This window comes from Camelus bactrianus, chromosome 21 (assembly GCF_048773025.1).
Source record: "Camelus bactrianus isolate YW-2024 breed Bactrian camel chromosome 21, ASM4877302v1, whole genome shotgun sequence".
Taxonomy (NCBI): domain Eukaryota; kingdom Metazoa; phylum Chordata; class Mammalia; order Artiodactyla; family Camelidae; genus Camelus; species Camelus bactrianus.
Window position 1 is genome coordinate 31,393,250 of NC_133559.1, and position 72,089 is coordinate 31,465,338.

Consider the following 72,089-nt stretch of genomic DNA (forward strand, 5'->3'; position numbering starts at 1 on the left):
TAGAAGTCTCTTCTGTGGAGTGCGTCAATCCTATGCTTCTTATTATGGTGGAATAGGTCATAAGTTTTATTCCTTGGAATAGAAGAAGCATGGAAGAGGTGGTGAGGAAATCTAAAATTGAGGATAAAAATTCTTAGAGCTCTTTAAAGTACTTCAGTTGATCCTATCTAATTAATATGCATCTAAAAAGAGACTGAGGCCATGCTTTGAAGATGTGAAACACAGCAGAAGCTTTCCTGCCTAAGCCTGTAGCCATAGGTGTGATGACTAGCAATGATATTTTAACTATGTTAGACAAAAAAGAAATAGGCTGAATTATAACAGAAAGAATTGTAAATATATACTAAAGAAAGTGAGAGCTCAGTTTGAATCTTAAAACCATTTACTCCTTTTTTTTTTTTTTTTTTTAATAAGCCACGATATTCTACCCTGGTTACTGGAAAAGACTGCATGGCAGAATCATATTCTCTAATATTGAACATCAAAGAAAAGCCAAAAGAAGTAAAATTATTTTTAATAAATTCAGATTTCTAAGACTAGAATTTACTTTTTATATGAAAAACAACTATGTTGATATTTTGATTATGTGAATAATATATATTACACTGTTGTGATTGTTATCTGGGACTTCCAGATAAATGAATTATTTTACCCATGTATTGTTTTTCCCATGAAAATATTTTAGACTAATTGAAAAATAATTAACTACATTTATTTTTTCCCCATGAAAATCTTTTGATATTGCAGAAATATTTCCCCGTGAAATGTGTAATTGCTGAAATATTTCCCACTTAAAATCATTCTAGTTACTTTGTGCCATTCTTATGATAGAAATACTTGAAATCTCATCATCAAAAGAGATTTCACTACAGATCTTTAATTCAGTGCATGCTAAGCAACACCTATAAAGAATTTTAGGAATAGAAATTAAGTAACAGACTACAATTAGAACAGAGGAGAATAGTCACTGGTGAAATGAATCCATTTTTGCTCTTCACATCAAATTCACATACTTGCAGACTTGTCTGTGAACGCTGTTTTCATTTTTGTATGCAGCGTTCATACAAGATCCCTTTACAGTCTGACATTTGCTTCAACCACTCAAGTGGACTGTTTTTGTTGTTAAACACACCAGCTATTTTCATGTAAACAAATCCACTAATCACTTTTCAGTCCCCATCTTATTTCACTTCTATCAGCATTTGATACAGGTAGAAGTCCTTTTTTGAGACATTCTCTTTGTTGAGGTCCACCAGTCAAAGACCACTTGTCGTTGAACAAATTGGACTTTTGGATACCTGGTGCAGGAGGGAGGCTATATTCTGTAGGAAACTGTGAGGCATCTTAATTAGAGTGTGCCAAGAAGCTCTTGCTATAGGTTTTGGGCTTGTATTATGTGATTTGGAGGAAGGTTCAAGGAACAGAATCTGTTCTAGACTGAGTGCTTTGAGGAAGCAACTAGATTCTATAGCTGTGCATCTTACTTTATAGGTAGAAAGAACAGGATGAGACTAAAGCTATAATTGTGAAGGAGCAGCTGTTACTCTTATTAGTTGGGAGTTGGGAAGTTTGGTAATACTTGTAGTTTTCATAGTGTTCTTGTATTTGTCTGCAAAGAGTCCTCTTGTTTTCATTTCACGGCATCATGGTTACAGTGACCTCATCTCAAGCCAGTGAAGTTGTTCATGTTCAACTGGAAAACACCATGGCCTAGCTCTGTGCCAGGCCAGCTTCCATCTGATGGCTATCAGCATTGCCTTTTTCTTTCCCAATATCATGGTACCATATTCTCTTTGGTTTCTTTCTACTGCTTAACATGCTCCTTTTCAGTATTCCTCACACTAACTCCTATATAATTTTTAACTCTTAGAGTTTCCCAGGCCTTATATCTGAATCATCTTTTATATTATCTTACACTTCTTATGCAGTTTCATTTATTTTTATGATTTTAATTACTATCTGTTTTCTTCAGACTGGAACTATTCTCTGCCTAAAAGATGAGTTGGAAAACTATAGCCCATAGGTCAAATACAACCCAAAGTCTGTTTTTGCCCAGATGTGAGGTGGTTTTTATATGTTTAAATGGTTAGAAAAAAATCTAAATGTGAATAATATTTCATGACATAAAATTATATAAAATTCAAGTTACAATATGAAAACAAAAAAGAAGCAAAGTGTTGCTCACCACCTAGCTATTCAAAGGTTAAGTCATCAGCCACTCCATTTGCCCACCCACAGTGCAACCTGAGAGGAATTCAGGATGAAAAACAGGGTGAGGCACCTGTGCTTTTAAATAAGCAGTTCCCTTAGATAGATGTATATTTCAGAAAGAATTTTAATTACCCCACATTCTTGCATCTTCTCATACATAGAAAAGTGCTAAAGTCATTAACCTGAGATATCTGTTCTTTGTGAATAGCAGTAATCTTTTACCAAGAATGTATGCTTGACTGTAAGTATTTCTCAGCCAAAAATCATATATAAATTGGCTTCTCTCCACCTCTTTAGAGCAGTTTACTCAGAGCTACTAAGCAGCTGTTTCCTGAGCTATAGTCCTTACTTAATAAGATCCCTGTATAAAACTTAAACTCATACTTCTCAGGTTGTACATTTTTCTTTAAGTCAACAAGTGTCCAAAGATAAAATTTTATTGGAATCCAGGCATGTCCATTTGTTTAGGTATTTTCTATGGCTCCTTTTATTGCTACAAAAGCAGTGTTGAGCAGTTGCAATAGAGAGCCAGAATTATCTACTTCCTGTCCCTTTATAAAAAAAAGATAGCCAACCCTTGCTCTAAAATCATGTATTAAACTAATCTGTGAGATTTTTCAATTGATTATTTTAGTCATCTTAAAATATTTAAAAGAGAAATTTTGCTAATCTCCAATCCATACCAGTGCCTGTTCATCTTAATATTTGGGGTCCCTGCCACACAGAAATTCAAATCAGAAACCACAAATCATCCTTAATTCTTATTTTTCCTCTACCCCATATTTTAGTCCTACTGGAAATCCATTGTTTTTGCTTCTGAACTATATCACAAATAGGTCAGTCAGTCTCCATCTTTTCTGCCATCATTCTGCACCATACCATCCCCACCTTGCAGCTGGTCTACGCAAACAGCCTCATCACTGGTTTCCCACTCATGTGACTCTTAAGTCCCTATCCCATGATGTTTTCTATCATTACATCTGCTCATAGCAATTATGATAATTTTTATGTAAATATTTGGGTTTAAATTCTACATATTTACTTATTTATTGTCTATCCAAACACATAAGTGCTACTGAGGTGACTTCATATGTTTCAGTTCAGTAGCAGATATAAACATTTTGAATAGCGACTGATGTGGAGTAGAAGGCCAGTAAGTATTTTTTTCACCAGTGACTGACCTACTTAAAGACCACAAAAATATAGGTACAGTTACCCCCTCACGTACACACATTTGCACACATTCCACTTCTAAGGGAAAAATATTTATATATTTTGCATGTACACATTTATCAGTTGAGTATGCATCACTTTACATTTGAACACATCTATGGGAGAGGAAGTTTGCTCTGGGAAGGATGAGTTGATGCTGATTTTATCTTGATTTTTAAGAATTACAACTTGGTCAGTTTCTGTTGTTGTTAGTGGTGATGATAGTGACCTTTTTGCTAGCAAACAAAACCAGCGATTTACTTACATCATTCTTGTGACTCAAAAGATATCTTAACTGAAATGGTTATTTACTTGATAATTTGTTGTCAAACAAACATATATTTCATTTTATACAGGAGAGAACTGTCCAGTTATTTTTATGTGGATTTTAAATAGGAATGTAGACTAACTGTATATAACCACTGTTTTTGAGTGTGTAGCAATTGGAAGAAACTGCTGAAAGCATGAGTTAGGGTTTAGGTGGAACCAACATGGTGAAACGGCCATAGGCTATGGCATGGAGCATCCATTTGAGAACAGTTTTGTAAAGTGATAGAGAAAGAGGCCAGACTGCAGGGCTTTACAGGTAAGTTACCTGATAAGAAAAAATATGGTGAATTAGCAGTAAAAGGGAGAATAAAAATGGGATGGTAGACAGATGTAGAATCAAATACAGCAGGAAAGGAGGGGGAAACACTCTCAGTGTTTGCAGGTAGAAGAAAACAAATCTAGTTAAAGTGGAAGAAATTAAATTTGGCAGTGAGGAAAACATAAGAACCACACCACTCAAAAGCTTAAGTACCTTCCCACGTTTTGCATAATAATTTGGATTTCAAAAAATGTTTTTACACAATTTGTATCATATGACCCTCACAAAACTGGGTACATCTGAGTAAACTGAGACTGGTGGTTCTATTCCTATTTCACAGATTAGGAAAAAGAAGCTCAATTCCTGGGGTCATGCAGTGGGTAAGTAACATAAGGGAGAACAGAAGTGTCCTCATGCCTATGTTTTTATACTTTCCACTATACCATGTTGACAGTGTAGTGTTAATCTTTAAACAGAAGGAAATCAAAATCTGCTCTGAGGAAGAGAAGCATTTAAGGCATTGATCCAAAGAAGTGGTCTCTTTTCCCTCCCACCCACTTAAACAATTATCACACTTAAGTGAATTTCAGTAAGCCAGAAGTTTGGAAGGAGATGACTCATGAAGAAGCGTGGGTAGCATTAATTTATTTTTTAAATTAACTGGTCATACACCATGTACAAGTGTCAGAGATACAGGTGAATAAAAATAGCCATAGTCCCAGCCTTGATAAAGCTCATTCTTTAGTGGAAAGGATCAGCTTTTAATCAAGTAAGGAAATTAAATATTTGAGTACAAACTTAAATATGAGGCTGCGTCAACAGTACTATGAAAGAATGTTACATGGGGACTCATTGAGCCTACAAGGGGGGGAAGTGTTGAAGAAGCCTACAAGAGGATGACAGTTAATCTAAACTCTAAAGGAGGAATAGGAGTGAAAAATCTGAGAGGGAGTAGTACTAGAGCCTTTTAAGAAGACTCTTACATATGAAGAATTCAAAGGATCTGGTATGACCAGAAAACTTCTAGTTTACTAACATTTGTGTGCCCTGAATTATAATCTACATATAGAATTATTTCATTGTAAATAATTATGCAATGATATTGAGCCATATAATTCTGATTCAACAGTTTTCTCAAGTGATGGCTTAAAAACAGAGAACAGAAATGACTGCTATATAATATTAATTTCTGGTAGAATTTATTTATGTACATATATATAATAATAAACTATGTATAATGATATAATATATATAATAATATTCTTGCAAAGGTCTCAAATAGTGTTTTGCACATGATAAGCAGCCATGAAGTAATGATTAGCTACTTTTTCAACATACGTTTATTGAAAACCTAGTAAGTATAATATGAACAAACACATTCCTGGATGCTGTTGTCCTCTATTTGACCAAAGAATGGTCAGGGGATGTTTTAAAGGAATACTTCTTACCATGAAAAAGCCATTACCATATGTGTTTGATGTACTTATAATCTCTAGATTTATGCAGTCTTTTTTGTCTTAGCCTCAGGTAGGACAGGACAAATTCATTCTTGCAATGCTGTAAGTGATAAAAATATTAAAATATGTTTTATCTGTGCTGTCCTCAATTGTGGTCATTATCTACATTTGGCTGCTGAGTACTTGGAATATGGCTAGTGCAACTAAGACTTGAATATTTTAATTTATTTTAATTTAAAAGCTGCATGTGACTAGTAGCAACTGTATTGAAGTGACACTTCAGAGGGATTTAGGAAAAGACTTTGAGTTCCCATTGCAATACTTTTGATACATTTGACATGAACTTGATATTTCTTGTATCTGGTGGCCTGGATCTAATTGAAAGAGGTGTTTTGTTAGTATGAGGGAGAACTTACTTTAGTTTAAAAAATTTAGCTGTGAACAGAAGCTCATTTTCCCAACTCACTTGGGGAGTAACAACTGAACTTGTTTACATCAAAAAAATCTGCAAAACCATGTAGATGAAATTGCACAGTAAGTGATTTTTTTTAATGACCTAAAAGAGTAAACAGTTTCATTTATGCTTACTGTTTGAGTAACAGCCACTTACAAAAGGTAGAAATCATAAAAATAAATGAAATAAATTTATTTTATAAAAAACATTCAGAAAAATCTAGTGGTCATCTAAAGAAGCAGATGGGAGCTTGTGGTTTGTGTAATCTGTGGTCAGCAAACTCACTTCTCTCCATCATATTCAATATTTACAGTCTCTAAGAGACATCCTTTCTATCTAAAATATTTATATTTAAATGTGAATGCATACAATTAATGTATTCATTCAAAAGTTATAAAAAGAATATATAAAGTGGAAAGTATATTTCTCTTCCCTGTTTGAATGATAACCATCTAGTACTGCTGCTTAGAGATTGTGTTTCTATCAATTTTCTTGTTTTGTAAAATTTCAGAGGTACTTAATTTACTCCTGCAACATGTTTACTAATATCTATTATATGCTAGGGATTGTTTTAAGTACTGCTTTACAAAAGTGGAAATAAAAAGCAATTAAAAATTTCTTTAAAAATTACATTCTAATGGAAGGAAATAGGCAATAAACAAAATAAATAATAAAAACATGTGATTTATTAAGTAGTGATAAATGCTATCAATTTTTAAAAAGATTTAAAAGAGGTGAAGGTGTTGAAGCAGGAAAAGGAGTAAGGATTGCCTCAGCTGGGGAAGGAGATTACATTTTAAATAAAATGAGCAGAGAAGGACCTTCAGAGCTTTATTTTCATCAAAGACATAAAGGAAATGAGGGATTGAGATATGTTTAGGCAGAGAACTGCATGTGCAAAGATCTTAAGGTAGGAGCTTGTCCAGTACCTTCCAGAAAAGCATCCTTACAATCTGGCTGGAGCAAGGATCACAAGACAGAGCCTTTTTATGCCAAGTAATTAATACACCATCTAATGATAGTTATAGTGTTCTATGTTGTATGTTGTTTTTCCATCAAATGTTTGCTGTCTTTAGGTTTTGAATAGGGCCTCCATGTCTCTGGTTCCTGTCATCTCTATTAACTACACATTAAATTCAGATGACATAATTACATATTAGGGTGTGATTATTTCTCTTATGGAATGTATTATATAATACTTACAAAAATAGCTAAGCCAATTTCTGTTCCAGTGTTCTGTTCAAAGTCCAAGTTCAGTTTGTAATGTAAGATTCTGTCCTATATAAGACAGATTGTTTTGCACTCAATACAGTTTAATAAAAACTTACCAAATTTTAATTTACTTGATTATAATAACATTATTGCCATTATTTTTACAGAAAAATAAAAGACTTATGGAAGAGAACATTTCACTAATTTAATTTATTAATGAGGACATCAAAGTCTAGTGTGAGGTAAAATGATTTGCCAAAGACACATAAATGAGTCTAGTTACAGCTAGTATTATTGTGTTTATAATATGTGTTAGCCATTGTGCTGAATACCGGCACTATGCAATTTTAATCTTCCCAACAATCTGAGAGGCAGTCATTATTACTGTTTTACTAGTGAGGAAACTGAGGGAAATAAGTTCTGTAAAGTAATGCAGCAGGTAAATGGTACAGCTGGGATCCTATCAGGGTCTTTATATCTCAGAAAGAACTCACACTGATAACTGCTACACTACTGGAGTTACAGGGACAGGAATATCCCATTAAAAACACAAGAAGCAGAGAGGTTTCTGGGAAAGAGAGCAAGTTTTCACTATGATCAGATGTTGGATTGAATTTTGCCTCCACATAGCTGAATATTTTGGGGTAAGCAGTGTAACTTTCAGTATGTTTCTAGGTGTGAATATTGAGGGACCAAATTACAGTCCCATATTTGCTTATCAGGACTTTGGCTTTATCCAGTATGGGTAAAAGTTAGAAGCCATCAAGCTTCCTAATTTAATTTGTGAGTACATTCTTATAGAGTAAATAAAAGAAGCTGTTCAGTTGAGATGAAAACCTTTATATGCCAAAAAAATATAGATTATTATATTAAAAATAAGACTCATAATTTAAAATGAAAGTTTGGTGCAATGCCAATAGAAAACCCATAGCATCTGCTTATTTTAAGGTTAAAAGAGAATATTGAAATTAATAAAGTGTTCATTAATTTGTCCCATGTTATCTGTTTGCTTTTCACATTTTTTCCCACATACATTTGAAATTTTACTTATATTCAATGAAGAAAGTCCATATTATCAGCATGGATCATTATGTATCGACATTGTAAATGGCATTTAAAAAGTAACTATTTTGTTTGCACATGTAGTGCTATAAACTGCCCAGTTAGGTTCATAATAGTCACTCAGTATTTATACTGCAAGTAATTTGATCTTTTTTTCAAATTTAAAATAAATTTACTTTATGGGTAAAATAGCTTTGAACAGGCTAGTAATCTGAAGTTTTAACTGCTTTTATTGTGCTTACCAAGAAGCAAAGTTTCAGTTACCTTGATTGCTGTATTTTACCAAACATCTTTTTTTAACCTATTCTTTTGTATATGAAAATTATATGATTTACCCGCTATGAGTAGAAAAGCTTCAAGTCATTTTAACATTATTAGTAATGAATTTACAATAAGCATCCAACCTCCCACACCGAGATTTCTGGACAACCAGCTGAGATTACAAAGTGTAAGCTGTGGCTAGGGATCAGAGATTACTCTGCATAAATTTAGTTTACCCTTATGGAGATTAAAAGCTCATTAATACTTCATTCTTTCCCACTGAGATAAAAGTTTGAAGCAATTAGTATTTGAAAAAATATTTTCTCCCATTAATTTATTTTTTCACTATGTAATCTATATTGGTTCCCTTTTAAGTATTGATAGAGTGTAGTTTAAAATAGAAATCTATGGACTATATCTTAGGTTTTGTTGTTGTTATTGTTTTGGATTAGTGTTCCCTAACAACTTTTATTCCCTAACAGTTTATATAGCAACTTAAACAACAGCAATGAAAAAGTAGCATCTAGGTGTTCATTTCATCTGCTTTCCAAATGAAGTGACCAAACACTTCAAGAGGATCTAGATTTTTCCAGCAAGGAAGAAGTGAGAAAACATTTTTAATCATTAAGACAAGAGAGTTTTGCCACTTCTCAGTGACGCAGACATTGTGTACTAGCTGCTTTATCTTGAAGGCAGTTTGTTACACAGATGTGTTAGAAAGAGGGCTCCTGGCAGGGTTCAACATGGCTAGTGAATAAATAAGTGCAGCTTTTATGTACTTCACCAATGTGTTGTGTTACTCTTACCAATTATTATATGCAAGTAAAATGTAAATCTGTGTGATTATACAGCTTCTTTTATATCCAAATATTATTCATAAAGAAAATATTCATGAATGGAAAGAGATGGTAAATATTGGTGGAAAACAGCCAAAGGTTTTTTGTTTTGGTTTAAAACTCTGACATAATTTGAAATTATGGTATATTACTCAGTCTTTTCATAATAATAGCAAGTTGACAAATGATACTGTGAATAGACAATCTGTAATGCCGGAAACCAAATATTAGGGAGACTTTTGTATAATGAGTTAGAATCATTCTTTCATTAATATCCCTCCTTGGTAGTACATCAGCTCTTTTGGCTCATTAATGCAATGTTGAGGATTTTCAAGTGATGGTGAAAAATGGAGTAAATAAAATTACAGTGGCCCTAAGACAGAATGTCTTTATAAGTGCTTTAGTAATACACTTCTAACACTAGTAAAATGGGAATTGAAAAAGTGATTAATTTGTAATTAAGGGTTTTAGAAAGTAAAAATTTTCAACTACTTTTGATATTCCTTTTCTTTAATAGTAGAGAATTGTAAAACATGTCTTAAGAAAATAACATATGAACTTTTTCTCAGTGATAATTTATTTTTTTCCAGCTTTACTGAGGTACAATTGACAAATCAAATTGTATTATTTAAAGCATGGAACATGATGGTTTTATATACTTATTATGTATTATGAAAGGAATCCATAGTTAATTAACAATACCACCACCTCACATTTTATCTTTTTTTAAAAATGAGAACCTTTTAAGGTCTACTCTTCTAGCAAATTTCAGTTAAATACAGTGTTGTCAGTTATAGTCCCCATGTTATACACTAGGTCCTCAGACTTTATATATATACAGACTTTATTTATCTTAAGTTGGAAGAACTTGAGACAATTAATTAAATTGGGGGCAAACTGGTGACACCATGAAGATGCTTTGCTACTTCAGAAAAGTTGCTAAGATCTAAACTAAGCTTATTTTCATTATATGAGGAAGTAACCTCAGAGACAACACACTACCTTCTGCCTTGCTCTAAGTTAACTACAGTTCATTTCTCTCTAAGACAACACTTAATTCCTTATTACTTCATCTCATTTTTGAGATATCCAGGGAGACATATAACCCCCAGCTTTTTCTATTGTGGCCCATGATTTCAATATATTAGTTTGGGAATCTCATTGATATCAATTGTATCCTAATTCTGGTCTAAAATAAAATTAAATTGTTTAGCAATTGGAAAAGCTATGATTTAGCCACAGCCCTGTGGCACAATTTAGAAGAAATTTCATAAGCTACAATTTATTGAAGCTAGACATTGACCTAAACGCCTTATAGGCACTGGATTATTTACTTCCTACAATAAGCTAATTTATCAGGTAAATAAATGCCAGTATTTTCCCAGTTTAGAGATGAGAAAATGGATATTTTGAAAGGTTAAGTTATTTGCCTGAAGTTAAACTAGTTATCGGCAGCATTGAGATTAAAATATTATAAACTCTGCCTTATTGTAACTACTAATATCAAATTTACTGTTTGGTTTTTTTACAAACTATATTGTCCAAAATGTAATCTACATATTTTTAATGCAGAGGCTTTACTGTAGACTTATTTTAACACTAGAGCATTAAGTCCCCAAAGTTTGAATATTTTAAATAAAAGTATCTAGCGTATGTATAGGGAACAGAAATTAACTGTGACCCACATAAACACATATAAAATAAAAGTTTTCTCTGATTATTTGAAATAATTTTCTGCTTATTCTTTCCTTTTGAATAAATTAGAATTCATACATAATATAGAGAAGAAAAAATACTTTAAATCTAGGAAATATTTTATATTAATTTATCTGAAAGAGTTACATTTTACTTCTTCACAGCTTGTTGTCTATACTTGTCTTCAAATAAACTGAAACTTGAAGTAAAAAATTTCACTATACCTACACATAGTAAGTACATGATAAATACTAATTACTCAGTTGATTACATAGGATCAATTAGAGTAAACATTGTGTGCCAAGTGACTACCCAAGGAATTCTAGAAATCAGTCAACATTTTTATGTAGTGCACAACGCAAAGCTTTATTATGTGTTACTGTATCATTATACCTTGGGTTATTTATTGTGCTAATCACTAGGGTTGCAAAAAATAAAAATACACAAGAATCTCAAATATAGCAAGAGTTGCAACCAAGCAAATCACCTCACAAAATTATGTACGAATTTCAGAGGGATGATCTTGAAGGCAGTGAAGGATATTAAAAACCTCATAGAAGAGATAATGCCAAACCAAATTCCTACTCACCCTGAACACCACACTGGTTTTGAGGTTGAGTAAGAATTTGACCAGGCCATATACAATTGAAAGTTACGTGATGTGTGTGTATATATATATACATTGTGTGTGTATGTATATGTATGTGTGTGTGTGTGTGTGTGTATAAAATGACTGTGTGTATATATAAAGTTATGTTGGGGGCTGGAACATTGTGGTAGGCAGAATAATGACCTCCCAAGATATCCAGATCCTGGATCCTGTAACCTGTGAATGATACCTTATAGGGCAAACAGGACTCTGCAGATGAGATTAAATTAAAGATCCTGAGATGGGAGGAATTACCCTGGAATACCCTCATGAGCCTACCTGTGATCACAAGTGTCCCGGTAAAAGGGAGGCAGAGGGAGATTTGACTACAAAAGGAGAAGAGGTGATGTGATGAGGAAAGCAGAAATTGGAAGATGTGTTTTGAAGGTGGAGAAAGAGCACAAGCCAAGGAACACAGGCCACTGGAAGCTGAAAAAGGCAAGGTGATTGGATTTTCCTCTCAGCCTTCAAAAGGAAGCATCCTTGCTGATAATTTGATGTCAGCTCATGTATCTGATGATTTCAGACTTCAGACCTCCAGAACTGTAAGATAATGAATGCATGATTTATTAATACAAATAAGTTTGTGGTAGTTTGTTACAGTGACAATAGGAAACTAATACAAGCATGAGCTCTCACCCTGAAAAGCCTCAACTGAATCACAAACCTGACTCCAAAGAGCATGGAATAGGAAAGAGTTCCAGTTCCAGAATCCTAGGAAACAAACATTAAAAACTGCATAAAGAAGATCCAATGAGAGAGACTGAAAAAAAAAAAAATCAAGGGAAAGAGCTTAAAGAAATGATGATGTTGAACCCAAAGGAAGAATTCTGTAGAAATCTGCCCTCTCTTGCATACCAGCGAGAGAGACAGTAGAGATAGGTGATTGCAAAGCAGTGCTGGCATTCTAAATGAGATTATAATTCAAAAATCTCTATTTGTTTTTCTACCAATATTTGAGTTAATGGGATTAAAAAATCAAATGTAATGAGAATATGTACATCAAAAAGGGTATGAACTTGCAGGAAATTATAAAATGCTTCATATGCTTTCCCTTTTGTACTTTAGGGTATTCTAAATTTTATTTTATTATGATGATACGATAGTAAGTGCATTTAAACCTGGCCCTCAATTATGAGGCTTAAAAATAACTCTACTAATTCTTTATGATTAAAAAAATTCTCAGCCATTTGGTTTTATAGTATTCATGTATATTCATGGGTCTTCTCACTGCCTCTTATAAATAAAATGCTATTATGGTTTCTGGTTAGAGGTTAGGAATTTTCATTCTTTGGAAAATGAAATTAAAAGAGATGAAACACATTTATACGCACTAGAAACAAGGACACCAGTTGATCTGTGAAATGTGAAGTTTCTGATGCAATCATGAAGAAAAAGGCATTTAGAAAGGAAAATGTTATCTACATTTGAGTGCCCTTTTAACTTGGTCATGATGTCACTATGGTTATTAGTCATGAGTAGTAAGGTTATTAATCTCCATTTGAATAAAAATAAGGAGCCAGACTTGTTTGTATGAAATCAGAAGGCATTCTAAAATTTGTATTTTTCTACTTCATATTTCTTAGATAAGGAGATTCTTTGATCAAAAAGCTAAAAAAAATTAGTTTTCTGTAAGTTTTATTCACATACAAAGTTTAATTTTAGTAGACACTGCTTTTGAACTAAATACAGCCTTTCTTACTAACCATGAGTCACACCAAATTGAGCTGTTATAAAATATTAAATCAATTTTAATTAATTTCCTCTAAGGATGTAAAAGTGAGATATTTCTTTTCACTTATTTATTTATTTATTTTTTGGTGAATAGTCAGTTTACAGTGTTGCATCAGCCTCTGGTGCACAGCATAATGCCTCAGTCATACATATACATACATGTATTTCCTTTCATATTCTTTTTCATTCTAGGTTACTACAAGATATTGAATATAGTTCCTTGTGTCCTTTTCCCATTTTTAACATATTTATTACAACAAACCTTATATTTTCACGTATAGAGGACTTAGATCTTGTTTCCAGTGTTGAATCATGGAATTCTAAAGAGCCAGACACTTCTCCACAGCATTTCCTCGCCTCACCAATGACTTGGGCAGGAGAAGATCAGGGCTCAGTTCAGGATATGTGGTGATTCTCCTGGAGATTTCACTGTTTTTTCCATCAAGGCCCTCTTGATGCACAAGCACTGGTTATATGACTTCAGTAAGTGTCTCCTTTCATAAGATATTTAAACATACTTTACTGAATTAGAGACTATTGATAGGTCCCAATAGAGTGGGTGGTGAATGAAGAACAGCTCTCTTTGGCTTTCAAGAAAGTTTTATAAAGATGTTTGATTTCCTTCTCTGACTTACTTTCTGGTTAGATGATGCACTCTGAATGGTGATGATTCTGTCCCTGCCTATGATGGGGACAGTTGGCTGCTAGTGTGTTGTAATGGCTGCTGAAAGCTGGTGTTATAGATTCTCTTCAGATCCAGGAGTTGTCACTAACTATTCATGTAGATTTGGGAAAAAGTTACATTTTGTGTACATCAGTTTTGTCATTTGTAAGTGGGCATGGTAGTACTTACACATGAGTAGTTTAGAGGTTTATGAAACTTAGTGAAAATAAAGTGCTTAACACAAAACCTAAGTTAACAGCAGGCATTTAGTAAGTAATAGCTATACAAATTATTATATAATGATATGTGCATTATATGTTATATAAAATTATATATTACTAGTGATTTATGGAAATGTAGGCCTGACAAGTTAATCATGAAGGAAGCCTCCTTTATTTCTCACTATATTTCTTAATCTTCTAAGCCCAATGCCTGGTGTATCTGAGGACAGAAATATAGTAAAGCCTATTATTATTGCATCAGTTGACTATTTTGATTCTACTTTCACAGCATATAGTACAGTATTCTGATATCCCACCTTTTTAATGCAAAGCTTGGGAATGATTTCAGCAGTTAAAAAAAAAGAAAAAGAAAAGGCAGGATATGTGCTAACATCTTTAGGTTCTTGTATCATTGACTGAAGTCTACAGATAATTGAGTACAGTCTTTATGCCAGAAAAGGTTGCAGGCACTAATATCATGTTGAGTGTTTTGTGAATTAAGTCACCATCACTTGAAATTAAAATCTTTTAATGTAATAGTACAGACTGGCCTACCATCATTAACAGTTACTAAAGAAATTTACAATCCACCCACATGAAAGACAGAAGAAAATACTATTGAGAACTTACAATGAGCTATGCATTTTCATTTATAATATCTCAACTAACTTATTTATTAAAAACTGTAATGTGATATTTTATACATTAGATGAAGTAACAGAAAATCATAGAAGTTAATGAACTTTTCCAAAATTGGACACATAAATGAATAGTGTACCTGGAATTCTTCCCAATATATCAATTTTTAGGCATTAAACATTAACATAACCAAACTAAAATATGTATTTGTTATTTTTCATTTTACATTCATAAAATGCTTGTAGCCAATTCATGACTGTTAGAAAATAAAATCAAATAGTTGGATATTAGAGGTAGAAAATGTTTTGCAGGGAGAGAATATATCATATCTCTTTTCTTTTTCTTCTTTTTTGTAGCTTCTTTTAAGAGGAATTAGGAAAACAGGATTTTAAGGTGTTTATCAGATTTCTAAATGATATCTTATGTCTCAAGAAATAACAAAGTCTTAGCAATTGTAGAATGTGTTAATAAATACAAATGCATCATAATCAGTAGTGTAAGAAAATCATGATCCTGATGTTACATATTCTGAGGGTGATTGAATTTTTCTTGGAATTATATAGTCTGTTTAGAGATTTATGTTATAAGACACAAATTTTTAGTTTCAGTTCTACTAACTCCAACTTGGTGACTTAGAAAATAGACATATACATAGATAGATAGCTAGACACACTAGCCTCCTCCTCAATTAGATAGACACATAGACAGAGAGACACACTACCCTCCTCCATTAGATAGAGACATATATAGACAGTCACACCAGCCTCCTACTCCTCCTCTATTAGATAGATAAATAGATAGATACACAGAAAGACAGACAGAGGAACACACTAGGCTCCTCCTCCTCCTCCTCCATTAGATAGCTAGACAGACAGACAAACTTCCTCCTCTTTCTCTGTTAGACAGTTACAAAGACAGACAGACACAGACAGACACACTGGCCTCCTCCTCCTCAATTAGGTAGATAGATAGGATAGATGGATGATAGATAGACAGACACACATACAAACAGACAGACACAAGAGCCTCCTCCTCCTCAGATAGATAGATAGAAAGACATCACACACACACTAGCCACCTCCTCCTCCTCAATTAGGTAAATAGACAGACACACTAGCCTCCTCTTCCTGTATTAGATAGATATAAAACAGAAAAACACACTAGCCTTCTGTTCCATTAGATAGACACATATATAGATAGATAGACACACTAGCCTCCATTGCTGGGTCCTGTGGTAGTTCTATTTTTAGTTTTTTTAAAGAACTTCCATACTGTTTTACAGTGGCTGTACCAGTTTACATTCCCATCAACAATGTACTAGGGTTCCCTTTTCTCTGTATCCTTGCCAACATTTGTTATCTGTAGACATTTTGATGAAGGCCATTCTGACAGGTGTGATGTAGTATCTCATTGTGGTTTTGATTTGTATCTTTCTGATGATTAGCAAAGCTGAATGTCTAAAAAGGAGCCTGTTAAACATCTGTTTATCTTCTTTGGAAAAATATCTATTCAGATCTTCTGCCCATTTTTTAATCAGTTCTTTTTATATTGATGGATAATACATTCTTATGTGTACCACAAAGCCCAATACACAGAAATTTGCCAGCTCTCCCAGAAGCTTTTCCATGTGCTCTGACTCAATCATAGCTCCTTCCCTTCCTTTAAGTAAGTCCTTTCCTCTAAGTTACTGTTACAGAAATCACTTCCTTTTGTTTATGATTCTCTTACCCAAGTATATCTCCCTAGGTTCTAGTGTTTAATCTTGACCATTTACAAGGAGAGTTGCTGTTCCTTGTAAGTCTGTTTTGGTCTACAGATTTATTTTTCATACCTTCCTTGAAATATACCTGTTTGACCTGTTTTTCATAGTCTGGATTTGACTGATTGCATACAGGTGGTACAGTTTAGCCTTTTTACTTCCTCAAACTGGCAACTGGATCCAGAAGCATGATTAGGCTTAATTTGATCCTCTGTCAGAGTGTGGTGTGTTTTTTCATAAAGAGTCACCTAGTGTCTCATCTCCTTTTTATGATGTTTGCAGCTATTGATATTTGATGCCTCCATTTATTAATTTATTATGAAAAGTGTTATTAGCCTTTGAATTCTCTCATTTCTTTTTCATTTACTAACAGAAGTAATTTTATAAAGAGATGCTTTCCCTTATTTGCTATTTGATTCCTTAATGCTACAGTACAGTTCACTTAGGAAAATTAGTAATGGTGTATTATTCCAGCATTCACTAGTTTAGCTATTAGGGCCATATTTGAAAGCCAAAACCCTAAAAACTGTCGATGATAATTAAGCAGCTGTAATTTAAAATTTTTTTAATGGGAGAAATAAAAATTTGCCAAACACATCAAGAGTACAGATTTTTCCAAATAACATAACAGCAATTATTAAACTTGACTGTCTTATACAAAAGCCCTTCAGAGGTAGAGCTTGTAAATGCTATTCTCACCATTGGTATTTTTACACAGTAGAAACTATACAGCAATAAGAATGCATAACAACAAGTTATGCATCTTAGATATATACAGTTTTCAATTGGCTACTTACACATCAGTAAGGGGGAATGTTCTTTTTTGTTAATTTTTTCAGGCCCTTTGCCTTTCCCATATAAATGTACTTTAGAACGGTATATAAGCATAGATATATGTTGAGGTAAGCCTACTCTTGTGTGTAAGAAGAAAATTATGCTTGTCTTAGATATATGGTTATGTAGTATTTATATGTAAATATTTATCTTTCTTTCATACAGATTACATATGATGTAAATATTTTATTAATGTAACCATACAGACTTCTCTATATTCATAATATGTTTTTCTTCTGTGTTATTCCAGTAGTGCTGCTTGGCTTATTAGACTGTTACCGAGGTCAGCCTTGATGAGCAGGATAAAGCAATAACTAAGCCAAAGGCCCTGCCGGGTGTGACTGATAATGAAACCACAGGGATGGGTGAAAGTGAGAAACTAGCTGTTCTCTAAGTATGTAAGAGTCTGTGACTAGTCGACTTCTTTTCTAGGGAAATACATATAATACATAATAATATATATAATAACTATCAACAATAAAACTTTATATTTTATATTTTCTCCCTCTTTCTGTGTAAATAATCTGAAATTGCTAATGGTGACACTTAATGCTAGCAGTCTCAGTGAAGTGTGTTTTTAAATAAATACTTTTTAAAAAATGAATGAATGCTGTTGGTACAAAGTATAGCACTGTAGATGAATATTAACTAATTTTCTGTGCCCCCAGAGTATTCAGTTAAATTTGCCATGTGTAGGAGAATTGAGACTTTGGTTTTGGGCTTTTCCATAGTTCTCTCTGTATAGGAAAAAGCTAACTCACATACCCAAATTCTGAAATGTCTAGGACCATCCAGACTTCACGAAAGTTTGTAAAGGTCTTTAAGAAAATGACTTTTCAGACTTTTTTTTTTTAAGCAGTGGAACCCTTATCTCCAAATGGAATCTTAGATAGTACTCTCTTTACAGATAAAAATGATATTTTATCAGTATAAATATAAATGTTTACATTTATGAAATTTACTTAAAAATTAGTGATAGCAATTAAAACAGACCACTACTGTTAAAATTGGGAGTTATAGATATTTGTTATTTTCTTATATCATCAGACTTCCAATATGTTTATATATTTTGTTTTTGTTGTATAATACAAAAATATTCTTGGTTGATCTCTTAAATAGGTGCAAATGGGAACTTTTCAACTTTCTTTGCAAGTCCCAGTTGACTAGTTTGGTCAACTAAGCCAACCCAGACCCTTGAAAAAAAGATCAATAGAAATGATAAGTCACTAGCCAACTCTGAACATCTGCTTGCATTTTATTTTTATTTTATTATTTTTTTAATTCTTTAGTCAAACTATAATATGCTTGTAGAAGAATTCATGTATCATCATAGTGCAGATGATGAATTTTCAAATACTGAACACAGCCATGTAACCAACAACCACATCATGAAAAACAAAACATGATCAAAAGCACAAAGTCCACACAGATCTCTTATTTCTAGTCACTGCCATTCCAAGAAACACCATCTAGTTTTATCCACTTCCATTTTAAAATGTAAATATAAAAGTTAATAAATTACAGCAGAAATTTTCCATCAAGACACATCAGTCACTTACTTGTTATCACCCAATTGAATATTCTGCCATGATGAAAATGTGTGCTGGGCAAGTGCTCCTCAGTCTCACCGCTGGTTAAGTACATGTCACATATGTTCTGTGATAGTCCGCTTACACTGTTCTCAGTGAGTAGATATGAGTTCTTGTAAAAGACAAATATAGAGCTATAGCTTTTCTAGTCAGTGACCCATTATGGGAGATTCATTTATGCACAGGACAGCCAGAGGAACTTGATTCTGTGATGTGCATGAAAACAAAGCTGGAGAACAAGTTACCATGCTGGTGGTCTTCAAAATATTAGTTACATAAAAGGCACATCTGAGTGTGCAGATTACTTTCTATTACAGTTTTTATGTTTTAAAATGAAATTCCAATGAAATATCTGTGGACCCCATGATTTTCTCTGAAAACTATCATTTTGTTAAACCCAATATGAAAACCACTGCTATAGATTATAAGAAAAACTCACAAATAAAAATGCTGTTACTGAATTTGTGAGTTCAAGATTTGCGGATACTAACTACTATGTATAAAATAGATAAACAACAAATTTCTACTGTATAGCACAGGGAACAATATTCAATATCTTTTAGAAGCCTATAATGAAAGAGGATATGAAAATGAATATATGTATGTATGTGTATGACTGAAACATGCTGTAGACCAGAAATTGACACAGCATTGTAAAATGACTATACTTCAATTTTTAAAAAAGTCAAAAAGAAGTATTACTGAAAGAAAAAGTCTATTAAGATGATCTGGGCAGCCATATAATGCTAATTTTTTAACCTTATTTCTTAAATGTTCTTGATTCTGAAATAATTTGATGAGTCACTTACTAGAAGAGTGTACAGTATGAGTTTATTGTCTTGTGGCCTTGGATTTATATTCCCAGCCTTGCCAGTTAGCAGCTGGGTGACACTGGACAATTAATGCCTCTAAGCCTGTTTCCTCTTCTCTAAAATGAGACCGTGGGATGATCAGCTGCATTAAGGTACAGTGCCTAGTATATTGCTGAGATTCAACAAACAGTGCCAGCTGTGTGGTTCTCAATATGTGCATCAACCTCTATTAATAGTACAGATTATGTCAAAGAACCTGAGAGCATGCATATAAATTCCTATTGGCTGTGACCTGTTAAATTTACCTAGTATTTCAAAAATACACTTGAAAAATCTTCAAATCAGTATATGAACTTAGTTTAAAAACTGAAAAGATCAGTGGGTAGGTTTTTTTTAATGATTTGTCTTCTGGGATTAAGCAGGCCTGGTTTAGGTGATATGTTGTCAAAGATTATCTTTTTTATTAATATGACTCATGAAATTCCTTGTGCTTTATTGTCTTTAAAAAGTTGATGACTATAAAATGAGGGCCAGATCTAGCCTTTTGCTTGTTTTTCATCTGTCTCATGGGCAGGTGCTGTTTTGTGCTGTGGCCATGTGACTGGTGCAGTCACTGGATGTGACAGTATTCTACACATTGGGGCCCTTACCACGGCACTGTAGAATTTGACACTTCTCAACTTGTAAATGGGAAAAAAAGGAAGCTTTTGACCTGTAATAATACACAAAATAATGACACAGTATTTTCTCCTAATGTAAAAGGCGAGAAGTCAGTGCTTTATTTTTCTCTCTATAAAATACATGAATAGAGATAACATACATGACCCCGGGATTATTTTTAATATAGGTTAATGACTCAAATTAGGAGAAACATACCTTTCTCCTGCTCAGCTGTCTGAGCAGTCCCTGATGCCTCTCTGCCTTCCATTTCTAATTTCTGACTTTTAGGTCATTTGCTTTTCTGCATGTTTGCTCTGCTGTTGCTTTATGCTAGAACCCCTTCTTTCTGACACCTCTCACCTGTTAAATTAGGTTTAGTGCTCAGTACTGCTGTGCTAGTTACCATTGGGGTCACTTATTTTAACCATACTAAGCAATACTTACACCCCCTGGTATTTCTGTAGAGGAGAAAAAACACATTGTGCCTTTTTCTTTTGTTCATAAAATCAGTTCTGTCCTTCAGTCAGGCTACTCTGAGTCTGATCAAGTATTTAGGGGGCAGGCAAGATCTTTTCCCTAGAGTCCTACTGAATATCCCTGCCACTTAATTAGTGATTCTGCTCTGATGATATACCCTACTTTTTTGTTTTTAATTTTTTTTTACCAAGTCTGTTCCTTTTTGGGCACACTTCAAATAGCAGTGGTGACCTTGTTACTGAGTCCAAACTCATTCTGCTCACTGCAAAACAGGCCAGTAAATCTGGAGACAAGGTGTTGGGGCAAGGAAAAGTGATTTTATTCAGAAAGCCGGCAGACCAAGAGGATGGCCAACTAATATCTTGGAGAATCATCCTTCTCCAGTCAGAATACAGACTCCTTTTATACAACAACAATAACAGCAACAACAACAACAACAACAAAAAACATCACAGGGGAGAGGTGTGGTTCATTGTTGCAAACTTCTTGCTGAAGGAATTCTTTGTTCTTGCAGCCATCCATGTGTGTCCCTGTAAACCTTCAACAAAACAAAGGTTGTTCTCTATTTTGCAACTTGCCATCTCTACATAAGTGCGGAAGTGCTAACATCCTTAAAGGTCAGAGCCCCAAGAATAGGCTTTCCTGTAGATTTCAGTCTAAAGGCAACATTGTTTCACAAAAGGTGCAGAGCCGGCAAGACTAAGCCTAGAAAACAGGGCACAGTGGTTAAAACTAAAGGAACAGATCCAATATGGCATCAGATTTGTTCTCCTCTATTACAACCTGAAGCATTAGATAGAAAGATAGCCCGTTGTAAGGCATTCTTACACAGTCACATGTAGGGCTTGGCTACATCTTAAGTTTAGAGTTGAAAATAGTCCCTCAGAATTTTATACTATGCAACTCACAGATTATGAAGAGGAAGAGGAGGCTATATATACTGTCTTATTTTTAGGCATTAATTACTTAGTCATGGATACCAGGAGAAAAGGAGACTGGTCTCCCTGCTTCTCTTCTTTTTTTCCACCCTTCTATGACACTTTTATTCTTTTCTCTAACTTTGAAAATTCCACTGTTAGTAATGAAAGGTACAAAGTGAGTTAATAAAAGACTTATCAAAATCTTAGATCATTATTGTCACTAGGTCCTTTGAATTCTTTTTTCCAGAGTTTGTTTCTTGGTGGGAAGGGGAGGAGTTTAATAGGGATGGAAGAGTGAACAGTGACATCAGGTTTTCTATTGTGGGTGACTGGGTGAGTAATCATGCCACGGCTAAAACATCAGATCCTGGGAGTAGAACTGGTTTTGTTGGGGAATATAATTAATTCATTTGAGGCTGTGTTAGATGTGATTTACTTATAGAACAGTCTGAATGTCTATTTGGAAATTTAATATTCAGAAAAGAATTAAGGACAAAAGACATAGATTTGTAAGTCACAGGCATATGGGTAATAATTAAGTGAAAAGTCTTGATTAAATTATCCAGCCCTCCTCCCTAAAAAGAGAGTTTTTAAAAAAGAGGGCTAAAGATGGAGTCCTGAGATGAATAATGTACCATAAAAGATGGAGAAGTATCCCTCAGAATGGTGGGGAGAGGAAGGCTCTCTATGGAAGAAACAGTTCCCAGGGAGAGGGCCGTGTTAGATGTCTCAGAGGGTGAAGAAAATTTAAAAAGGTGAAGAAATTTAAAGGCTGGATTTGGCCACTAGGAAATTACTTTTTTGTTATAGCAGCTTTAATACAGGATATTGGAACACATAGTGGATGGCAAAGTTAGAGGACTGAATTTCAGTGGAAGAAACACAGAAGATGAGATGCCTAGTGGCATCAGGAGGCAAAGAGAGAGAGGCAGAGGAGAGAGAGAATCCTTACAAAATGTCAGTCTGAGAAATTTAGGAGTAGTTTTATGCAGTGCAGAGGTTTGTTATGGGTGGTAGGAAGAGACAGTAACTAGTGGAGTGAGATTTTACAATGACCCCGTCAGGACGCATCTCCGCCTGCTGACAGGGGTTACTGAGCCCGCCATGATTTCATGCTGGTGGGCTGTGCCACGTACTAGCAAGTTTATATTTCACCCTGTGTTTATCACATCATATTGTCCCACAGCCTTGTTCACCATTTCCGGTAGATTAAGGGGTGACATTAGTGTTTTACATTTTCATGTATTTGTGTGGTCATGCTAGAGATTACATTTATTTCAACTGATGTTTCTTACAGACAGAGCAGCAGTGACATTGAGGCTCTACACCAGACATATTGTCATGTAGCCCTTTCTTGGGAAGATGCAGATGAGCAAGGAACTGAGAGTGATGCAGGGGGAAATACCGAGAGCTCAGTGAAAGAGCATCCTCAAGAAGAGGAACGGTCCTCAAAAGCATCTCTACCACGGAATGTGGTAAAAGCTGCTTCCTTTGAGACTCTCTCTGAACAGTTTCCAGTGTGGTGTAATTTAAATTCAATTTACTGTAGTGATTGTTTCTCAATCTGAATTTATAGGATTTGTTTAAATGGAATCTGGGAATTGTCGGTTTAACTATAAATTTAGAGCTGAACATAGGGTAAAATTTCAGTTCCTCCTATAATGTGTCTTCCCAAATTAAGAAATCGCTTAAGTATTTTCACATTATTTATGCTTTTCCATGAACATATACTAAAGTTATTTTTTAAATAGAGAACAGTATTTGGGATCAACTAAATACATATTTAGCATGTGTGTGTTTGTGTACGTGTACGTACACCCATACTTGTATATTTGACGTGTGTAGGGGGGAGGGAGAGAAAATATATAAATATATAATTCAAATATAAATACCTAAGAAGATTTTCTTGTACAAGCAGGTTTACAGTGGGAAACTGAGATTATTATATGTGCCATTTTATTAACTGTCTCAATCAGAGACAGTGTAATTTTGGTGGTAGTAGATGTTAAATTAAGCAATTCACATAACATTTTTGGTTGCTGTTTTAACTTTTCTCCCCTCTTAGATCTGCCCACGGTAGAGAAGCTGATGAAGCCTATCAGAATAGATTCCTTTGGGGTTGGTAGTTTTGACTTACAACCTGTCAGGTAAGAGTTTTTTGGAATGGATTGTGCAGGGTGTTTATTTCTTTATTGTTTTGTCACTGGAAAGGTTTGGCGTCATTTGTTCTGTGTAGCCACCCCTAGTGAATGATTAACGGATAACTAGTATGAGTCTACCTCTGAGACACTCCTCTCTTCCTAGTCTTTATCAACTAGTTTATCAAAATTCTTCTAGTGTTAAAATTTTTTAAAAAATAGATGCCACTAAAAATGTTTGTACAATTAGGTAGATAATCTTTAAGCTTTTCACTGGAAAAATAAAATCTCATCAGCTTTAATAGCTCAGGGACAGTTGATTCAAATGGTAAGAGAGAACATGGATTTTATTCTGTATATGAGTCATCCATTTGCTTCTTTTTAAACCAGTTAGTTTTGCACTTAGTCACAGACCAGCCATCATCTCCTAGGGTGAGTTCTTTGGTCACAGGATAAACAGGCTTTGTGAAAATGTTCCAGCTCCAGTAGCTTTTAATGGAAGCTTGTGGGACCTTGCTGTCATTCACCAGCACAGGGTACCATGTCACAGTAACCTTATCATAAGACAAGTGTCACATCCATTATCTCATGAGATCCGTACAATAAGTAGGTCAGGCATCTTTATCCCCATCATTCAAGTGATGAGACTGAGGTGAACCAACTTAGTGGTGGGGCTCTCACAAGAACCAGATGATGACAGCTAACATTTTTACCCCTTGCTTACTGTGGGCTTGATACTGTGCTAGGTTCTTTACATATTAGATTTCACTTACTCTTACAGCAGCCCCATGAGGTATATATATTCCATTATCACTCCCATTTCATAGATGAGAAACCTAGGCTTAAAGAGGTTAAATAAATTGTTCAAGATCACATGGCCATAACCCAGCAATGCACTTGGATTGTCAGGTCTTTGATCTCTGTGAAATATTTCTGTGAAAAGCCTGTCATCCATTCTTGTATTATTTGTTCATTTGTGTTTTCAACAGACAAGTTTTTGAGCCCCTCCTTGAACCCCAGGCTCATCATGAAATCCACGTGCAGTGATTTCCTGGCCTTCTTTGTATTGAGTGTGCTAGTTGAGAGAAAGTGATATGCTGTAGCTTACCCTAAACCCTGTCTACTTACTGCTAAGTCTAGCGTTCTCCCCTGGTCTGCAGTGCTAGTTAGTGTTTTTATGGGGCTGATTGGGCTCCCTTATCACTGCTGCTTGGGGCTACACTTGGGTCACTGAAGGGATTTTTCTACACATCTTGTGTCTTTGTTGGCATAACTGACACAATTTTAATAATGTGAATTCTAAATAGAGATGTTTACATTTGTGTTTAGAAGCTAAAAACAAATATACTTACATTAAAGGCATAACAATAATTATAGGAATGTCAGTAGTAGGAAGTTGAATATACATATCCAAAACCTCTTTAGTAAACCATAGGATAAGTAATCCTAGCTGCTGTAACAAATAATCCTTAAAATTTTAGTAGCTTAGCATCATCAATTACTTATGTCTTGCTCACATCATAATTCCAAGTGTCTCATTGGAGTTGGGGGTGGGACTCTGCTCCACATAGTCATTTAGGGACCCAGGCAGCTTTCTGTCATCAACACATGGTTTTGAGGTCCTCCTGGCCTCATCAGTCAATAAGGAAAGGAAATAGATGGTTAGCATGCTTCCTTTTAACTGCCTAATCACAGGAGTGTTACCTCTCTTCAGCCCACATTGTGTTGGTAAGAACCAGCACATCCAACTAAACTAGGTCCAAGAGGGCTAGGAAGTGTGGTTTGCTCATATGGCCAGAAAGAAATGTAAATGCATTTGGTAGGCATCTAGCCAGTATCCACCAGAAGCTTTCCTTCTAACAGCCAAATATCCATTCCACTCTTCCTTGAATGAAGACCTACTCAGCCCCTCCCCAAAGCAAACAGCCCAGAGTCCCACTCAGAAACGTATCCATCTGAAAGGCCAGGATTTCCAGGAGAAGCACGATTCTCTTTGTCAGGTTTCAGTGTAGCTCCTCATTGTCTACTAATCAGTGAATTAAAAGACAAGTTTCATCCTTCCTTCCCCACCCCAATATGGTGGTGAGACTAAGATTATTCCTAATCAGAAAGGAGAAGAGTGAGGAAGCTACAGCAATCAGTAGGGCAGCTTTGAGATCCACTGAAAGGCCTTATGAAGACCCCCTACCTTCAAGTTGGGCATTTTCCTTAATTAGGCCATTATTCTGCTTTTAAGGAAGAACTACTTCATAAATATATTGTTCCGTGTAACTCCTGGTTCCAGTGGTCTTGTGTTTCTTCACCACTGGCTTCAACTGAAGTGGGTAACGGGAGGAGGGGGTGCCCATCTTTGAGAATGCACTCTTTCTCCACCTGCTTTCTGCCTGCAAGTAGGTGGTTCTAGGGCTGCCAGACAAGTCTCTAGCTTTTTTTATTTTTTTAAAGTAGAGTTGTGGTTTCTTTGTCATCTTTGTCATTACAGCTGCTTCAGAAAGTTTTTTAGGCTTCTGATCAATTTGGTTCCAGTCAGTCCCATGTGCTAGTAATTACATTTAAAGAAAACTAGTTTGCTTTTTTTTCTGTTTAATTGCAGCTGTCTGGTTATTATGAGGAGCAATAATCTTAAGTTTGAAGATGACACCTCTAATGTGATATTTGCCAAGGAACTGAGTCACTCTTCAACAAAGAATTCTCATGAAATCTTGCATTTTCACAGCATTTTTCAGTGCTGAATCTTACTGTTTGAGTCCAGATGCAGAGAGTGAGCCTAAGAGGCCCTGAGTTTCTAGACTCTGTTCCCTTGGATTCCTTCTTTAAAGACCAGCCCATTCTGTCTTGAGCTCATATTTTACCCGTAGTATCTTGTCAGCAGTAGCCAGTAGTAGCTGGCATTTCAACACTTCCTGTCCTCTCCTACCGTTCTCAGACTCTGCTGAGGGCCCCAGGTTCAGGAGCCAGTGGTCAGCCTTATAAACTACTGTAGGTGACAACTTAGCAAATGTTTTGTCACTTTTCATAAAATATGAGTTTGCTCCCTCTCCAGCCTCTAGTATCAGTTTCCTTGTCACCCAGAACCGAACCACTAAGCCCATGACACGTATTTTAGCTTCTGGTCACTGTTGCCTGACATTCTAAAGGCTGGAACTGGTGATGGTCCTGTGTAGACTGGAGGTGGAGTGGAGTGCAGTTCAGCTGGTACGCGGCACACACGGGAAGCAGTGTTAGTGAGTGGCTGACTGGGTCCTGCTGCCACAAAGAAGAGCTCTTAGGTTTTCTGATGATTCCAGCTACTTCTCATAGTTATTTCTAGCAGTTATTGAGAAGCCAATCTAACTCATATAAATTGGTAGCCTCTTAAACGTTTCTTTAATCTTATTTTATAAATTACAAAATTAAGTGAACTAACTGACCATGATTAAGGTAATTTGAAAATGACAATATCCATGTTTTTGGAGCTCCCATAATATGCTGATGTTCACCCATATTTATAACATCTTCTTAAAGGATATTTCTGATATTTTAAAAATGCAATGTTCTGAAATGTTACATTGCATTTAAGTGTTTTAAGGCACAGAAATGATTTCATTTTAAAATCCTAGTGATTTTAAGATTTTCCTATACCATGATGAAATCCATGCTTTTTAATATTTATATTCTATGCTTTATTGATGTAAATTATGGTTGCTTCTTTAGTTTCTACTAGAAAGGTATGAAATGTTTTTCCTGCCTCAAATGTATGTTGATGTTATAATATGGACAAAGGATATATTACAAAAGGGCCATTTAGAAATTCATTTTTGATTTTTCTTCAACAAAAGCAATCTCAGTCTTGTTTGGTTTGGCTTTCCTATGAAGTAGTTCTTTGAGTAAACCATGAAATCCCTTATACTGTATTAAAATTATTATCTGAAATTTAAAACAATTATGTGACACCATGTGAGTATACTCTGTTAACCAGAATTGTAATATATTTAACATTAATGACCTAATTTGAGAGTTACAGGTATTAAATATATTTAATAGTATTATATGTTAATAATATAAATGTTTCCATGTATATCATGTGTATACATATATATTTATAAAATTAATATTTGAGGAGTCATATAGGGTTCATTCTCTGTGTCCTGTTTTGTTTTATAGCTACAAGAAACTGGCTAAGAATAAAGAAACTGAATTTGTTAACCCTTTACCCCTTAAGATGAATCCAAATCTTATGTCTCAAGAAACAAAATGTGAACCAATTTTTGGACAAAAATGAGCATATAGTTTTACAAAAGTCAACAAATGAAGGTACAGAAAATAACTGTCCAAGAGTAACTACTGTGGAAGAACAAATAGATAAAATGTACCTTGATATTTTGAAGAAAACAGTATCTGTTTGTCCTTGATTATTACCCCAGGGTGACAAAATACATAAGGTAAGTGTTTATAGTTTATATTGATTGGACATAGTGATCAATGAAATTACATAAATACTGCTGACAGGTATGTACTTCGTGAGCCAGTGGGACTGATTACAGAGTAACTGCCACATGGATCTTGGGTATCTGTGTGCAGTTATCTGTTACAACACCCTGTCGTCCCCAGATTTTAAAATGTCACTGTAGCATTAGCTTTCTTTTAGAAGCCATTTTTTACATTTTAAATTTTTTAAACAAACATAGTCCAGAATTTGAGTAGCATAAGAAAATTAAGTTTATTCTGGTGCTTTTTACTCAATCTTATCAGTAGTCTGTGCTGTGCAAAAGGAGGTAAGTTGGCATTTCATATAAATGCTGTTAGTGACTGTTGAGAAACTTATACATCTTTGTTCCTTGTTTCTGTGTTCTTGATTTATTCTGTTTTATAGACTCATGACCACAGTATTCCATTTTTATTTTATGATTTTTATTTATATGTTTACCATAAACTAGCCATAAACTATCTCCAGTTCCTTGTGAAATAAGGCAGGGTACTAAGCAGTTTTTACCTTGAGAAATCTGGAGGAAAAAAGATAAGATTTTAAGTCATTTCAACTGTGTTCTTCTCCACTCTCCTCCATGTTCATTCTTGTAATTACATGTTTTCCTTTCTGGCAAGCCTGTTTTGTTTTATTATTTTGCTATTTTTGTTCCTGACTTTGAAGATGTGCTTCAGAATGCTAAAATCCTGATGAATTAGGCTTGGAGAACTTGAATGTCGTGGCTCACCTTCTACAAACTGTGTTCTTCAGTAAGCACTATGGTTTTGCAATCTGTTAAATTGTTTTTACAACTGTCACTGATGTTTGTTTAAGTACTGAAGAATTTGTACTTGTGCACAGACTTTTAGATCTCAGCTGAGTTCCGGAGAAGCAGGAGCTGGGACTGGTACACAGCTACCACACAGGAAGGCCAGAAGCACCCATCCTTTATTTAGAGAAAACCCCAAAGTGGATTATATGCATCAGTTAGGAGCTCAGGCTAAGGCAAACCCAGTTCACCATTCAAGACATTTTCTACTCTTGAAAACTTCAAAGAACATTATGAAAAGCAAAACCTTGAGATCCATCTCTGCCTCAAATCAAGCCAGGAAAAAAGGTAATTGTACACACTTTTCATAATAAAATTCAGTACATTTTCCTTATTCTCTACTTTCCCTGTTTCCTTCTCTCCTTCTAAGAACTTTCCTTATTTGCAGAAAAAAATTTTATCTTAAGGTGCTACATCCTGTCTCTTAAAGACAGATTCAGTTCACTTCAGTTCAGGGGGTTTGTCATCATTAATTCTAGGTTTTCCTGAATGAGACCCAGAAAGTTTTGGAGGTGAATGTAAGATAGGAGAGTCAAACCCTTCCTCAGCTGGTTGGCTTTGTAATATCCAAAATGTTTGCCAGAAAAGAGCTATAAATGCATAATGCAAAGGGCAATGTACAAATGAAGGTGGATACAGAGAGAAATATCTGGATATGAGTTTGTTCTAGTGTTGGAGGGTCTGGATGTTTTATTAATCACTTGTGTGTGTTTGTACATCCCAGTGCCTCTCTGAGTTATTTCCTGGTGGGGTCATCCATTTTGGCAGGAGGAAAGGAAGATAGAGTTGGCCTCGGTGAGAGAGCCCTTTGAAAAAAGACTTGTAGGAGGAATTGGAATTGGCTGTGTGGGTGTGTGGGGGAAGCATATTCCAGAAAATGAAACAGTGTGAAAGTCCCGAAGGAGGAATGCCTGGCATTTTGGGGATCAGCATAGAAACCCACATGGCTGGGGCAGAGTGGGCAGAGAGGGGAAGGGGAGGTGAGATCGGGCATCACAGGGACAGGCACAGTCGGCTTTTCTAGGGCATGAAGCAGCCTTGGGTTTCACTCAGTTTGGAAAGGTGAGTGCCTGGGAAGTTGTGAGCATGGCAGTGACTTCACTTGATGCATCCTTTAGACAGATTCCTCTGGCTGATGCCATTGACTGAATGCATTCAAATATAGACCCACATCATAGGGGCACAGGAAGAAGCACAGAGACCTGTTAGAAGGGGATTTGAGGAATCCGGGCTGGAAGTGATGGGGCTCGATCCAGGGTGGTGGCAGTGGTGATAATGAGAAGCAGTTGGATGGTGATGTATTTAGGAGATAGAGCCGAAAGTCTAAAAGATTGGTCCGGGGTTGTGAGAGAGGCGTCATGGATGATGGCAGGGTTTTTGGCTTGAGCAGCTGGAAGAATGCAGTTCCCCTCCAGCTGGGATAGAGGGGGAGGCAGAGTGGGCTTGAGGGTGGAGAGAGGACCAGGAGTTGAGCTGCTGAGATGCTAATTTTGAGATGCCTGTTCTGTGTGCAAGTGGAGATGGCAAGGAGGCAGTTAGATGGAGGAGTCTGAAGTTGAGAGGGAGGTGTGGACTGTAGGTATCAAGTGTTGTTAAAAATGAATATTTTTGAAGCCATGGGTTTTTTTTTTAATTGAAGTATAATGAATTTACAGTATTGTGTTAGTTTCAGGAGTACAGCAAAGTGAATCAGTTTTTTTGCAGATTATATTCTGTTATGGGTTATTACAAGTCATTGAGTAGAGTTCCCTGTGCTGTACAGTAAATCCTTGTTGCTGAACTATTCTATGTACAGTAGTTTGTGTCTGTTAATCACATACCCTTGATTTCTCCTTTCCCCCACCTCCCCTTGTTAACCACAAGTTTCTTTTCTGTCTGTGAGTCTTTCTGTTTTCATATATGTTCATTTGTATTATTTTTTAAATTCCCCATGTAAGTGATATATAGTTTTTGTCTTTCTCCATCTGACTTACTTCATTACACATAATATTCTCCTAGACTTGACAAAGATTATCAAGGGAGCATATCTGGAGAGAAAAGGCAAACCAAGGCCTGAGCCTGGGGCGTTCTGACCTAATGAGTTCAGGAGGGAGAGGGCTATCCTGCAAGGACAGAGTAAGGTTGAGGCAACCTGAGCATGTGCACTCCTGAAGCCACGTGGGGAGAGTATACAGAGAAGAGTTGATCTGCCGTGTCCTCTGCTGCTGAGAGAGAGAGAGAATGAGGACTGACAGCTGACCTTGGAGTTTAGCAGGAAGGAGGCCGTAGGCATTGGACAAGCAGTTTCCGTGGGCAGGTGGCTGTGAAAGGCAGACTGGGAACAGGAGAAGTGGAATTGGCTACTTCAAGGTATAGACCCCCCTGGAGAAAAGGGTGTAAAAGGTGGGGGGAAGGCAGTATCTGGCAGGAGGGTGGAGTCAGGGGAAGCCTTTTGTCTTGCCTTGTTTTGAATTTAATGAGAGAAATCATGATATGAATGAACAATAGAATGTTTTCTCTTTTTGGAAAGATGCAGTAGCTGGGAAGAAATGCGTGATGAGGGGAGTCGTAGAGCAGAGTCCTCGAGTGCAGGGGCTGTAATGGGGTCCAGGGCACAGTGGGAGGGTTGGCTTCAGGTGGGAATGTGGACAGTTCACCTGTGGAAAAGGAGAAAGGAGGAGGGGAGAGGTGGTTGTGGGTACTGGTAGGGGCAGAAGTGGTGAGAGATGGGGGTGATTTCCTCCGGTTTCCTCCACTTCCTCTGAGAAGTAAAACGTGCTGTGATGAGGCGGCAGTGAGGATGAGGCCAGGGTGCTGGAGGGGAGCAGTTGTGGGGGGGCTCTCCTGGAGGGCTGGGCTCCCAGCAGCAGGAAGTCTGCAACAGGTTGGTGACCGTGAATGTGAGCTGGGAGCAGGCAGGCAGGAGGGGTGTGTGTGTGTATCTATGAGTGTACAGCCACTTTCTCCCGCATGACTGCGGGTGTTGATAGTTGTGTAGTTGGATTTACCAAGAGAAGTGGTTTTTGCCCAATGAGTGCAGTGGACTGAGAGAGGAGCATGAAGGAGCTGCCCATGTGTCTGGGATGTAAGCGGGGTCGTGAAGGAAGAAGAGACATTGGGGGTGTGGACAGTATGAGAAGCACAGGATCAACATAGTGAGTCCCGGGGGCCCAAGTGCTGTGGGCATCCAGGTGCCAGAGGGCACGCCTGGTGGGGGTAGGACTGCCAGATGGTAAATACCTAAGACTGAGATTCGGGTGCAGTTGCATTACTGGTAACAGAAAAAGACCCAAAAAAACCAGTGTGAGAGAGCAGCTGGGGCAGAGAGACATGCACAAGGAGGGAGTTGAAGGGTCTCTGGTGTGCAGTTGGAAATTACTAAGAGTGAAGCCAGACGTCAGGTCACAGTCGATGGAAACGAGGGGGGTGGCATAGAGGTTGATAGGTGAAGGCAACAATATTTTTATGAACATTTTCCCTGATTTCAAAATTTCATAGTGTCTGCTACTGCCAAAATAAATAAAAACACATCACTAAAATCCATATTTATTTGAGTACAATGGCAAACTGTGATTTTCTGTTTTTGTACTGATCTATTTCTCATTAGAGTCTCTGTTAAGTAGGATTTTTTTTTAAAAAAGCTGTCTTTTTGTTGGAAAATTGCCCAGAGTGATTTTAGTTTTATTCCAAAGAACTGGAATTCCTTGGGGGTGGTTGTTACTTGTCACAGGTTGGGTGCCAGAGAAGCAGCCTCTGAGCCAAAAGTGCGTGTACAGAAAGTCTAGAGACTGTGCTTGGCATCAGCCCTGGTTCCCAGGGAGCAGCCCCTTGTGACTGGCGCTGATGCAGTTCGAAGTCTTCTCTTTCACATAACCAGGAAGCCTGGGCCAGTTAATTCAGAGCTGGTGCACCTGTGCAAGGAACCAGACTGCCCCCTTCTTTCCTGCTGCAAAATCCCTAGTCTGTGACTTCAGTCTTCCTTGTCACAAGATGGCTGAACAACCTCCAGCCCTGTCAGGAGGAAGAAGGTGAAAGCTAAAAGGTATACACCCATTAACTCAGCAGCTTAATCAGAGAAGTAGTCGCTGTCCTGGAAGCCCGGTGTTGGAAATTTTTGCTTTCATCTTACTGGTCAGAACTTTGATCCTGTGCCCCTGCCCCCCACCTCACCCCGGGTGCATGGAGTCCAGGGAGAGGGGTGTTTTTAACTGGCACATTGCTGCCCGGGGCAGAATTTTAGTGGGGAGGAAGAGGAGGTTTGCAGCTAGCAGTGTCTGCCATGTGGTGATTTTCCTTTTTATTCTAAATTAATTTTCTTTGACTGTCTACTCTTGTGTTTTTATTTTTAGATTAGTATGTTTGTTGTCACAAAAGGAATAGTTGCTCATTATTTAAATTCAAAAATACAGAAAAGTAAAAAGGAAGCAATAATTTAGTCAGAAACAGCTGGTGTCATAGTGGGTGAGCCTCATTCCATGCCTCTCTTGTGTGTGTCCTTCTGCAGATGGAAGGAAGCAGGGATGAGAGCTGGAAGGAAGGAGACAGGCAGGCACATGGACAAATAAAAATGGATGAAGCATTTTATAGGAACAGATCACACTTTATCAGTTCTTTTCATTAAAACATTAGGTTTCATTTTACTTAAATCTGTAAGAAGAAAAAGAAACTTCATCCTGAGAAATGTTACATCCCAAAAGGTCCTTCAAGAACATAGATTATGAAAACCCCTGAAAGACTGCCAAAGCTGTATTGTTATTTTTAACTACTTTTTCCAATTTTATACACGATCAATTTTCCCTTCTATTAAATACGTAGTAAAACTCTTACATTGCCCACTCACATGACTCCTACCCATTTTTGTTTGGGTTTTTTTTAATAAGTATATTATTTATAACTTTATTTTATATACTATATATAATGTATGTGTCATATATCATTATATATATTTATGTATGATTATATTATTTACAATTAATATATTTATTATATTCTCTCCAGCGGCTGTAATTCCCTTAAGCGTTTGAAAGTGGATCTTGGTTCTGGTTATTACAGAGCCAGAACGCCTTTCACCAGTCCATTAGCCATTGCTCCTCCATTCTGGAATTATTTTGATTGCCCTATAATTTGACTGATTTTTTTTAATCCATTGTTTTTTTAAGAAGGGCTCAGAAGTCCCAAATTCTGCGGTGTTTTCATGTTTGAATTTCATATCTAAGCAACTTTCCTTTCCTGTATAAAAGGAAAAGATACTGTCCATGTACTATTACTGAAAAATAACAACTTAGAGAAATCAAAATAAAGAACTCAGGAAGGGAGAATTCTGGTGTGAAAGCACTGGCTGACCGCAGCTGGAGCAAGAACCACCTGCCACACTCCCGCCGCCCCGTCCTGGGGAGAATCACAGTGCTGGTGGGTCTGACCCCTTCACTGGCCACGTTACTGGTTCTCCAGTGACTTGGAGGGATTAATGGCCTGATTTTACATTGACTGAAACAGATCCTTTATGAATGCTTTAAAAGATTTCTACAGAAAACCTTCTAAATCAAACTGCCTAATTAAATGTGATTACTGCTCTATAAGGAAAAAACCTGGAAAAGATTTGAAGGAAATCTTGGGGTGAGGTACTTTTGGGTACTTGTTTTTTCTTTTGACTTTTCTGTAGTTTCCAAATCTTTAAGAACCACTTATTTCACTTTTAATGAAAGAAGTAAACTTTGCATTTAAAAAGTTAACATCCTAAAGAAATTATATTAAAAATATAAAATTTTAATTCTTCACTTTCCTCGAAGGCAGTCAGGGAAACGTTCACTGGGGGTCAGTTCAGGATCTGCAGGGTTTGAGTACGGGCCTCCAGATCTCTTCTAGGAAGTTCCCTGAAACTTTCTTTTTGTATTACTAACTGAATAATTATTGGCCTTAGAACTATTTCTGCTGTTTGGGGATTTACGAGGTAACTTAAAAGCCAAAAATTTGACCAAAATATACATGAATAACATTTTTTTCTAATGTGATGAATGATATCACAGTATTAGAGCAGGATTATCATTTATTTCTTTAATCAAACTTAAACTTGTTGTTATAGTTTCCATGCAATTTATATTATTCCAGTGATACTATACCTTGATATACTTTATATAGAAAAATGTCCTTTAAAGCCCACTTAATCTGAAGTAAAATTCTTCATAAAGTTATCAGCTGCTCTTTGATGCCTCTTTTAGATATTTTTAGTTATTTCTGTGAACATTTAAAAGAGTAATTTATTTAAAAATGACAAAACCTGAAATTATCCTGATCCACATTCTCCTCACATTTATTTAGCTCCATGTGTCATTGGACATGAGCCTTGGGTCAGTTGGCCTCCGTGTCAAATGGAGTAGAAGCCGGTTCCGGGCAGGGGTCCCGCATGCAGGGTCCTGCGTGCAGGGGGACAGCTGTGTGAGGGCACTTGTTATGCACCTGCCTGCTGTGAGATCTTCACTTGTCTTAGTGCTCCTGTTGTATTAGTGATTCTTGTTACATAATTGCCGAATACATATTCAATGTAGTTTGTATTTGCGGTGCTTTTATCCATTGTTCATGACATTTAGGAATATCTGGAGCAGGACTCACCAAGCCAGCAACTCCAGCCTCCAACGGGGAAAGCTGCGTGGCTCCCTGAGAAGTCTGCAGGCCCCTCAGAAACTGATGCCTGTGTTCAGTTTCTGAATGTAAGTGTTGAATTTCACAGTAATATTCATAATGGTTGTATGGTCTATAATTTTATGTTAAAATTAAATTATAAATAATGAAATTTCTTCTGCACTGAGTGATACTGTATTCACTCACTCTTACTGAACATTTATTGATTTTCTTGTGTAGTAGAACATTGTTAACCGTGTCATTTTCATTTGTGTTTTTTTTTTCCCTAACCCACTGTGTTCAAATCTAATATATAACTCTACATACCAAAGTAATTCTTTTCCTTAAAAGCATTCTTCAGGCTACGGTGGTGGGAACAAGGAAGCAAAACTGATTATGTTTGAAAGAGTTCAGGAAGCAGAGGGAAAATGCAGAGGGGCACAGGCCCTTGGGCAGCGGATTACAGTCACATTCTCAGAAAAAGAGCGAGAACTTTGGAAGATAAGATGGAGGAACTACAGAGACAGCAGGAGGAGGAACTATTCCAACTGAGTCAAGACAACTATATTCTTCGAGCCAAGGTACTAGACACATTGTCCTACTTTTCCTTTTACTTATGGAAAAAGAACTAGTACTCCCTGCTAAATGCATTGTCACCCTCTGTCCCTGTGGCTCTTTGACTTGATGTGTTTGCTGCCAGTGACTTGGTTCCCGAGAGTGCCTCCCATCAGAAAAGCCTAAATCAAACCCCTGGGGAAAAATCAGAATTTAAACTGGCTCATATTGATCCTTCTCTTGTTAGTAGTCCTTTTTTGAAAATAAATCCCTTAGTTCACGGTGGTGACCTTCAAGGAAGACAGAGTTTCAGAAAGATTGCTGTAGAAGGGCTAAGTTCAGAGAATGACACTGTGTAGCATTTCTGAGTTAATTACATCATCAGAGCCATCAGCACAAAACATCCTGTAATGAATTAACTGTCGCTGGTGTTAAACTAATTCCAGTGTGTTTGTAAGAAAGTTCTAGGTCTGTGCACCTTGTGTTTTCTTTTATTCTTCCTCACTTCATCATTTCCTTTCCCAAATAAAATAATTTCTGCATTTTCTTAGTGAAGTAGCTTTGAAGAATCAAACAAGAAACAAAGGTGGTTGCCTTTTGAGGAAACATCAGCTCCTGCCACAGAGAAAAAATAAAATCAAAAAAAGAAATAGGAACAAGAGACACTTGTTCAGGGACGTCAACAGGTAGGGTTCTTCAGCACATAATGAGTTTGTTATGAGATCCTTTGGTTTTGAAAATAAGGCATTTAAAAATATTTGTGTCCATTTATCAGGTAATGGGAATTCTGGCAATATGAGGAAGTAATCATTTGGTCTGTACATTTGTCATGGGCAGAATTAAAGTGGTTAAGAGCATGGGTTCTGGATTCAGAGTCTGGTTTTAGGCTTGGCTTCACTACCTGCTGTGCAGCCTTAGGCAAGTCACATCCCCACTCTGAGCCAGTTTTCCCATCTGTGAAATGGGAATGAGTCTGACAGTACCTGTCTCATAAGAGTGGTTGTGAAATTAAGATAAGACAGCGCCTCATCTCCCAGAGCCCTGCAGCAAAGGTGGGCTGATTTTGCCCCCAGCCTGCCTGCCAGGGGAGCCACCCTTCCCTAGTCAGAGTTAAAATACTATGTATTAAGGGAGTTTTCACTGGTGTAGTGAGCCAGGGGCCCAGAGGTGCCCACGGCCCCATAGGAAACCAGGCTTCTGAGAGTGCAGGGCCTACGCCCTCGCTGTTCCTGAGGGACACGGGGACGTTGTCAAAGCTGCTGCTAAACCCGCTGGTCAGGGCTTGGATGGGCTGGCGGGGCCTTCCATGGGCTCGGAGAACAGAGGCCTAGCAGGCTTTCCTTGGCTACCAGTTTTCTCTTGCTTTACACTTAAAAGCCACTTGTGTGACATTAAAGCCACATTAGGAAATATATATATTTAAATCATAAAAAAGACAGTGCAGGCCAACCTGAGTGCCCTCCACACAGTAACCAGTTAATGCGTGTTGCCTATGACTAATGTTATAGGCATGTTTCCTTAGAAACTGTCCTATTTTTCTTTCATTTTTTGTAATGATTTTCAGTAGATAATATTGGCTAGTTTTGATATTATATTCAGAAATATGAATCAGACATTAATTTCCAATGCCCTGAGATTGAAAAAAATGTTGACTTAAAATTGGGAGAAAATGTACGTGTCCTGTAGAAGTCAGACATTTGTTCTGTGTGATGCATCTTGGTGACGATAACCTGACAGGCAGGCAGGACAGGTTTGGTGATCTCCAGCACGAGCTTCACCTTCATTTCCTCCCCACCACCCCACCCCCTTCTGTCTCATTATCTTTTTCTCCTTTGACAGTAGTAGCCTAAGCCTTGAGCCTGCCAATAAGAAGCAGTTTCACTCCAGGGACATCCAGAGAAAGTGCTACTGCATCAGAGATGACAGCATTTACTGCAAATGAGATAGTACTGATTTTGCAGGACACACGGCCCTAGAGTTACTGAGAGCCATCCAGACCCTCTGCCTGCAGTTCTGAGCTTGCACGGAGCATGGCGCTTTGAGGAACAGACCCATGAGTATGCCAGCCACCCCTCACACACACACAGAACACAAAACTTGTGTATCAACATATGTACATATTTTTCTGGGTTTCAAGAATTCTGCAGAATTAAGCACAGACTATCTGCCAGGCATTAGGCCAGGTGTGGTGAGACAGTTCAGAGTTTCATTAGATTCACAAAGGTCCTTGGTTTTCATCAGACTCTTAATTTTAAAGAGGTTAATAAACCAGAGCATCTAAGCACAGATTGCCACTGATCTCACTGTCTGAGTCCCTCTTTAGCTCAAGCCAGGTGCTGAGCTGGGTCTAGGCTTTGCTTTGCCTCATCCTGATCTCCTGGAAACACCTAGTCTCTACCTCCTTGCTTGCAGAGAGTTCCAGAAAAAAGCCTGTCTACCCACTGTGGCTCCATCCAGTTTCCTCACCACAGAAAGATGGGCCAAAAACAGAAAAAAAGAAGGTACAAATGTCACCAAGTCCAAACTCATTCTGCTCACTGCACAAAAGCCAGTAAGTTAGGAGACAGGGTCTTGGGGCAATGAACAGTTACTTTATTTAGAAAGCCGTTCAGAAAGCTGGCAGACCAAGAAGATGGCAGATTAAGGTCCTGGAGAACCATCTTCCCCAAGTCAGAATTCAGGCTCCTTTCCTACTTGCTTGGTTGTTGCAAACTTCTTGACATAAGAGTTCTTTGTTCTTGGAATCCTGTGTTCTTGCAGCTGTCCACGTAGGTCAGATCATGGTGCCCCTGTAAACTTCCAACAAAAGAAATGTTATTTTGTATTCTGCAACTTGTTATCTTTATGTGAATGGAAATGTGTTAATGTCCTTAAAAGTCAGAGCCTTGGGAACAGGCTCTCCTCTATATTTCAGGCTATTGGCAACATTGTTCCACAAAAGTTGCAGAGATGGCAAGACTGAGCCTAGAAAACAGAGCACAGGGTTAAAGTCAAAGGAACAGATCTAATATGGAGTCGGGTTCTTTTTTATCACACAAACAGCCCCCCTGGCCTTTCCATCCCTGATGTGCAAAATCAGGACGTGGTTTTTCCTGCAGTCACTCACCCGCTTACCCCTGTGAAATGCAGTACATTATACTGCCAGGCTCGCTGGCTTTGGGAAGTTCTGCAACTTTTTTGTTTACTAAGCATTTGGAGCATTTTGGAAACAGTTGTTTTCAGCTAGCAAATTGTCTTCTGAGAAAATTGAAAGTTTGAAAAATGTTTTAAAGCTTACTCAAAAACAAGAAATTTAAAGACTAAAAATATTTAAAGGATGTATCTTTCATGAGCACATATGCTAATGTTATATAGATCATGCTGACAACTACAATGTAACTTTCTATTTATAAAAAGGAAAATGAAAAATTGTATAATCAAGTGAAAGATCTCCATGAACAAGAAAAATGAAGAGTGAATGTTCAAGGAAAACCAGAGCTTATTCAGCAAATTAGCATCCTGAAAGTAAGTCCTTTTTAAATTCTTAAAATCAAATCAATTCTTTCTAAGCATTTTATTGTTATATTAACAATACATTTAGTTATACTTGGAAATTTTAAAAATTTTACATTGATTTTCAGTTTTGTAACTCATGTTTTTAGTTTTCAGTGGATTTTCTTTTGGCATTAGACAACTAATACATACTTCAGTATTTTCAGCATATTCATATTTGAATTTGACATCAGTTTTAGGAAATTGAACAGCCCTCTTGATCCGTCATTAAGCCTGGGACACTTATGTAATGCATCTCAGTAATGATGCTTTTAGTAATAATAGTAAAATAAATATACAGTATCATTTACTGTCTTAGGTCGGGTTCCAAACAAGTAGACCCTGAGCTGGGGGTCCTTGTGGAGGTGACTTCCTGCAGGATAACTCTCAGGAGAAGGGGAGCGAGAGATGCAACGTGGGGGTGGGCAGGGGAGGGAGGTCAAGTGAGACCGTGGTCTCAGCCAGAGGCTGGCGTCATTCTTCCCTCACCAGGAAGCTCAGGAGAGCAGACTGCACCCCAGAGTTGGTCCCCAAATGAGGCAAGTGGGAGAAAGCCATTTGTGCCCCCCAGCCAGTCAGGCCCTGGCTGAAGTGTGCTCTAGGAAGTGGGTGGGTGTACCTCTAGGCCAGGGGTCAGGGGCTGCCATTTGGTGAGGATGTTTCTCCAGAGGAGGGGAGCCTCAGTGGTGAGAACCAGCACTCACTGTGGCAGGCTGGCAGAGCTCACTCTGTAAGGGATTTTGGATGTTACTACACCCACCTTTAACATGTTAAGTGAAGGAGCTGAACCAACAGCCGTTGGCAAGCTAGGGTCCTGCCTTCTTTTAAGAAGTGACTAACCATTTCACCAAAACATGCAAATAGGACTGCTGTCAGAAGAAACTTCTTTGGCTGTGAATGTCATGTATGTTACACATACTCACATACTTCTTCCATTTTTCTGTAAGATAACCTAGGGCATTGAGGCAGGGCTGCTGTTAGCTCACACTGATCTTTCATGCAAAATAGAAAAAGACACATATTGTACAGACAAAGCTAGAAAGTACACAGGTTGGCAAGTGAGGGCCCTTTTGAGTAAGTAGGGGGGAAAAATCTCCTTTCCCTAGGCCAAGGCTAATCTGCCTAGTTCTGAAGCATGACGATTTACATCTGTTTCTTCCCAAATGCTTCAGTAAAGTGTTTCAAAATTTCACATCTTATATTGCCTGTTTTTTAAAAGAGAAGATCTATTCCAGGGTCCAAAACTGGAGCTCTAAATAATTTTCACAATGAAATAAATGATTTCTTTAGTACATTGGGGTTAGATGATCATATATGGAGTCCTAAGGTCCTTTTATAATGTCTCTGGAAAAACAGAAAAATTGATTCTAAGGTTCAGGTAGTGGACTGTATTTGGTTGGTTAGTTTCCATGTGTCTGACTGGCAATGTGTGCTTCTCAGAAGGGAGTCTAGAATGACATGACAGGGGGCACAGACCCCACAGGAAAATGCATCAAATCTTTGTGGGACATTGATTTGTTTTTTTCTCTGAGAATTGGCAGGAAGTATTTTTATATTCCTAATAAGCCAGCACTCTGAGGGTTTGCATTCTTTTAGATCCCACATCAGCTTTTCCCTTAGAGTGTACTCCTCACTTAGTGTTTTGCTCTTTAGAGAAAATAAACTTTGTCTTCAGTGACACAGAGTTCCACTGTGAGTTAGTTTTGAAATTTTAAGAACTGAATATTTTATATTGAAAGGAGTAAGGACCAGAGTGGTGGAAGATCAGGTCAGAGAGGCAGCCAGAGGCCCCTGAGTGTGTATCACAGTAAAATCTTGAAGAACCTCAGTAACTCTCCTGAAATGACATCCACCGAAGGTCACACAGAAGATTCAGCAATGAAATGATGAAGCCAAAACCCGTGCTAATACAGGGCTTTATGGGTGGATTTATTTTCTTGGTAAGGCTGGGTTTTAAGGTAGTGTGAGACAAAACTTCTGACAATTTTTATTTTGAAACTGAATTGTATCAAGTGTCCTGCCATGAATCCGAGAATTCCTTCAGCAGTTCTGAGTTGAGCCCCATGTTCATTTACTGAGCATCTGCCCTCTGCTTAGTGCCATCAGGTAACCAGGTGGTGACATCAGTCTCGGTCCCCACAGAGCTTGCAGCTTGTTAAAGAGAAAAGGCCTGCACACAGGTCAGGGTCATGGGAAACAAAGCACTGAGTGCTGTGCTGGAGGGGCATGGAAGGTTCGTGCGGGGGGAGAGGTTATCAGGAAGAGCCGCACTTGAACTCAGTCTTGAAGGATAAGTGTGACTCTGTGAAGCAGAGGAATGAGGATATTGAGAGTTGTGTGGAATGTTGGGCCAAGCCTTTTTTTTTTTCCTGCATTTGTGACACAAAGGTGAGCAAAATCAAGTTTTGCTTTCAAGTAAATATATACAGTGTCAGGTGCTGATGAGTGTTTTGAGAAGAAAATAAAGCAGCACACCTGGGGGCCAGGTTGGGGGCTGCCATTTTAGAAAGAGGGATCAGGGAAGGCCTTCCTGGGGCTGCACCTGAGCAGAAGTCCTGAGCCAGTGCAGGAGTGAGACACCCGGCTCTGGGGGGCAGAGCTGCAGGCAGGGGAAGCAGTCAGTGCAACCACCATGGGGTAGGAGTGTGCTGAGCATGTTCCCAGCCAGCCAGGAGGTCTCTGCAGCTGGAGTGGAGCAGGAGGGGGAAGATTTGGGAGACATGCATCAGAGGAGCAGGCAACACTGGGTTTTGCGACACTGAAGTTCATGGTAATAAGGACTTCAGATTTACCCTAACACAGGGGAGCCACCAGAGAGTTTCAGATGAAGGAGTGATATTAATGGACTCTTCAAAACAATTCACCCCTTCTTGTGTGGAGGGCAGACAGCAGGTGCCAGGAGTGGAAGAGGCGGGCTAGTTAGGGGGTCGTCGTCATCCGGGAGCAGTGAGAGCAGCGGTGGGAAGGGCCCTGCGGCTGTGCTGGGCACATGCTCAGAGCTGGCTCCGGCGGGCTCCGGGAAGCTCGTCATCATTTGGAGGGGGCGGGGTAAAATCAGAGCTGAAATTTAGGAAAGATGACCAGCAGCAGAATAGGATGAATTGGGTAAAAGAGAGCCTATACCACAATCTGTCGTGATTAGGAATAAGTTACTTTTGTATTTCTAGGAATATCAAGAAAGAGAAAACAGGTTTATTGGAAGACCTCAAAAGACTGAAGCAAGCAAGCTCTTGAAGCAGACTTGGGAAAAACGAAGAAAGAGAGAGACCAAGCCAGAGAGCAGGTGTGAGCACCACAGGAAGCACGCCGAGCTGGGATGAGTACTTTATACTCGTAACTGTGCTGAACTTGAGTGTAATTTATAGCAACTAATATAAGCAAAATGCTATTCCTAGAAGTATATTGTAATTTTAGGAACTTTTGAAAATTAGTTATTAAGAGGTATGTACATTTGATTGGTTTCAGCAGCAATAATTGCAAGAGTTGAAGAAACTCAAAAATTATTTTGAAGTCGTGGCATTGTGTGCGCAGCTGTTTGCAGTCCTCCCAGCTGGACTGCGACCTTCCAGGGCCGGACACCCTTTTTATCCCTGGGCCTGACACATAGCTCTCAAGTGTTTGACAAGTGAACAGACAACACCGTGCTGTGTTTGTAGAAGACACAAGGGTGAATATGGCGTTCCCCACCGGGGAAAACAAAGGAGGAGTAAGGTAAGAATGCAGAAATGTTTAATATTTAAAAAAAAATTAGAAATAAACAGGAGGTTCCTGGTAAGGGTTTCAGGGAGAAGAAGCATTTGAGCTGGGTCCTGGCAGGTGGAGGGCCTCAGGAGGAGAGGAGGGAGGCCATGCAGCTGTGTCTCGTGGGCGTGTCACTGAGCAAACCTGTCCTGGGGCGCAGGCGGTCAGGGCACGGGGCTGGAAAGGTCGATCAGATGAGCCCTTATTGCCAAAGGAAGGCTCTTTTCTCTGTGATTTTATGATCTTCAGTGTAAGATATGTACAAATAAATTCCACTAGCATGTTCGTAAGAAATGTACTTTCCTCTTCTGCAAAATACACTAATAATAATTGCTCCCATCATGTGTTTGTCGTGTTAAATAAAATCATACAAACTTTGAGAATTCAGACTGTGAACCCAACCTTCTTTTACTAACACACTATGCTGTGCAAAACCTAGCTACATCCATTGTTTGTTTGTTTGTTTGTTTTTGCCCCTTACTTTTTCATGATGCTTTCATTAAATAGGCATTGGTTTTCATGTGAAATCTTTTAATTTAGTTATTTCCATATTTTGAAAAATTACATTCAGGTTATTGAGTTACTTTACCTTATAGGTGAAAAATTATATGAAATAAAAATTTTGGAAGAAACACATAAGAAATGAGTGGCCTGCAGAAAAGATTACAGCAGTGTGCTGAAAACAAGGAGATTCTGGGTAATGATACAGTTCAGCTTAAGAAAGCAACAGAATAAACAAAAGCTGACATCTGGGGTGATGGTTCTAGAACATGCTCCTGTAGATGAACACTGTTCACCAAAATAGTCAGCTCGGAGACTTGTGTCACTGAACCACTGCTCTAAATGCTGTTAATTAAAACAGCTCATTTGGGTTTGGTTTGCTTTACTTTGGGTAGTCTGTTTTAGATTAGACTGAGAATACAGCCCACTGTCCATATCTAGGGGCCCCCTATTCAGCAGATTGAACGAACTGTAGATGGAAAATATTCAGAATAATGGAAAGTTTCAAAAAGCAAAACTTGAATTGGCCACAGGCTGGCAACTACTTACATAGTATTCACATTGCCTCAGATACTGTGAGTAATCTAGAGAGGATTTAAAGTACATGGGTAGGAGCACGAAAGATCCGTGCAAGTCCTCTGAAATTTTATACAAGAGGTGTCAGAATCCATGGATGTTGGTATTAGGGGGAAGTCCTGGAACCAGTGGCCAAAGGTTACCAAGGGATGACTGGAAGCCCAGGCTCCTGATCCCAGCCTGGCACATCCCCATGTGATCTGAACCCTGCCTGTACCACAATGCCCTGGTCACTCACCTCCAGCCCTGCCAGACTGCCCTCTTCTTCTGGAACAGACCAAGCTCACTGCACTTCATGTCTGACCTCTAGAAATACCCGTTACAGTCTGAGCATGGCTCTGCTTCAGTAAGGTGGGCTGCATTGCCACTAGAGAAGACAGGATGGAGGTTCCTTAAAAAAATAAAAATGGACTTACCTTATTATCCAGCATTCCCACGCCTGGGGATACGTCAGGAGAAAACTCTAATTCAAAAAGTCACATGCACCTCAATGCTCACAGCAGCCCTATTTATAAAAGCCAGGACGTGGAACCAACCCAAACGTCCATCGGCAGGTGACTGGATAAAGAAGTAGTGGTCTACTGATGCCACAGAACACTACTCAGCCATGAAAAATGTAAAAGAATGCCATTTGCAACAACATGGATGGACACAGAGATAGCCATTCTGAGTGAAATAAGCCAGAAGAGAGAAAAATGCTGTATGATACCACTTCCATGCGGAATCTAAAAAAAAGACAGCAATGAACTTAACGACAAAAGAGGAACAGACCCACAGACATAGAGAAACAAGCTGATGATTACCAGGGAGGGAAGGGGGTGCGAAGGGGTAAATATGGGAATTGGAAAATTGCCCCTCTTGGGGAGTGATGGAAATGGTAGCTATCTTGATGGTGGTGATGGTTTTCTGGGTGTAGACATCTATGAAAATTCATGAAATACTACACGTGAGCTGTGTCTAATTTATGGAACAGAAATCTTACCACAATAAAGGTGTTTTTAAAAAAAGAGATGGGCTGCATTGTGTCCTATGTTTCTATGTGTCTTCAGGGAGTCCTCGAGAGGGCGGTGCTGGCCTTCCTGCCAACATGATGACATGAAGCCTGAATGATCCATTGATGGGAAGAAGATAAGAGCCGTGGTCACATCTGGACCCCAAGCTTAGACATGGTGCACGGGTGACATTTATCGACAATCTGGCGAGGTTCCAGCCAGAGCTCGAGGCCGGGGAAGCAAACCGGGAGTGGCACTAAGGAGCATCGTGGCTCAGAGGCTGGACTGGGGGCCCTCAGGCTCCTCCCAGGAGGAGCCTCAGGGTTAGGGAGGTGGCTAACGTGCCTGCTTCGTGTCACCAGCAAGTGATGCCACCTGTGGAAAATCAGCTGGAATCCTGAGCTGGGTCAGCCCTGGGTGACGCGGTAAAGGCTCCTACCAGAGGGGGCGCCAGACGGACAGTGAACCAAGCAACAGGCTGCTGAGTTTGGGGCCTCTGTTTATCGTGCTTTCCGTGTCTCTCTGCATTTCATTGTCACCCAGAGGAATTGGGGCAGTGTTTCGAGGCTGATGGCCTCTCGGTTCCTCATCAGCCTGGCAAGCCCCCCAGCCCTGTCTGGCCAGACCTTGGCAAGCGCCTTCCCTTGTTCTAACAAAAGCCTTCCCACCCTCGCCTGCGGTGAGCTTTTGTTTTCTTAATTGATGGGAAAGAGGATACCTTACAGCCTCCTCAGGCCCTTCCTTAGGGCTTCTGCCTTTAGAACACGGGAAGGGGGCCCTCCCCCAACCCGCTGCCCTGGGTCCTGCACTACAGAGGGTCCCTCTGGCCCTGACACTCCCTCTGGCCACGCCCTCCATGGGGTGGAGTCAGCAGGGCCATGGGGACACGCCCATTGGCTCCACCCCATGCTCTGGAAAACCAGGACCCCGAATGCCCTGCCCCAGCAGCCCCTGACCCACTTGTAGTGTCTGCATTGGGTCTCCCCGGAGTTCAGCTCCCCAGGACTCACACAGAGGCCAATGGGCAGCTGTTGGCATGGAGGGTATGGACAGAACCCAGACGTGAGGTCTGAGTGTCCCCCTGTGCACATCCAAGGCCACTTGGGGCATGGGATGGACCCAGCATTGGGAAGAAAAGGGTCAGGCTAGTGGTCAGAGACTGGGAATCGGCTCTCCCCACACTGTCACTTTCTGTGTGGGACTCCCCTGTGTCTGGGAATTGTAAAGTTGAGCCTGGCCTTCCCCCTTCTAATGAATGTGTCGTTGTAAAGGCAGGAGTTTAGAACCTACTGCACTTAAAATGTTGACATCTATAGGATGGGAACTCCCAGGTATGCTCTGGCCCTGCACTTCCAAAGGTCCAGAGCAGTTCTGTTGGCTCTGCTGAGACTGCAAGAGGCAACGACCATCTCCAGAGAGGAGGGGCTCCTGCTTCATGCTCCGAAGTCAGGAGCTTCTGAGCGGACGAAACAATGGACACTGAGACCCTCGATTGTAAGTTGGTTTAGAGTGATGCCAAAGGTGTGTGTGAGGTGTGTGTGCGTGCGGGCTCACGTGCACCTGGGGACGTGTGTGGTACGTGACAGTGACTTTGCGTGTGTGTGCGCACCTGAGGACGTGTGTGGTTGTGTGTATGTTATGGGTGTGCGTGTGGCACATGACTCCGTGTGTGTGCGTGGGGATGTATGTGGAGCAGAGGCAGTGTGTCTGCACGTGTGTTTGTGTGTACGTGCATGCATTAGTTTTAAGAATAGCAGAAGCTGTCCTTTAGAAGTCTGAAGTCGTAAAAATTGTATGGTGTTCCTCACTGTATAATTCAAAATGAAAATAATCTTCAATCACCAGAAATGTAGTCCCCCCCGCCCCGATTCTGATTTTCCCCCCATATTGATTACGTCTTCATTTGACTGATGAGGAAACTAGCTTAGAGATGTTAACTGACTCAGCCAAGGGCATGGAGCTCGCGAGCCCAGGGCCAGGACGCAGTCCAAGCGGCGCGGCTTCAGAGGCCTGGAGGCCTGCTCACGACCGCACGTGGCCTCTTGGCCGGGGGAACAGATTCTGATGGGCCGGGGCCAGCGTGCAGGCTGCCCAAGCCACGGACTCTGCAAGTCAGGTGGAGAGTACCACACAGCAGACGAGGGTAAAGGGCTGCTGAGAAATAAGATAGGTTCCTAAATCTTTGATGAGTAAGGAGGCCCACTGCTCAACCTCGATCCCTTTGCTGGTGGCTAACAGGGACCAAGGCCCACCAGAGCGCTCCTGGGAGCTGCCTGCCGAAACCTGGAACAGGACTGCTCAGGACTGGCTCTGCAGCAGGAGCAGAGGGAGGCAATGACGCCACCTGGTGGACATCCTGGGTAGTGGCAGTAGGAGGCCTAGCACCTTTGGTATGGAGGTGGCAGGACGAGGTCCTAGGGGATGATCATTTCCACATGTCTTAAAAATCATTGCTTCATATATTTTATCCATCTTGGAATTTATTCTAGCATGGTAAATATGGTCTCCGTTACTCCTTCTTAGCTGAATTGATGAATTTTTTTTGAGGTTAATTTTCTCTTCAATGATTTGGAAGCTGTATTGCCTTTTAATGAAAATTCTCTCTACATTTTTATAAATCATCTCTAAATTCATAACTCTGTATGTAATTGGACCAGTATTGCTAGAACAGTCTCAAAAATGAAATCATCTATTAGATCTTGTTTCTCAATCATGATACATTTAGCATATTTTACCTCTCTGCTCTTCCCAATTGTGTGTGTGTGTGTGTGTGTGCGCGCGCGCGCTACACTTACTGCTTTTTAGACAGTTGCTTTAAGTCTGTTACATTCCCAATGAATATATAGGTATAAACATCTTGGATTTCTTTGCTCACTACCACTACTTAATCCCATGTCTTTCCCATTTTTGAGTTCTTTACTTCTTTCCCAATCAAATGGACACATGATTGGCTAATTTTTTTCGAGCGGTGGACTTGGAACCCTTCCCTGTCTATACGCAGCTTTATGTTCTTGCCATAACTCTGCTTCATTGAGAAGCATGTTTTTACCATTTCTCAGAAGGGCTTCCGCTTTGAACCACTAAACCATCACCTCACTCATTCTCTCCATGCTTATTCCTGAAAAAGTGAGCCCTCTACTGGAGTAAAGATGCTTCCCGTCAGAGATGTGTGGCTCCCAGTCCCAAGGTCCAAAAGAAGAGAAAGGGAAAGATTCCTGGTTCCGATGGTCCCATTTTGTCAGCTGAGAGATCTAGTTATCCGTGTGTCTGCGTTGGAATCTGCAATATCTTGCCTCAGAGTTCCCTTTTTCTGTCTTACTAGGGGAGCCGCATTAGCTGAGGTCAGGGCGCTCTGGCCCTTGTCAGGATCCCGGTGCTGAGGCAGCCCCTTCCCCCCACCCCCACTCCTTGTTCTTTTGATTGTGCAAACTGGGTGCCAGCCGTGTGAACCCTGTACCTGGCAGCCAGGATTGCCCCCTAAGCGACGTGTCCCCATTTCCTTGGCGTCCCTCACTGCTAGCAGCTAGCTCAAGGAAGGGTGCGATCTGACTTCCACTGCCGTCCTTCCTCCTTCCTGTGCAGGCGGGTCCTCCTTTTGCTCTAGTCGGCCTGAAACCTTCTTTCCTGCCCTGCGTCCGCTGAAGAAATGCCTCAGCGTTTCCAGCCGCTAGAGGGCGCTCTTCTCCTCTCTTTGGTCCCCTTCAGCACTTACAGTGGAAATTTAGCAGGTGGGAAGGGCTTGGGGGTTCTCCGTATCTAGGGGCGCCCGATCCAGCAGATTCAACTAACTGTGCGTTGAAAATATTCGGAAAAAAACAGAAAGTTTCATAAAACAACACTTGAATTTGCCATACACCGGCAACTACTTACATAGCATTCATGTTGTGTTAGATATGGTGAGTAAGCTAGAGATTCTTTTAAGTACACAGGAGGACATAGCGAAAGAGAATGTGAGAATGAATGTACGTGTATATTCATGTATAACTGAAAAATTGTGCTCTACACTGGAATTTGATGCATGATTTTTAAATGTGTATAACTCAATAAAAAAAGTTTGTATATATGTATAAAAAAAGTACATTGGAGGGTTCACATAAGTTCCATGCAAGTCCTATGCCATTTTATAGAAAAGGCGTCAGCATCCATGGATGTTGTCATCTGTGTGGAGTTCTGGAACCAGTACCCCATGGTTACCAAGAAATGACTGGAAGTCCAGGCTCTATAACCAGCCTGGTATGTACCCACGTGGTCTGAATCTTGCCTGTACCTCAGTCTTCCGGTCACTCTCCTCCAGCCCTGCCAGACTGCCCTCTGATTCTTGAACAGGCCACACTCACTGCACTTCATGTCTGGCTCATAGAAATACCCATTACTTTCTGAGCATGGCTCTGCTTTAATAAAATGGGCTGCGTTTTCACTAGAGAAGGCAGTGTGGTGGTTCCTTTAAACCTGAAAATGGACTTAACTCATGAACCAGCCTTCCCACTCCCAGGCATGTGTTAGGAGAAAACTCTAGTTGTAAAAGTCACATGCACCTCAATGCTCACAGCAGCACTATTTATAATAGCCAAGACATGGCAGCAACCCAAATGTCCATCAACAGGTTACTGGATAAAGAAATAGTAGTATATTTAGACAAAGGAATAGTACTCAGCCATTAAAAAGAACAAAATAATGCCATTTGCAGCAATATGGATGGACGTAGAGATAGTCATTCTAAGTGAAGTAAGCCAGAAAAAGAGAAAAATGCCATATGATATCACTTATATGTGGAATCTAATAAAAGACACAAATGAACTTAACTACAAAAGAGAAACAGACCCACAGAGATAGAGAAACAAACTTACGGTTACCCTGGAGAGAAGGGGATGGGAAGGTATAAAGATGGGAATTCGAAAACTGCCCCTCTTTGGGAGTGAAGGAAATGTTAGCTATCTTGATTGTGGTGATGGTTTTCTGGGCGTAGACATCTATCAAATTCATCAAATAGTACATGTGAAATATGTGTAATTTACTATACAGGAATCATACCACAATAAAGGTGCCTGTAAAAAAAAAAAAACAGGAAAAGATTGGCGGCATTTTGGTCTACGTTTTTATGTGTCTTCAGTGAGTGGGTCTTCAAGTGTCTGGTCTGCCATATTTTTAGACCAGAAGTGCCCTCCTTCCCTTTTCTTTGATAAACTGTCAGTTGGTGGCATTTATTCCCATGACTTCAACTTCTTTCTGTCCACTGATTGACTGTCAAATCTTTTCCAGCATGGACATCTCATTTCAGTCCCAGAAATATACTTATAATTGACAAGTAGACATTCTCAATTGATTAACCCATAAAAATCTCAAGCTCTGTATGTCTGAATTTACACTCGCTCAGAACTAGGTTTACTTCTTCAAACAATGTCATCACTATCCCATCTGTTTTCCGTGACATACATCTGGGGGTTTTCCTTTACTTTTCCACTCCCTCACCTCCGTCAGTACTGCAATTCTTTTCCTTACTGTCCCCCAACTAAGTCCCCGCCACTCGCTCCCCACTGCATTAATTCCCACCCCTTTCTAGTCTCCCCAATGCTGTTCTTTAGAGTGAACAATCCACTTTTCTCACTTTTAATGACTAATCTGTGTCACTCTCCTCCTTAAAACCCCAAAGAATTCCCCGCTGCGTAAGTGAGGAAGTCCATGCTCCCCGATTTAACGTCACACCTTCTCATCGCCTAGTTGCTGCTTTTTTTCAGCCTCAGCTTCCGTTAGTTCCTCACAGCCTGTAGCCTCACTGACCTTCCTTCCCTAAGTGCCAAGTGCTCTTAGACACGACCAGGCGTCTGCACGAGACAGGCAATCTGCCGAGAATCCCGTCCCCACCACGCACTCTCCTGGTCTAGAGATTTGCTGGAATCCTTCAGATGTCAGTGCAGAAAGCATTTCCTCTCTGACACCTTCCCTACCTTCCAGAACCCTGCCCCAGGCAGTGCAAGAGCCCCTCTGAACATACAGTACACATGATGCCAAGTGACTCTTACCACATTGTTTTGAAAACCTATTTAAATTTGTCTCTTCCACGACATACTGTGATCTCCTTGATGGATGGGGGGCTGTCTGGTATTTGTCTAGACAGCTAATGTCTGGCACAGACCCCGGGCCATGAGAAAAAGCCTGCTGACTCATCAAGAAAAATTGTCATCTTTGCGACGTAAGAAAGACTACATGATCTCTGATCTTACACCATCCAGCAAGGGTCCAAATAATTTCACATAGAACTACACAGGCAAAATATGTGTATTCTTTTCCTCTTTGTGAGCCCGAGATCATAGGCATCCTGGAACGGAGGTGTCACTCGAAGCTGTCTGTCCCCTAGGATGTCATGTCCAGGTTCAACATATTTTTTAGAAGTTGTAGGGATACGTGTACATCACCCCGTCTTAGAGCAAATGGCGCTTCAGCCTGACCAAGTTTAATGTTCATATAAAAATCAGAAATCTTCCAAACTCAAGCCTGAAGAAACATTCCCCATCTCTCCTTCCAGTATGTCTGCCATCTGCATCCCACATCCCCACTGCTCATCTGCTTCAGGCCACCTTCTATCTAGAAACATTTTCGGTGGGGCACTTGGATGAGAACTAATTATAGCAGTCATGAAAATGGTCCCATGAATGTAGGCTCTACACAACAAGGATGTTTTAACCAGAGGCCTCAGCTGTGGCCTGCAGGGTCTGTTCACGTGTTCTGCCTGGCTTCCCTGCAGATGTTCTGTAGAAAATCAAGCCGGCAGTTAAAAGTCATAGAAGGCCCATGAAATCCAGAAAAATGGAGTGAGATTCATCTCCTTGGGAATATTTTTGAAAAGCATCCACTAATAAGAAGAAGCGATTTAAGAGGTTAGTTTCAGAGCAGATGATGTCCAAATTCAGCTGGGCCAGTTTTGTCATTGTTGCTCGCTAGTTGGCTTTCTGTTGCTTCTAAAACGCCTCTGTTTAGAGAAGTGGCCTGAGTCGGCCCTCAGAGCAGAAAGGTGAGCTGGGACTGGCGACAGCCAAGCTCCTCTACCAGGTAGTAACCCGCTGAGAAGGAAAGGATGGCCCAGGGCTTCCTCTGACTCTCTCCCTCAGTTATAAACTTTATGAAGGAAAAATGGAACAAAACATCTTAATTCAATATGGTATTGTCAAAGTATAAAAATAATTGTCTTTGGAGGGGCTGGTATATTTCAAGGGGTAGAGTACGTGCTGGGTTCAATTCACAGTACCTCAATGTAAAAAAATAATAAGAAAAAGCCTTTAATTAAAAAGAAAAATAACAAAGAAGAAAAGAGACCTCAAACAACCCAAGTTTAAAAAGAAAAACTGTCTTTTAAAAATAGTAGTCAGCTCGGTCTTTTGCTAGATTAGGTGTTTGGGATTAACAGATTCACACTACTATGTATAAAATAAATAACCATCTCTCAGGTCCTTAATAACCTAGTTCAACCTGAATCCTTTCTCTTTTTTCCCCTAAACAACCTGTGGAAGCCTCTGAAATTCTCATCTTATAAAATAATTCATTTAAAGGCGGTTTGAAAGTTACTGGTTAAAAAGTTATTTGTGGTTTCATGAATATAGGTCTAGTAAGAAAGACAGATAATAAACCAGTAAGCAAATAAATATATGACGTACTGCCAAGTACTAATAATTGTCACAAAGAAACATAAAGCATAATAGGAGAGAAAATGATTGAATAGGAAGTATGTGTGTGCTATTTTAAATAATGTGGTCAGATAAGTCCTCTCTGAGGGTAAAATAATTTGAACAAAGTCCTGATTGAAGCAAAAGGATAAGCCACGTAGGTAACAAACAAGAGAAGCCTCCCAGGCCGGGAGAAGTGTAAGTACGGGACTTGGAGTTACAAAAACTGCTATCCTGGTGGGGACCATCTGGGCGGTGAAGATGAGCTGGAGCAGAACGGTGAGAACTGAGGCTGCAGAGACGGGTGAGGGACCGGATCACACAGGGCCTTGGTAGGGATTCCGGATATCCTTCTGAATACAATGGAAAATCACGAGAGTATTTTGCAAACCGGAACAACTTGATCCGATTCATTCTTTAATAAGACCGTTGTGGGTAATATATGGGGAATTAACAATGGAAGCAGGGCAAGGTAAGCTGATGGGAAGGCACTGGGAAGAGTGCTGCTGACCTGGAGAGAGACACCGAGGTTGGGCTGGGATGATGGGGGTGACAGGCTGAAAGGGGACACGATTTGACAGTAACGGTCATGGGGCTTAATGCTCGAGTTGGACACAGACACAGAGTGGTTCAGGGTGATGGGTATGTGATATTTGGGGCTGAGTCACAAGTTTTCTGCAGGGAACTGACAGAAGAATAAAGTGGGGACGTTGACGTCGGTAAGAAGGGTTGGTGGGCGTTGAATTCCCCCTAAAGCCGCGTCTCTGTTTCTCTGTAGATGAAGTCAGAGAGCAGGGATGGGTGTTCCTACTTCTGCAGAGAATTGCGTGTCCTCCTCATGGACAAATTCGAGAGGCCTACCTGCCCATCCAATTGCAACATCTTGAATCTGCTTCTTTCTATCCAGGAGGAGATTTCCAACTAAGATGCCTATCAAAAATTCCTGTGTCCAGTGTTAGAGCTGTGTGCCTTTGGGATGATCTCAGAGATACCTCCACAGAGGCTCGGTGTGCTCTCTCTCCCTCAGAGCACACAGTTCCCTTCGGTCCGGTGGATCTTAGCAGAAAAGATTTCACAAATAGCCCCTCTCAGGCCCTGGGAACTCACCTCCCGCTTGGCCGAGCTCTGAAAATGAGCACGGGTTCCGGGCAAAGGGCCTTCTCCAGGGCGCCATCTGGCAGATTACATGAGGACAGTGTACAAAAGTGTGGGAGGGTTGTTGGTATAAATTGATTTTAATTTTTGTTCTGAATCTGATTCTGTCCTTCCGTTTAGTTAAGGAAGTGTTCTTAGGCCAGACATAATTCTCCTTTTTTCTTTCTATTTGATCATGTAAAAGGTTTAGATAGGGTATTTGTTTTAGGGTAAGAATCTTTAAAAAAAAAAAAAAACCTTTCAAATAGCCTCTTGTTAGGCATTTGGACAAGTAAATTCTCCCAGCAGTGTTGAACCCCCTTGTTCCTCCATGGCGGTCTCCAAAGGTATACATGTTCCAAATCTGACCCAAAACCAGTGAGCCTTTTCTGTTTTTTAAGCACTTCACCATAGACAAAAGATGTCACTAAAGAAGGTGAGAAAAGAGCCGGTCTCCATCATCCAGAGTCCCTCCCAAAGAGCCCACAGAAGTAAAGAGGAGATGAACGAGAGAAACGGTTTATTTATTCACACGCAGGAGCCAACCAGAAAAGTAACTACCATGTTAAATTGTGAAAGTTAAAGGCTTTGTTATCAACCTAACTTAATAAGGCAAAGGGAGAAGAGACAATTGGCTTCCATGATAGGTTTTCTTCTGCATCTATTGAATCTCAGATATCTTCAGCTTAAAGTGCTATTGTATTAACCGTGGGTTCCATCTGACTTTCCATTCCTCGAAATTTGTTCCTCTTTTTCAAAATTCACTCATGTATTCTGAGCCCCTGGATTTTCCACGTGAATTTTAGATTGATTGTCAATTCCTGCAAAACACCACCTGGGATTTGGGTAGGCCTTCTTTGAATCCTTAGATCTATTCGTGAACTATTGTCATCTTAGTAGAATGAAGCCTTCTGCTCCATGAATATGGGATTATTCTCTGTGAATGTAGGGCTTAATTTCTCTCAACAGAATCTCTCATCTATTGTAGTCTTCAGTGTCCAAGTCTGGGACTTCTTCCTCACCTCTTTTGGATGCTGATTCAGAAGAGACATGACCTCCTGGAGAACCTCTGCTACCACGGAGCTGACATGGAACTGAGTCCTGAGAAGGCTTTAAATTCTTTTAAAAATAGGATTAATGTACTTTAATTACTCCATTGATGCATAATGAATTGGTTACATTAACTTAGGATTTTAATCCTTTTAGAATTAGTAGAGCAATACAGACACATTACAAAAAATTGAAATATTACCTAAAAGAGAAGAGATTTGTAAATCCCACCCACAGAGGTGACTGTCATGAATGATTTGGTGCTTATCTCTCAGTCTCTGTGTCTCTCAGTCTCTCTCTCTATCTCTGTCTCTCACACACTCACAATCAGATTCATTTCCATCTATGTTAATTTCACACATATGTGGTAATGCAGATGGGACCCTGGGTGCAGACAGTGGGTCTGCATACTTCCACCCTGAGGCCTCCCTTGACATTGGGTTGTGACCAGGCACCCACTTTTCCAACTGCACAACATTCATTCATCTACGTGAACCAGAATGAATGGGCCACATCCCCTCTCCATTTACCTTAGTGTTGCTTTAATTCTGACTGTTTCGACCAGTGATCTGATGAACACCCCTGAAAAGACATCTTTGAAGAGGTGTGCAAGGACTTTAGTGGGATGAACTCTAAGGATCCTGGGGAATGTATGCACCTATTGCCCTTTGATGAGTGCTGCACCCTGTTCCCCCGGAGAGGAGTGTCCATCCACCCTTCCCTCCACGGTATCTGCTGGAGCCTCTGACTGCTCACATTGTCAACAGGGCTGGTTGTTACCTGACTAAACACCTGCCAGTGTGATGGTGAAAAGTGTTGTTTCAATAGTGTATCCATCCATCTGTGTCCTCACCTGAGAGGTCAAGCATCTCTAACACACACTGGCCACCTGAACTGCCTCTCATTGAAACTGCCCATGTCTGTTCTCTTTCTGTTTAGAACACTGGGTTTTGAGAGGTTTTTGGGCTACAGGGATGTGAAAACTTTCTCCAACCTTGGGTTATGAGGAACACTTTTTCCAGGTTGTGATTTGTCTTTCCAGCTGTTTTTCTGGGCTTTTCTTGTTTTTTGATTTGTTTGGTTTTGTTTTTGCCACAGGAAGAGATAAGAATCTCCTTTCTGTCTTCTGGCTGTGGTGTCACCGGGGGAACAGCAGTGTCTACCCTGAGATTATGCACAGAGTTTCTAAAAGGGCTTCATTTTGTACATCACATCTTTAATCCCCCTGGATTTCCCTTTCAAATAATAAAAATGCTATTTCAAGCGAAAACAAACAAGCAAAAATTCACCAGCTGCAGCTTAAAACAAGTGGGCAAGCACAAAAAGCCACCTTTCATAAAGTTTCATTGACAGGGAACACCCAGGAGAAGTAAAGACACCCAGAGAGAAAGAGGACTTGGGGTTGTCAGGGGCTGGTGGAGGGAGAAAGGGGAGTGCGTGCTCTGGATCCAGGGTTTTACTTTGAGGAAAGAAATAGTGTGAAACTAGATGGTAGTGATGGTCGCACATCATGTGAATGCACCTAATGCTCCTGAATTGCACAACTTAAAAGGGGAAAAGGTCTATATTTTATTACAAGAAACTTCAAAAAGAAAAAAATAAAATGTGAAACAAACAAAGGAAAGTAAAGAAAAACCAAACAAAAACATATCCAGCGGAAGGGACGTCAACTTTGGGAGGGGGAGGGGGAGGGGACAGATGGTGGGATTTTGGAGAACATTTTGGAGAAGAAGGTGTGGGTGGGTGCAGAGGGGTCTCTGCCAGAGGGGGTGGTGATGCCTGAACTGGTTCTCCATTGCCCAGAGGTCCAGCTGCAGATGTAGTTTCAGGAGGAGCTGCAAGAGCAGCAGGAGGGATCTCGGGGCCTCCTGCTGGATCCAGATCGTCCTTTTTTTGGTCTCTGACATCTTCCCCTGCCCCTGCCTGCTCTGTAACTGGTGGATGTGGAGAGAGTTTTAAGTCTTGTGGAAGAGCTCCTGCCGTGAAAAAGGAAAAATTTACCCACCTGCCTCCCTTTCCATGTGCCTCTTCAAGGACAGAAACCTTCCCAGAGCTTTCCAGACAGCTCCCACCCAGAAAGTGCCCACAGGATGTGTTCTGTGACTGAATTATTCCAGACAGGTGGTCTGAGGCCATTTTTTGCTCTGGTCTCAACAGTAGCCTCTGGGGACACCTCCTTGTGTGGCCCAGCCCTCGCCCCTCCCTTACCTACACACAGGCACCAGCCCTGCCTTTCTGACCCTCGGGCTCTGCTTTGGGGGCTCCTGGTCCTCCACCTGACTTGCAGCGAGGTGGACACGGTGCTCCAGGTCAGAGCCGGGTGTGCTGAGCTGCCCGTTAGCCCCGGGCAGAACCCTGGGGAGAGCCCTGTGTGATATCTGGGTTGGAGGCGTGCCCCACTGATTTCTGGGCAATGGTGGTGTGGACCCCTCCATATCGAGACCCACCTGGATCCTGCGCTGTCCCTCAGAAGAGTGGCACAGCAGCTCTTCCCTTGGGGAGGGGGCGTTGGTGTTCTTACTCAACAGCTCCTGTTCAATATGTGGTATCTGGCTCTGCAATGACAGTGACCAGCAGCTGACCCGGCCTGGGAGTCTCAGAGCCCTGCCCGGCCAGGAACACTCCTGCTTCTGTCCACTCGACCCTCTGCTGCCAGATCAGACCGGGACCTTTTTCAGCTCAGTCACCCGGGAGTGAAAACACATACCCAGAATGCATGGGCTCCACCTCGGGCAGCAGGACCATTCCCCAGCTCTCCACATCCCAGCCAGCCAGCTTTGACCTGGGCTGTGGATGTGACCGGCCTCCCAGGCCTCTGACCTGCTCTTGCTTGAGGCAGAAACCCATCCCCAACATGACTGCTCCACCTCCACCAGCCAGGAGGTGACTGTGGGGCTACCTGGGTGGGATCTGAGTGGTGGCCCGGCCTGGGCGGGCCTGCCCTGGGCCTCCCTGTGTTACCTTTGGGTCTCTCTGGCCAAAAGGCCAGAGGCACCTGGGGTGAGACCTGACCCAGTGTCGGCTCCATTGGTACAGCCCCTAGCTGCGGGCTTTCCGGGGGCTGTGGCCTCGGGATATTGAGATGCAGCAGAACATGCCTTTGTCTCCAACCAAGTGAGCTGAGTAGGGGCTTCTCTACAGAGTGGGTGCCTGGTGACCTCGGTTCCAAGTTGTTGTGCTCTATTGCCAGGGAAGTAAGGTCACTTCCTGGGGTCCACTTACCCAAGCCTCCTCCCTAAACAAAGCTCCCCAAGGGACTTTCTGGGCTGCCAATGGCTCACTTCCCACCCCATGCCATGTCCTCACACAGCAACACCAACTGAGAATTCCCCCATAGCCCTGGGGAGGCCTGGATGCAGCCAAGGCCACAGCTCTGAGGACGCAGCTGGTTTCAGACCTGGCTCCCCCCACTCAGCAGTGCTGTCACCCTGGACAAGCCACGTGCCTCTCAGGGTCTCCCCAATCCCCCATCGGCATAGTGGGGATCATTCTGGCCCCTCCTTCCTAGAGAAGCCATCCTGTCTCTAGACCTAGAAACACCTACTGCCTCTGTCATCCCCACGGGCTGGCATCACAGGGAGCTCGTGCACAGACTCAGCAAAGGAAGGACCCCACAGAGGGCTGGCAGAGCGCAGAGCAAATGCCACACAGGCCGGGGTCTGCCCTGAGGTCTGGAGAAAGTCACTTTCCTTGCTGCTTGCTTCCCAGCTCCCAGTCGTGTGACTAAATTTAAATACAACTCTGATATTGTCCGCTCTGTCATACAACCTCCTAGGTCATTCTGTCATGTTGACATACCGGCCCAGTGTCCCATCTAGGCCTCTGTGGTGGCTGCCCCTCAGTGGCTTCCTGTTTTTTGCCTTTGGTCACACGCCCTTGTGTGATCCCCACACTCTTCCCTGGTGGGTGGATGGATATTGCTACCAGGTTCTGAGATGTAGACTGACTTGTGAAAATGTGCGTGAGTTCCACTCCTTCCCAGCTCCAGTGTTTATTTTCTCTGTCTGTCTCTCAGTGCCTCTCTCTCTGTCTTGTCTCTCTCTGTTTCTCTGTCTCCCCCTGCTTCTCTGTGTTTCAGTCTTTCTGTCTCTTTTCCTGGATGTATGTGTGTACATATTTATGTGTCTATGTGTATTTATGTGTATATTTGTGTATTTATGTGTGTGTATTGTTTGGGCTCAGGGAAAGTCACTTCTGAAAATGCCTTGATGACATATTGATTATTTTGAATTCATTTTACTGAAGAAAAATCATCTTTGAAAGTTGTGCAAGAACTTTGGTTGGATCAGCCCTTAGGACCAGCACTGCTGGGGAAGGGATGCACCTGTGGCACTTTGATGTGTCCTGTACCCTGTTCTCCCAGAGAGGAGCGTCCATTTGCTCTTCCTTCCAGGCAACCTGCTGGGTCCTCTGCCTCCTCACATTGTCACCAGAGCTGGTTGTCACCAGGCTAAAGGCCTGCCAGTCTGATGGTGGCCAATGCTGTCTCCACAGTGTGTCCGTCTGTCTGTGTCCTCACCTGACACACACTGGCCACCTGCACTGCCTCTCATTGGAACTGACTGTGTGTTTTGTTTCTTTTCAGAACACTGGATTTCAGGAGTTTTTTGGGCCACAGGGATGTGAATCCTTTCTCTGACCTTGAGTCATGAGGAACGCTTTTTCCAGGTTGTGGTTTGTCTTTCCAGCTGTCTTTCTTGGCCTTTGTTTTCTGGTTTTGTTTGGACTTATTTTGCCACAGGAAGAGCTAAGCATCTCCCTTCTGGCTCTGGTTTCACACTTAGAACAGCACTGCCTACCCCGAGATTATGCACATAGTTACTAAAAGGGCTTCATTTAATACGTCTCATCTTTAATCCACCTGGATTTTCTGCTCAAAATACAAAAATGCTAATTCACATAAAAACAAAAAAATTCACCCATCCCTGCTTAAGATATATGGGCATGCAAAAAAACAAAAACAAAAACAGAAAAGCCACCATTTATATGATTTCATTGATATGGAACCTCCAGGATAGGTAAAGACACAGAAAGAGACAGGGGATTAGGGCTTGTCACAGGCTGGGGGAGGGAGGACGTGGGGTGTGCTTTGGATACAAGCTTTTACTTTGAGGAAGGCAATAGTCTGAAACCAGTGGTGTTGGTCTCACAGCATTGTGAATGCACCTAATGCACCTTAATTGCACAATTTAAAATGGGAAAAGGCTAAACTTTACTCATATACTTAAAATATAAAAATCGAATAAACTATATTAGAAAAGAACAACTCTGACTCCATATTAGATCTGTTCTTTGGCTTTAATCCTGTGCCCTCTTTTCTGGGCTTAGTCTTGCTAACTCTGCACCTTTTGTAAGACAATGTTGCCTTTACCTAAAATATATAGGAAAGCCTATTTTCAAGGCTCTGATCTTTAAGGATCTTAAAGCTTTTGCACTGATATAAAGACAACAAATTGCAGAATAGAAAATAAATTTTGTTTTGTTAGAGGTTTTACAGAGGCACTATGACCTGATCCATATAGACAGCTGCAGACCAAGATAAAGGCAGACTAATGTCCTGGAGAACAATCTTCCCGAAGTGAGACTTCAGGCTCATTTTTTAATAAAAATGGCAAGAGCTGGGGTTAGTTGTTTCAAACTTCTTGGTGTAGGATTTTTTTGTTCTTGGAATCCTCTGCAGCTCCCACGTGGGTCAGTTTATGGTGTCCCTATAAAACCTGGAACAGAGAGTTCTGCTTCAGGGAAACTGCGCTACTTACATATCTATAGGGAGGCAATCGCTCAAATTCGGTTTCCCAGCTCCTTTTTGCAAGGAAGGGCAGTTTGCACTGAAAAACCGAGTTGGAGCGAGTGTCTCCACAAAGACATGTATGTAGCATGTTTTTGAAAGGACAGAATATCTTGGTTTACAACAAGCTAGGTGAAGGACAGCTTCCAAACACATTCAACACTCAAAAGTGAGCATGGGGAAAGGTGTTCTTTCATCCAGCATAAAAGGCAGAGGGACATATATAAACACTTACTCTGATTTCTCAGCAAGTTTCCTAAAGCCGGTTTCCAATTAAAAGCGGTTTGCAGTGGAAAACGGGGTTGGAGCGAGTGACAAACGATAGATATGTCAGAGGCGTAGATACCTTAGGTCAGAGAATCTGGGTTCCCAACAAGCTAGGTGAACGACGGCTTCCACACACACAGATCTCAGAAGTGAGCATGTGGAGAGGTGTACTTTCATCCATCAAAAAGGGCACAGTGACATGTAGAAACACATTCTCTGATTTCTCAGCATGTGTACTAACGCCTGTTTCAAAGTAAAAGCGGTTTGCTGTGGATAACCACGTTGGAGTGATTGCCTCTTCTTAGATATGTAAGTAGCGTTTGTAGTTCACGCAGTTTTCACTGTAACACATAGTTGGAGCTAGTACCACCCTATATATGTATGTAGTGTATTTTCCCACTGAAAGAAACTGTGTGTTCCCAACAAGCTAGGTGATTGACGTCCTTTACACACACTTAACTCTCAGAATTCAACATATGGAGAGACTGTCGTTCATCTAGCATAAAGGGAATGGGTTGTTGTAGAAAAACTTACTCTGGTTTTTCAGTATGTTTCCTAGTGCTGGTTTGAAGTTCATGCATTTTTCACTGTAAAACCGAGTTGGAGCTAGTACCTCCCCTTATAAATGTAATTAGGGTAGTTTCCCACTCGAAAGAAACTGTGTTCCCAACAAGCTAGGTGATTGACGGCTTTCACACACATTTAACTCTCAGAATCGAGCACTTGGAAAGACTTCGTTTATCTAGCATAAAGGGAATGGGTTACAGTAGAAACAATTACTCTGATTTCACAGTACGTTCTTAGTGCCGATTTTAAACTCATGCATTTTTCACTGTAAAACCTAGTTGGAGCTAGTACCTACCCATATATATGTATGTACTGTAGTTTACCACTCAAAAGAAGCTGTGTGTTCCCAACAAGCTAGGTGATTGGGGCTTTCACACATACTTAAATCTCAGAATTGAGCATGTGGAGAGACGTTCGTTCATCTAGCATAAAGGGAAATAGTTGCAGTAGAAAGAATTACTCTGATTTCTCATATGTTTCCTAGTGCTGGTTTGAAGTTCATGCAGATTTCACTGTAAAAACGAGTTGGAGCCAGATCCTCCACATATATATATGTATGTAGTGTAGATTCCCACAGAAAAGAAACTGTGTTTTCCTAACAAGCTAGGTGATTGACGGCTTTCACACACACTTAACACTCAGAGTTGAGCATGTGGAGAGACGTTAGTTCGTCTAGCAAAAAGTGAATGGTATGCTGTAGAAACACTTTCTCAGGATTCTAACCATGTTTCTCAAAGCCGATTTCAAGTAAAAGCGGTTTGCTGTGAAATACCGAGTTGGTGCTAGTACGTTCCCATATATATGAAAGCAGCGTAGTTTACCTTGGACTGAAACTCTGAGTTTCCAACAAGTTGTTGAAGTACGGCTTCCACATTCATACAGTTCTGTTAATTGAGCATGTGTAGATCCGTTACTTCATCCAGTATAAAAGGCAGAGGGACTTCCAGACACACATTCTCTGATATCTCAGCATGTTTCCTAAATCCATTTTCAATGTAAAAGCCGTTTGCTGTGGAAAACCGCGTTGGAGCGTGTGCCTCCCCTTAGATATATAAGTAGCGTAGTTCCCCTATACCAGAAACACTGGGTTTCAAACAAGTTACTTGAAGAACGGCCCTAACACATTCATATGTCAGAAGTGAGCATGTGGAGAGGCGTTCTTTCATCCAGCATTGAAGGTTAAGTGACATACAGAAACTCTTACTCTGATTTCTGAGCATGTATTTCAAACCCGGTTTCAATTAAAGGGGTTTGCTGTGGAAAACCGAGTTGGTGAAAATACGTTCCCATATATATGAAAGCAGCGTAGTTTCCCTAGTCCAGAAAATCTGAGTTCCCAACAAGCTAGGTGAAGAACGGCTTCCAAACACATACAGATCTAAAAATAGAGCATGTGGAGAGGTGTTTTTCAATCCAGCATTGAAGGTTAAGTGACATACAGAAACACATTCTCTGATTTCTCAGCAAGTTTCCTTAGGCCAGTTTCAAACTAAAACAAGTTTGCCGAGGAAAACAGAGTTGGAGCGAGTGCCTTCGCTTAGATATGTAAGCAACGTAGTTCCCATAGACCGGAACTATGGGTTTCCAACAAGTTAGGTGAAGAACGGCTCTAACACACATTCAGATGTCAGAAGCGAGCATGTGCAGAGGCGTTCTTTCATCCAGCATTGGAGGTAATGCGATATACAGAATCACTTACTCTGATTTCTCAGCATGTTTACTAACGCCGGTTTCAAAGTTAAAGCGGTGTGCTCTGGAAAACCAGGTTGGAGTGATTTCCTCCGCATAGATATGTAAGTAGTGTTTGAAGTTCATGCATTTTTCACTGTAAAACCTAGTTGGAGCTTGTACCTTCCCATATATATGTATCTAGTGAAGTTTCCCACTGAAAAGAAACTGTGTGTTCCCAACAAGCTAGGTGATTGACGGCTTTCACACACATTTAACTCTCAGAATTGAGCATGTGGAGAGACTTTCGTTCATCTATCATAAAGGGAATGGGTTGCAGTAGAAACACTTACTCTGATTTCAAAGTATGTTCCTAGAGCCGGTTTGAAATTCATTCACTTTTCACTGTAAAAGCGAGTTGGAGATAGTACCTCCCCATTTATATGTATGCATTGTAGTTTACAACTCAAAAGAAACTGTGTGTTCCCAACAAGGTAGGTGATTGAAGGCTGTCACACAAGCTTAACCCTCAGAATTAAGCATGTGGAGAGACATTCGTTCATCTAGCATAAAGGGAATGGGTTGCTGTAGAAAGAATTACTCTGATTTCTCATATGTTTCCTAGTGCTGGTTTGAAGTTCATGCAGATTTCACTATAAACCAAGTTGGATCCAGATCCTCCCCATATATATGTATGTAGTCAGATTCCCACAGAAAAGAAACTGTGTTTTCCCAACAAGCTAGGTGATTGACGGCTTTCACACACACTTAATACTCAGAATTGAGCATGTGGTGAGACGTTCGTTCATCTAGCATAAAGGGAATGGTATGCAGTAGAAACACTTACTCTGGTTTCTCAACATGTTTCTCAAAGACGGTTTCAAGTAAAAGTGGTTTGCTATGAAATACCAAGTTGGTAGTAGTACGTCGCCATATATATGAAAGCAGCGTAGATTACCTTGGACTAAAACTCTGAGTTTCCAACAAGTTGTTGAAGGATGGCTTCCACACTCATACAGTTCTGTTAATTGAGCATGTGTAGATCTGTTCCTTCATACAGCATAAAGGGCAGAGGGACTTCCAGACACACATTCTCTGATTTCTCAGCATGTTTCCAAACGCCATTTTGAATGTAAAAGCGGTTTGCTGCGGAAAACCACTTTGGAGCGAGTGCCTCACCTTAGATATCTAAGTAGCGTAGTTCCCCTATACCAGAAATTCTGGGTTTCAAAGAAGTTAGGTCAAGGACGTCTGAAACACAAATTCAGATGTCAGAAGTGAGCTTGTGGACAGGCGTTCCTTCATCCAGCATTGAAGTTTAAGTTATATACAGAAACAGTATTCAGATTTCTCAGCATGTTTCTCAAAGCCGGTTTCAAGCAAAAGCGGTTTGCAGTGAGAAAGAGTTAATGCTAGTATGTCCGCATATATATGAAAACAGCGTAGTTTACCTTGGACTGAAACTCTGGGTTTCCAACAAGTTAGGTGAAGGACGGCTTCCATACTCAGACATTTCTGAAAATGGAGCATGTGGAAAGGTGTTCCTTCATCCAATATAAAACTCAGAGGGACATCTAGACACACATTCTCTGATTTCTCAACCTGTTTCCTAATGCCGTTTTCAATGTAAAAGTGGTATGCTGTGGAATACCGCACTGGAGAGAGTGCCTCCCTTTAGATATGTAAGTAGTGTAGTTCCTCTATACAAGAAACTCTGGGTTTCCAACAAGTTATGTGACGGACGTCTCCAATACAATTTCAGATGTCAGAAGAGAGCTTCTGGAGAGGCGTTCTTTCATCGAACATTGAAGGTTAAGTGACATACAGAAAGACATACTCTGATTTCTCAGCATGTTTCTCAAAGCCGGTTTCAAGTATAAGTGGTTTGCAGTGAAAAACCGAGATAATACTAGAACGCCCGCATATATATGAAAACAGCGTAGTTTACCTTGGACTGAAACTATGGGTTTCCAACAAGCTAGGTGAAGGGCGGCTTCCACACTCATAGAGTTCTGAAAATAAAACATGTGAAGAGGCGTTCCTTCATGCAGCATAAAAGGCAGAGGGACTTCTAGACACATATTGTCTGATTTCTCAGCATGTTTTCGAATGCCGTTTTCAATGTAAATTTGGTTTGCTATGGAAAACAGTGTTTGAGCGAGTACCTCCCTTAGATATTTAAGTAGCGTAGTTCCCCTATACCAGAAAATCTTCGTTTCACAAAACTTAGGTGGAGGTCGTCTCCAACACAAATTCAGTTATCAGAAGTGAGCTTATGGAGAGGCGTTCTTTCACTCAGCATTGAAGGTTAAGTGACATACAGAAACACGTACTCTGATTTCTCAGCATGTTCCTCAAAGCCGGTTTCAAGTAAAAGGGGTTTGCAGTGAAAAACCGAGTTCGTGCTTGTACGTCCCCATATATATGAAATCATCGTAGTTTACCTTGGACTGAAAATCTGGGTTTCCAACAAGCTTGGTGAAGGACGGCTTCCACACTCATACACTACTGAAAATTGAGCATGTGGAGAGGCGTTCCTTCATGCAGCATAAAAGGCAGAGGTATTCTAGACACACATTCATTGATTTCTCAGCATGATTCCTAACGCCAGTTTCAATGTAAAAGCGGTTGTTTTGGAAAACTGCTTTGGAGCGAGTGCCTCCACATAGATATGTAAGTAGCGTAGTTCCCCTATACTAGAAAATCTGAGTTTCCAACAAATTAGTTGAAGGATGGCTGCAACACAAATTCAGATATTAGAAGTGAGCTTGTGGAGAGGCGTTCTTTCACCGAGCATTGACAGTTAACTGACCTACAGAAACATTTACTCTAATTTCTCAGTATGTATCTCTAACCCGGTTTCAAGTAAAAGCTCTTTGGAATGGAAAAGCCAACTGGAGCTTGTGCCTCCCCTTATATAAGTAGGTACCGTAATTCTCCGAGGCCAGAAACTGGGTTCTCAAAAACCTAGGTGAAAGTTGGCTTCCACTCACATCTGTTTCCAAAATGGAACAAGTGTAGAAGAATTCCTTTATCTCACCTAAACAGCAAGGATAAATCTCAAGCACTTACCATGATTTCTCTGCATGTTTACTTGAGTAGATTTAAAGCTAAAAGCATTTTTCGCTCAGAAACCTAGTTAGAGCTTATTCCTGTTGTTATATATATTGGTCGGGCAGTGCCCCAACACCACAATTCTGTGTTTCCAGCAGTGTTGGTGAAGGATGGCTTCCACACACATTCGGTTTTCTCTCCTCCTCACTCTTCTGCTTAGACATCAATGCAGGTTGTGTATTGTGGAAGCCAAGGAAATTTTTTTTTCATTTAGGATCAGCCTCGGAGAAAACTGAGACCTGCTTCTGCTTCTTTTCCCTGCTAGATTTCCTCTTGGTGCATTACCAATCCTCAAGAGTGAGTTCCTTTAACCAAGTAATTATTTCAAAAAAAATGAGCAGGTTTCCATAGGGTCATTACTTCTTTTATATTCTTGCTTTTTAATACCTCTCTTCCATCTCTTTATCTCTAGGTGTCTTATTTCTATGTCCTTTGGTTTGGGCTGATGGCTAATCAGCATTAGTGTAGAAATTGTTGCTTGATATTACTGATCTATATTCTTTCCATGGATATTTGATTTATCATTGGATTTTAAGGAAGACAGTTTCTTTAAAAAAATTCTGGTAAGTAACGTGAGGGACTCTGATTCTGTTGGTCTAGAACTATAATGCTTAATTTCTGAATAAGTGATACTTTCACAGAGCTCAAAATTCCAAAGGTTTGAGTGCCACCACTGTCCTGAAGACTTTCAAACTTTTCTTTGGGGGCACTCAGAACTGAGTGTGTGTGTGTGTGTGTGTGTGTGTGTGTGTGTGTGTCCGTCCTTCTGGACTTAGTTTAGCCTGAAATGAGCAAAGGCAAGTACCCCCCATTTTACACAATCAACAGACGACTTTCACAATTTGATACCTTTTAAAAATATATGAACTGTAATGTTGTAGAATTTTACAAGAGTCAGTGACCTTCAGGACTGTCAGCAATGGAGTCAGAAGAGTTGGAGGGACAGCAGGTGCTCGTGCTTAGTGGCTGAAGTCACACAACATCCACGGCCACCTCTGGTTAATCTTATAGAGTGGGTGCTGTCTGCAGGCGTTCAGGGCTGTGCCCCCCTCCCCACCAAACATATATATTAGGAAAAGTGGTGAGCCTCAGTATGAGAAACAATAAAGAATTAGTAGGGGAAATTGAGTTTATTGTTTTTAAAAGAAAAATTAGCATCCAGGTAGTTTAATTTCAGCTCCTAATAGACTGATGTGTTGACATTCACAAGGATGCGTAAACACCTGCAAGATCATGGGGCAGGACCGGAGACTCTGAAGCAGCAATCACCACACACAACTTCCACTGCTGTCCTTGACAGCCTTATAGAATTACTTGATTAAGAAAGGGCCATAGATGTTAAATATCATCATTTTGAGAAACCAGTTCTTTTGAAATCTTATATACTAATGTAACTGAATTGGATAAAGAAATGCTAAATGTGTAATAAAGTATCCAAAGAGGTAATGATTACTGAAAACACCACAAATTGAAGAGGACCACAGCATAATGTGCATATATATTTTAATGATCTGGAAGAATTAGCTCAGCAGTGTATTCGAGACATCTAGAGATGATGTCAAAAGTGGGTGTCCTTGGATAGCTTTTTGTGAATGTTAGAGTGAAGTCAGAGTCAGGTACACAAATTTAGTTTAAAAACAAAAGGTGAAACAGATTTCTTTTCAAAAATCTATTGTGTCTGGTTAGAAATCATCAAATCCAGGGTCAAGGGAAGGAAAAAAACCTAGTGACCACGTGACTGTTTCAAGAGCTGGTAGTAAAATGACAGTTGACAATTGTGTAAATTAGATATGATCTTGATGTCCAACTGACCCAAAGATTTTTAGTCCATGTGCCAAAAATATATCAAGGAATAAATAGTGATCTATGTTTTTTCAGCTCTGTTATCCCCCCTTCAAGCCTGCATTGTGATTGGGAAACTAAGAACTTCTACTGCAGGGAGGGGGATTTTCAAAAAAGGAGAGTCCCCCAACCGAGAAAATAAAGAAAAGTAGACGTACACTGTAGAGACACAGGGAGATCTGTTGAGCCAGATGACACTCGCTTTACTGTCAATTATTAGGAGGCGCAGATTTTCATGAGTTGGTTACCATGTTGCTGCCTTTCTCAAGGTATTGCCCACGGCTCTTGAGAAGCGATGAAGTGGGGCCAAGGAATTAGCCTCTGAATGCCCTTTGCCATGGATGTTGTCTCTATTCTCCACTTTTAAGCATTAGCTTAGACAAGTTGCCGTGTCTTGCCAAGTGAGCTGCAGACAGTAAGCGCGTCTTGAAGCACACGGCTCTTTCCTCTTCACTGCAGCAGAGAACCTCTGCATTGGAGCATCCTGAGGTGTCATCGGTGGTCATTTTTCATGTTAGGAATCAGTAAGGATGCTATGTCCACATGGATGAGGAGGGTAAGATTTCAGTCTCTAAAGTGGCAATGATGGGTTGACCTTTTCACTTAAAGACCTTTTCAACAAATGCGTGTCTGTTCTGGACCAAGAAGAAACAAGTGTTTGAAAAAGAATAGCTTGAAAGGTCAGTGGGGCGTGTCAGGCATCTTCTTCATGTCTTCATTTCGGGTATCAAACATGGTTTTCCTATCCTGAGTGATACTGACAATTTGTCATGCTCTGTGCCTCATGTATACCGAAGGCTTTCCTAAATAAAATATCTAGAAATGGTATCATTCTTGATATCTGTTAAACAGGTGGAGATGAAGGAATTAAAATTAGTCCCTAATGTGCATTGATTTTTTAAAGACATCAATTTTATAGAAACTTTTGAAGAATTAAAGTGACAGAAAATTGCAAAGAACCTTCTCCTTCTAGTAGAAAAGGGTTCTGTTTTCCTTTTTTGATGAATGTAACATAGAATCAGTACTAATATTGTTTGTATTGTACTTCGTGTTTACAGAGTGATTCACAGATATTCTCCTATTTCATCTGTGCCATGACCTCTGGAAGATAAGATTTCCTAGTTATGTTTTTTAATGTCTATTTTTAACTCTGTCTAAAAGCAGATTGATTGAGCTCCATTTCCTCAGTTTAGAAGGCTGGACTGATTAATTGTGTCAGAACACTCCAGGAGGCAGAGGAATGGAAGAGACAGGAGTTCTACACAATGGAAGCTGCTCTTGAAATGATTTGACAGCAGTCTTATCCATTTTTCCCAAGGCTGGAAAGAAAACACAACCCAAGACAAGGAAAACAGGGAGCCCATGTGACTCCAGCCTTGGCACGTAGAGTCACGGCTCTCCTCCTGTGCCTTGGAGAGGAGGATGCTTTGGGTCTCTGTTCTACAAACTCTGTTTTGCTTTTTCTCCACAGTGTCTTGTTCTACTGGCATATGCTGAAACTTGATTTACATTTCATAGCATTAAAACAAAAATCAAGATCTCTTTATCATTTATTAACTATTTGGTAAATAGTTTTTGGTGAAAGTTTAACTTTATTATTAGGACTTACCATGGCAATGTACAACACCTAGTTCAACAGATAACAGCAGTGGCTTAAACATGCTCAAATTGTATTTCCTTCTTACATAAAGAAGTCAAGCAATCGGTACCCCAGGGCTGGTTTGCATGATGGCCCCAAGGTCAGAGAACAAGATGCCTGTTATCTTCAGCCCATCAACCTGATGGCCCAAAGTGGCTGCCTGAGGGTCAACCATCAGGTCCACATGCCAGGCAGCAGAGAGGAGGGAAGAAAGGTGCTTCAGTTCCCTTTTGGGATGGTTCTGTGAAGTCCCAGGTAGCTTTCCTGCTTTTATCTTGCTTTAGACAGAGGGCTGAGAGACAGCTTGCTATGAGGTAAAATCAGCTCAAGACCAGCCATCTCCCTCGAGGGGAGGGGAGGGAGTGGGCGGGGAAGCACCGCTCATCCTGCACATGGTGTAAGACACCACGATGAGCCCGGGGGCCTCTGCAGTCCGCCCTTTGCTTCGGGCTGAACTGAGCGGTTGGTAACGGTTGAGATTTTCACGTAGAGCTGAGTATATGCTGGAACAATTGCTCTGTTCACTTAAACTAGTGGCTACCAGAGCACGTTGGAGAACACATTTGTTCTCACTTTCTAGTCAGTGACCCTCCCTCCAGGTTTCTGTCCTGCTGTTCATTTCCACGTTATTTTCCAAGACTTCTGGAAGAAATGTAAGCAGCCTGATGCTCAAATGCTTTTCTGTGTGATTCCCCCCTTGTTCTTTGAAAGAACAACAAATTGCCTAGATAACAGTGGACGAAACGCCAACCCCCCCATTTCTTTAAAGGTCTGAGATTTGGTGTTAGGAAATAGAAGAAAATTGCAGAAACACCCTTAAGAAACTTATTATTTCTTTCAAATGTGATTTGGAACAGCAAAGGACAATATATTTTATAGCACAACTTTTAAGACAACTGAATTGGCAGTAAGTTCACATAATGAAACTTCCAACAAGCCTTTATATTTCTCCTGGAAATTCCTTGGTTCTTGGTGTAAATTTGTAATAATTAATATCAGCTTTCTATTCTTTCTCTTCCTGTAGTTGTAGAGTTAAAATGAGATTGTACGAGTGACTCTCAGGCAGAATCCTTGGCAAAGTGCTAGTTGCTCTTGCTGCTTTATAATATCTTCTTAGGTAATTCCCTTGTCCATTGGCTTGTGAATACCTCCTCATTTGATGTAAGAAAAATAGCATGCCTTAAGAATTTTAAAAATAATGAATGAAGATTTACTGATTAATGCTGGGTGTATTTTTATAGGTCATTTATTTAAAAAAAAGTAGGATTTCTCTAAATAGAATTTATTCAGTGTGCCTAGAATATGATTCAGTTAAAAATGATTTTCCTTTAAATTCTTTACAGAAATTTTCTGTGATTTTTTATTGAATAGTAGTTGAAGTTTTCTGAAGAGGGGTTACATTTCTAAAAGTTTATTCTAGTAACACTTGATACATTAAATAAATGATTCATATCCCTGGACAGCATAAAGCCCTGGCTGTTTTGTTTTATTTTTTTTTTAATATATATAAC

At 40.1% G+C, this 72,089-nt stretch overlaps 1 long non-coding RNA gene across 1 annotated transcript; it reads left to right on the plus strand.

The window, feature by feature from the left end:
* Positions 1 to 36,339: 36,339 nt before the first annotated feature.
* Positions 36,340 to 44,140, plus strand: LOC141574325 (uncharacterized). The gene is made up of 4 exons (XR_012501224.1): positions 36,340 to 36,536; positions 37,062 to 37,196; positions 39,907 to 40,014; positions 43,209 to 44,140. It is a non-coding gene; the product is annotated as an uncharacterized LOC141574325 (long non-coding RNA).
* The last annotated feature ends 27,949 nt before the right edge of the window (positions 44,141 to 72,089 follow it).